At 39.0% G+C, this 72,089-nt stretch overlaps 2 protein-coding genes and 1 non-coding gene across 3 annotated transcripts; 1 reads left to right on the top strand and 2 right to left on the bottom strand.

The window, feature by feature from the left end:
- Window positions 1-32,397: 32,397 nt before the first annotated feature.
- On the bottom strand, window positions 32,398-44,256 carry LOC145556055 (uncharacterized). Its single transcript, XM_081617738.1, has 8 exons — window positions 43,990-44,256; window positions 42,751-42,819; window positions 40,448-40,576; window positions 39,931-40,013; window positions 39,760-39,835; window positions 37,130-37,324; window positions 34,781-34,909; window positions 32,398-32,907 (listed from the first exon to the last, which is right to left on the bottom strand). Exons 1-8 carry the CDS (start codon window positions 44,062-44,064, stop codon window positions 32,731-32,733), a joined length of 933 nt encoding a protein of 310 aa, XP_081473864.1. The 5' UTR covers window positions 44,065-44,256; the 3' UTR covers window positions 32,398-32,730.
- Window positions 44,257-45,171: 915 nt separating this feature from the next.
- LOC145632795 (protein FAR1-RELATED SEQUENCE 8-like) lies at window positions 45,172-47,621 on the top strand. The gene is made up of 6 exons (XM_081685132.1): window positions 45,172-45,303; window positions 45,409-45,573; window positions 45,672-46,258; window positions 46,525-46,674; window positions 46,792-47,119; window positions 47,250-47,621. Exons 1-6 carry the CDS (start codon window positions 45,172-45,174, stop codon window positions 47,619-47,621), a joined length of 1,734 nt encoding a protein of 577 aa, XP_081541258.1.
- A 23,411-nt stretch (window positions 47,622-71,032) lies between these two features.
- LOC145565250 (small nucleolar RNA R71) lies at window positions 71,033-71,139 on the bottom strand. The gene has a single exon (XR_014094997.1). It is a non-coding gene; the product is annotated as a small nucleolar RNA R71 (small nucleolar RNA).
- Between the last annotated feature and the right edge of the window lie 950 nt (window positions 71,140-72,089).

Genomic DNA, 72,089 nt, shown 5'->3' with positions numbered 1-72,089 from the left:
ACCACATTGCATGTTTAAAGGGAATATGTAATCACGCCTAATAAGATAATTTGGACAACCGGTTTAGGTTCCTTTTTAATCTTGTTGTTTAATAAAGTGATCACGATATATTAGAATTATATGTTGCATTAATATTAACCAATTTAGCCTAATAATAGATTGGAGAAAATTGAATCTTTGTTAGCATGCCTTTGAGATCGTAGGAATCACTTTTCACTATAAGAATCGAGTAGAGGCCAATACGGGCGAATGTGACTCCATGACTCACTTCGTACCATCATCCCCGATCCTCCTTTTGTGGTTCCGAACCATATGGAGTTAGTACTCTCATGGATTATGAATGGGGTGTAACCTTCACGGGTCAATCGTTGTTGCCTATCGTTGTCCCTTTATTCGTGGTTGCCTTTTATGATCCGTGAACGGTTTACAAGTTCCTTAAAAACTTGTTGGAGGCTCCCTACTTCGTATAATGTCAATTCCCACTTCCTATGAGTGCTAAGCATATTCACAACATGCTTTAACGTAGGCGCACTTCGAAAGACGCCTACAATTATAAGCCCAATTCCAATGAATAATAAGGAAGTTATAGCTAAATTACTAAATTGGGCATAGTTTGATTTTTATATGCGGCCCAATGATCTAGAGGATGGCCTATTATGATTTATCATTCCTAATGCAATTAGGATTGATTATAGTATTCTAGATTCTTCTATAAAGTTCTTTTGAATCCTAATATGATTAGCATTGATAAATGAGTTTTAAGAGTTTTATTTAGAATAAAAGAATTGTTGTTAAGGAAATTATATCAAAATATGAAAACGCAGGGAAAAACAGATTGCAGCGCCGCACCACATGATGTCGCTTGGCGACAGGTCTGGCGTCGCGGCGACACGTTTGTCGTTTGGCGACAGGGGCGTGTTTGATGCTGCAGTCGTGTTTTGTTCTTTTCAAAACTCGGATTCTTTTTTATCATAATCCGACTGATTATCGTTATAAATAGCCTCCTTAAATCTCTGTTTTCAATCACCAACTCTCATCAAGAAATTCTTGATATTCTCTCTCTCTCTCTTTTCTAAACTAGCCTTCTCTCAAATACACAATTCCGCATTCACAAGATCTAGACACACCTAGCATAATTCGAAGTTGCCTTCGCCCTAGACGTGAAAGGTTTGATTTTTGAGGGTTTGGTCCCAAATCTTGTCTAAGCTTTCTTGATCTTTATTTAATTTAATTTTTGTTTTATATTTTCCTTGAAGTTACTAACGTGTGTATTTTGTTATTAGAAAGAGATACGAGACATCCAAGTAAGTGCTTTAATTGTTTTATTAATATTATGATATAGAAATCATGTCTAGGTTGTTATTTTGAATCCTAGTATCATGTTAGGATGTTTTATTGATTCCTAGTATCATGTTTAGGGTAATAACTAAAAATTTCTAATATCAAGTATGATTAAAAGGATGCTTCCTATTTCTTTCCTAACAACATGTTAGTATCATGTTAGGGCTAAAGCCTTGATTTTGATATGTTTAGTGACATGCTAGGGTTTGTTATTAATCTTGTTAGTATCATGCCTAGGATCTTGATATTATGCTTTAACATGATTATGATGATTATTATTATGATTATTTTAATTATGATTATTTTTATTATGATTATTATGTTGCTTGTTTATATATTGTTATTGCTTGATCATGCCTTTTATGCATGTTTAAAGGGAATTTGTACATGTAATCACGCTGAACAAGATAATTAATAACCTTGTTTAGGGTTAATATGATTATAATTCAAGTGATCGCCAATAATAGTTTTATTTGTGCATTAATATTCAACCAACATAGATTAAACAGGTTTAGGGTAAACCTAATGATTGCATGTTAGTCAGAAAGCGCACATGAATACGATAAGAATAAAGTAGAGGCCTATTATTAGGGCAGGTTCAGTCTCTTTTAGATTGGATTTGTACCTTCATCCCCGAACTTCCAGTCATGGCTCTAGACCTATTGGAGTTAACGATCTCCTAGATCGTTAAGGGGTGTAACCTTTTCCCTGTGAACGGTTTACAAGTTCCTAAAACTTGTTGGCGACTCTTTTGCTCTAGCTTCTTTCCCTATGGATGCTACCATGCTTAAGTGTATGATCGCAGTGGGGTTCAAGTTTGGGGTGATGCTTGAAATATTCCCTACAGTTTATGGCGATTTCACTAGTGAGGATTTCTATATTAATTCTTGAAATTTATTTCGGCAATGATTTAGAATGAGTGGATGAGACTCGAAAAGTTCTAAGTATTTCATGTGCGTAATTTTAATTAACATTATTGTCATATGCATAAAAAAGATATCATTGGAAAGACCATCCGTAATGAGTTAAAAGATATCTTTGCATCATATTTTGCCTACTTGACTAATTGTGCATTATTTGTTGTGCATACTCTATGTGTTTTTCCTAACCATTTGTTTGACTTGTGTTTAATTCTTAAATAAATTAATTAATGACTAAAAGGACTTTGTCTAATTAATTAATTTGAATATTTAAAGTCTAATAATTTAATCAGAATTGACTTAGTACGACTTTAGGCATGTCCCGTAGAGTAAAAATACTGAAAGTAGTCCCAGATTAATGCTCCAGTAATGGCGCCATAATTTGGGCTGCAGCGCCACACGCTGCTGTGCAACGCCGAGCGACAACCCTGTCGTCTGGTGCTGCACTGAAGAGTGCGTCGACAATCCTGTTTCTTTGGAGACAGTTCAACATTTTTCTCGAGTCATCACGACGAGTCTAATTAAATGGTTTGCTAATCAGTTTGATTATTTTGTTATTAACAGTACCTGTGTTAAGTCCTTAATTGAGTCTAGACACTAAGTCACATGGTCTTACACAAGAGTTAAAGCATGTCACTTGCACTCACAAATAAAGCACACACCAATATGTCTATACACTTTGACCATGTCTAGAAAGTCTTGTATGCACGCGTTTTTTCCGTCATTTTTTTAGGGGGGTAAGTCAGATATTAATCCTCCAATTAAACTATTTGGTTGAACGTTATTAATCCTCCCATTAAACCACTTGGTTGAACCCATATATTTGATTCCCAAAAATATACACCCTAATTTTGCTTTTTTTCTTTTCCTTTATAAACCCATAAAGTCAAAGTCAATTTGAGTAAAGTCATTAAAATAAAAATGGTTTAATTTACAGCGCGTGGTCAAGAAAGGAAGGGAGTTTGATCAGAGACAACCTTTTTGTTCACTTACAGCTTTTTGACAAACCAATCCTTCGGAAAATGAAAGCCAAGAAAATAATGGCGAGTCAAGAAGAAGTTAATGAGCTCAAGAAGCAAATGGCTGATGTTACTTAATTGCTAAAGACCTTAACCCTCCAAATTAATGACCTTATGAAGCAACAACAAATGGAGCTCATGCAAGAAATCTTGAGCAAGATATCTAATGATTACAAGTTCCATGGCATTAGTTCACAAGGGGTCTCGGTGGACAAGGACCTTCTTCCGCAGAAGTTCAATGCCAACGACATCCCGAAATTCAAAGCAACTAATAACCCTTACTTTCATTTGAGAGCTTTTGAAACAATGAGAATATTAAGGGTATTTATAGAAAAGTATTTCATTCTCTATTTTCCTTATCTCTTAAAACCGTTTGCCAACAATGGTTCTTCTCCCTTGACAAAGAGAAAACCTCTACTTGGGAATCAATTGTAAACGCTTTCATTGATAAGTATAAAAGCAATATTCAAGTTAAAACTAATCATAGGGAACTTGAAATACTTAAACATAAAGAGAATGAAGGTTTCACTTCTTTCTTTAATAAATGGAGATAAACCTCTGCTAGGATGATTGAAGTACCGAGTGAAATGGAATATGTGAGGTTGTTCATCAAGAACCTCCAAGAAAAGTACTTTCAAGCATCTAAAATACCAAAACAACCTTCATACCATCAAAGTCGTCTATAATATTGGGATTAACATTGAAGATGACCTTGCTAAAAAAAAAGCTGCTAACAACAACTCCAACAGTGGCTGGAAAGGCAAGAAGAATGACAATCCTTATTCTTCCAAAACCACCCACTCAAGTAATGTTAGCACCTTTAATTTGAGTGAAGTCCTTGCTATGAACAACTAAGGACAAAAGAAACCATTTAGGAGGAATTTCACTCCTATTGGTATGAGTTATGACACCGCATTCGATCGACTTAATTCAAAAGGTCTTATAACTCCTATTGGACCATTTGGGGACCCACTAGTTGAAAAGAGGACGGCTAATTGGAACCCCAATGCACACTGTAAATATCACCAAGGCAGGGGCCATCTCACTGAGAATTTTTGGAAGCTTAAGGAAGCTATCCAAGATTTAATTGATAATAACAAGCTACCATTGCCCCCTGCAAGTAAGAAGCCAAGCACCAACAATGCACCTCTCTTCGATTCCTTGGCCATCTCTGATGAGGAAAACCATGTTGATCCCTCATCTCTCATCAAACCTGTTGAAGAAATTCATGCTATCGAGGAAGAGGAGGAAACCTTTTTCGATGACATGGATGAATTTCCTGTTGAACCAGAACTAGCAACCAAGGAAGAAGTGCGAATTCTTATATGGTCAATGTGGGAGGGAATAGACTTACTACGTGAAGCTATTGAATTAGCAAAGAAACAAGGAGAGGAACTTCAGAAGAAGTATGATAAAATTCCACCTATGAAGAAGAAAACATTCCCCCTCCAAGTAATTGACACACCTAAGAAGAGTAATAAACTCTATACTCCAATTGGGACTTCCTATGCTAAGATGTTCAAAATGCTCTCCGAGAATGGTAAGGTCAAACCTCTCAAACCAAGACCATTTCAATCTCTAAAGATGACAGATAGGTTCTAATGTCCATACCATCAATCAGGGGGACATACCATTGAAAACTGTTTTACATTCAAAGATTTAATTCAGAAGTTGATTGATGATAAGAAGCTAGTTCAAATCCCACAAGAACAAGATATAAGCATTAATGGGGTTTGGGACAGCGATGAAGAAGACGTCTACCTTAAGGACATGGAAGAACCTCCACTTTCAATGTCATATTCCATTGGTGATTTTTGGGATGAAGAAGATTCACCCATAGACGTCCTCACAAGATCTGGGAGAATGCAACCTCCCATCTCTAAGTAACCCATGCCTACCGTGCAACAAGTTCCCATACCTATTATAGAAGACAATGGCATTGTCAAGCAATTCAAAAAGACCAAGGTCGAAATGAACGTATGGAAACTTCTAGCTACATCTCGAGAACATAGGTTGGCAGTAATGAATGCCTTGGATAAGATAGGGATAGATTCCGACACCACTCCTAAGGGGTTTTCTAACTTCCTTACGAGTGATCTCCCTATTCCTATCAACTTGATAACTTGAAAAGCTTTACAAGGCACAAAATCTCACAGTAGTCTGCAAGAGGATGAACGTCCCAATGACTCTTATAGACAATGGATCGGCAATTAATGTCTGTCCACTAAGAATTGCGAGGATGTTAGGCATAAGGGATGAAGACTTAACCCCGACAGCACAAGGTATAAGAGCCTACGATAATACTCGTCGCCAAGCTCTTGGAAAAATTACTATGAATGTAACGGCGGGAGAAATAGAACATGCCACTAATTTCCAAGTGGTAGATATTAAGGCTTCCTTCAACTTATTGTTGGGACGCCCTTGGCTTCATGACCTCAAGGTCGTCCCTTCATCTCTTCACCAACAGGTTAAAGCCATACTTAGAGGAATCCCTATCACAATTGATGCTTCACCTATGAGGATTAAAGCTGTCGAAAAATCCGGTCATTAATGTGGAGCACGATGAGGATGATGAAGACTTATGGGGCTTTAATAAAGAGGTCTCCTTAATCGAGGAGGATGAAAGGACCACTCTTTGTCACGACCCCCACTCCAATATGACAATAAATGCTATTCTCAAGAGACAAGGGCACTTTCCTGGAATGACTCTAGGAAAGAAAAAGGAGATAGCAAAACAAATGGAATTACCTAGCCTCCCTAAGTTAGATACTTTCGAACTTGGTTTTGAACCGACTCGGGAAGATCTTAAGCGAGCCCAGGAAAGGTCTAAGGCGCGTAGGAACGCTAGCATTCAAAAGAAAGCAATCCCAATGGATCAATATCCTCTTACTCTCAATGGACAGTTCATAAGAGAAGAAGAGGACTATCCATGCTATGAATTTCCCGAACCTTTTGTTGTAAATGGCATAAGGCAACCTGGGTTCGAAATCTTTCTAGATTGCTACTTTTTAGATGATATCCCAAATCCTATTCACAAGGAGAAAACACCCCCATGCTTTGACTTAAATGTCATGGGACTACTATTTGGGCGAGAAAAAGATGAGCCGAGATATGTAGAGAATAATTCCTCGCTGATCCAAACGGTCCTACAAAGTGAGAACTTTGACCATTCAAAACTCATCACCCCAGCGAAAGGATTAGTACAAGGATGGCGCAAGACAGTCAAGGTGACTACTCCAAGTGGAAGGAAAATCTCCATAACAACAGGGCAAGGACCAATGTTTGAAGAGTCGTCAGAGTCAGAGTCTTTTCCTGCAGTGTCTTCCAAGTCTTTAGCTATAGCATCCCCTATTCATAATTATTCTATTTCTACTCCTATGATAGTTAGTAATCAAGTCCCTAAGGACATTTCCCTTTTTGATGTAATGATTTCGGAATTTAATAATATGTCTTCTTCCGCTTACTCCTCGTGTTTTTCATTAACCCAAGATGATGAGCATTGCTTAACCAACAATGAAAATGACAAAAAAGTTATTAAAGCAATGGAAACACTTGAAAAGAAAACACCGATAATTGAGGATACTGAGACGGTTGATATCTTAAATGATTCAACCATTAAAAGAGAAGTTAAAATCGGATTAACGCTTAATAAACAAGAAAGAACCGATTTAATTAATCTACTCAAAGAATATATCGATGTATTTTCTTGGTCATATGAAGATATGCCAGGTATTAATAGAGAAATAGCTCAACACACTATACCACTAATTCCAAGAATGAAACCTGTAAAATAAAAGTTGCGTCGAATGAAACCCGACGTAGCTCTTAAAATAAAAGAAGAAGTTCAAAAACAAATATCTGCAGGTTTTATCAGGGTATTCAAATACCCCGAATGGGTAGCCAACGTGGTCCCGGTTCCAAATAAGGATGGAAGGGTAAGAATGTGTGTCGACTATCGAGATTTAAATAAGGCAAGTCCAAAGGACGACTTCCCTTTACCACACATCGATATTTTGGTAGATAATACAGCAAATCATGCGCTTCTCTCATTCATGGATGGATACGCGGGATACAATCAAATTCTCATGGAAGAAGAAGACATGGAGAAGACAACATTCATAAAACCATGGGGTACTTACTGTTACACGGTAATGCCATTCGGGTTGAAAAACGCGGGTGCTACTTACCAAAGAGCAGCAACTGCCCTACTCCATGACATTGTGCACAAAGAGGTTGAAGTATATGTAGACGACATGATTGTGAAATCAAAAGATCGCCCAGGACATCAAGTAACATGAAGAAAATTCTTCGAAAGGCTAAGAAAATACAACATGAGGTTGAATCCATCAAAGTGCGCTTTCGGAGTCACCTCAGGCAAACTCCTGGGGTATGTCATATGCTCTAGAGGAATAGAGATAGACCCAACTGACAGGTTAAAGTCGTATCACCTAATCAAAAGTAATTCCTAAATCCTCTAACTAATGTAGATAGGGAAGTAGGGTCGAATCCACAGGGAAACTGGTCTTTCTATTCCTAATTAAATCAAGCAATCTAAACTATTAAGTAACCATATTATTAATATGGATACAAGACTAAACTACAGAGATTAAGAGTAAGGAGAAAACAATGAATTAAAGACCTAGGGAATAGGTTCAACAATAAATAACATTCTAGGGTAAAACATAATAATCAATCATCAATGCATAAATTAATCAGATCATAAAGGGCTTTCGCTACGTATTACAATCACAGAATTAATCTACCGGTATTAAATCTCATCTCGACTTAACAATTTATAAATTAAACTGCCTATTGAATCTAGACCTAACCATCAATTCTCATCTCTCGAATCAATATTGTCAAACTCATGCATAAAAGATCAGGCCTAATCTAGTCACAGAGCATTAAATCAATCAATAGGAAATTAATCTAGCATTGAAAATCAACAACAATAAATTACCCCTTTATATTATTTATAGATCCCCACAAACCCTAGAAAGGAAACTACTCACGCATAAATAAATCTAAACTAATCAAAGCAATAAAACCAGACATGGTCAAAGGAATAAAATAAATAACTGAGATTAAGAGAAAAGAAATCGTTACCAAAGTAATTTAGAATTAAGAGTAGAGTTAAGAACAAAGTATTAGAGAGAGAAACTAATCTAAAAGCTAAATAGAGAGAGAGAATCTAAGAGAAGAATTAAGAAAGAGTGAAAGATGATCCTCAACTCGCTTAACAGAAAAGTATTTATATTAAGAAAGAATCCTAAACTAAAACAAACTTAAACAACGATTAAGCCTCCTAATAAAAACACGCGCCTGATCAGGCGAGACACCGCCCGATCGGGCCGGGCGCGAGTTCGGGCGCTAGCTTTACTTCCCCCGCCCGGCCGGGCGTGCCTTCGGGCGGGAGCTCCTTTGGCCGGGCGGCACTCTTGGGCTACTCTTTGGACTTTGATTGGGCTCCAATTCTTCGGGCCAATCCGGATTTCCTCTTCGGATCTTGAATACTCGGTCCAAATGCCCCGGTATCACATATACCGAGCCCTTAATCACCGGTTCGATGGCTCTAAGCGGCCCTGGGCTATAGAAACTGGTCGTGCTTCTCCAATGCTCGCAAATACTCCATAATATCTCGGGAAAATGCTCCAAAAGTGCAAATCCCTTCAAAAGTCAACCAAATCTACGAAAACACTAGAAAACACCAATTAGTAATAAAAGTTGCTCTAAAGAGCCAAAAACACTACTAATTATGACCAAGGGACGGGGGTAAAATACTATATAAAATGGACATATCAAACTCCCCCAAGCCAAACCTTTGCTTATCCCTAAGCAAAGATCTCATCAATGAATAAATAAATATGCTTCACCCCAAAAAGTAAAAATCAAGCACAAACAATTCAAGGTAAATCTAATAAACATGCTTCAGTATCAACCAATCTCATCTGTCCAATTACTCTTCCTCCCTAACAATTGTCAAATAGAGCAAACCACAAGAGCATATAGAATTCAAGACTAGTGCTCACACACTCAACTCTCATTTATGTGGCGAGTAAAAGATGTACTCGTTCGCTCTCCAACCAACTCCTTTAATGTGAACAATACCCTCCCAACTCACACTCTCGTGTGTATAAAACAGATGTACACTCAACCTACTAGTCGACTCGAAATATGTCAAATCATAACTTGCATTGATAAACAACACTTTCACATTCATATAACTCTATGCACAAAGGTCGGAAGGTCTTTAAAGCTTGTGATGTAAGGCTAGGGTAAAGGGTAGGAAACATTTGGGAATACGTGAAAGAAAAGCTATGCTGAAGGGAGCAAATCCTAATAAAACCCATGATCGAAATAAATAATGATCAACATCTCCTACATAACCAACTTCAACAAAAATTCACCAATCAATCCCATAACATAAACAACAATCCCAACACTAACAAATTTCACTCATAAGATATAATAATGAAGAACTGGAGTGAATAAACAAACTTTATTTTCCAAACTCTGATTTTCATTGAAACTCACTTTTTTTTTCTTTTGATCAACCTCCAACTAGAACATTTGAACATTGAACAATTTTTTACTTTTTGCTTTTTTTTTTATTGAAGTTCACTTATTTTTTCACTTTTTCTTTTCTTTGAACTTCTCTTTTTTTTCATAACATCATACTTATTTTTTTCAAGAAGATTAAACTTTCAAACTCATCAAAAATAAACTACAATCAAGAACAAAATAACTTCTCAAAACCCACCCAAATTGTGCAAATAATAAGCACACTACAAACTCCCTTATCTCACTACTATTAACTCCCCCAAGCCAATCTTGGGACTAGTAACCAATGGGGAAAAATAGACTTGTAATGTGGCTAATAAACAATAAAAAGTCAAGGCAACAACATGGGTAGCAAGAAGGGAACAAATGTATCTAAAATCATCTGAAGGCTACCTAAAAGAACAAATGCCTTCGTCCTCCACAATGTGCATAATAGTGAATCATATAAACATTACTTATAGTTGCAAACCAATACTCAAATTCATTGACATACTAGGAACTATCACACAATTCCTAACCAAATCAACTAGTCAAGCACTATATTCACAAGCACTTGGGCAAAATTGACGCATGTTAGGACATCTAAGCAATCAAACTTCAAATCATGATCAACAAATCTACAATTCTTATCATCATGTACCAAGAATCAATACAATATTTTCCAAGTATGGGGCACAGGGAAGCATGATTTACAATTCATTGGAACGTATTTTTGGATTTTTTTTATTTTTCAATTTTTTTTGTATTTTTCATAGAAGAAAGCAATAAAACTAACCTAGAAAGAAATAAAAGTAATCTAAGAAAATACACCAAAAACAAAAGAAAAGATAAAAACAAAGATACCAAATCAAAAATCTCGCCCAAGCCAGAATCAGACAATGTCCTCATTTGCTCGGGAACTAGCCCAGCATGGCTAATCCTCATCATCCTGATCCATGGAGCTGAATCCTCCACCTCCACTGCCACCTGCATCAGAAGAGCTACCATCAAAATAATCAGCGTGAAAACTCCCCCCCCCCCCCGTCGGTCCCCCAAAAGGAATGTCCTAGTCGTACCCATGGAAGGCAGAATAATCAGTATAAATACCATGGCCAGTGGGATCCTTATCGTATCCCTGGAGTGGAGGCTGAAACCAGTCAGGGTAAATGGACGTCGGGAATGTTGCCCCAACGAGCATAATCATCATACATATGGTAGAGAGCTCCACCCTGGTTCCTCTCAAGGTACCCTAACCTATGGCCAATGGAGCCTACCATCCTCCTAAGTTCAGTGTGGGACTGCTCAATACGTCCTAAAGTCTGACCTATACTCTGGAGGTCCCAAACTGGGTCAGAGTCAACATGAGGGACAGAATGAGACATACGAGGTGGTGAGCGCACTACCTCGGGCTCAGACTGGGGTGGTGGGACTGGTGGTGGCCAGGGGCGGATCTAGGGGGGTACATTGAACCCACAGATTTTTCAGAAAAAAAATTATAAGTTTTAATTTATTTTTTTTAAAAAAAAAAAAAGAAAAAAAGGGTTAAAACTAATTTATGTGAGATAAATAATCAAATGTCAAAGCCTAGCACATTGGTAAGGGAGTGATTGTTAGAGCATTGAACCTCCTCCTTAGGTCCTGGGTTCGGTTCCTGCTGCCCTCATTTTATGTTTTTATTTTTCTTTTTTTGATTTTTTTTTTCGAGTTCTTCCGTTCTTCGTGAGTTTGTGAGACCTCTTATTCCTCTACTCCTCTTAATTCTTAAATGTTTATTTAATGGTTAATCTCATTTTATGTTTTTATGTTTTTTTTGTAATTTTTTTTCGAGTTCTTCCGTTCTTCGTGAGTTTGTGTGACCTCTTATTCCTCAACTCCTCTTAATTCTAAAATCTTTATTTAATGTTTAATTTTTATTAAAATTAGTGATAATTAGTTTAATTACATACTGATTTGTTTAATTGGTTTTGATATATTGTTGAATACTTGAATTGTTGACAAATTGAATTGTAGAAACTTAGAATTTTAAATTTTTACTTGGTCTTTTAATTGATAATTAGAAGAAGTTTACATTGTTAAATTTGTGTTTATTGGGGACTTGAGATTTTTTATTTTTATGTGTAATATTGATTTTTTGCAATAGAAATATAGATTTATAGAAGTAGTAATGTATTAGCACGCTTTCAAACTATGAAAACTCGAAAAATGCTTTTGTAGTTTTTTTTTTTTTTTTGGTAAAATCCATCCATTTGTAATTAAAAAAAATGAACTTATGTATTGAATATTTAGTTAATATATGATCATCATTTTTTTTTAAATTCCGAACCCACAGTTCGGAATTCCTGGATACGCCACTGGTGGTGGCACTGGCTAGGCTTGCCCCCTAGCATGGGCAACTAATAGGTCGTACGTGTAGGACGCTTGCCCGGGGGTAAAGGCGGTCAAGTCATAACTAGGTAGGGAAAAGATAGGCAATGGTTGCTCGGTCCCAGTCCTAATACACCAGTGGGGGGTCTGCTCACTATCCGGTCGTACCCAACCCAACTCCTCAAAATACCTAGTAGTCATATAGGTATCCGGTCCACAGTTAGTCATCTGGTGGGGTCCACTCTCAACAAAACCGGTCTTTTTAATTGCTATCCTAGTGATTAGGCCTCCTATACGAATAGGGGTACGAGACTGGGTACTGGCAGTGGCATGTCTACTCAGGTGGTGGATGATGTATCTACCTATGTTTAGTTTACCAAACCCATACACATAGTGTCCAATAATAGCTAGTTCGTTGGTTTGGGCGTTGTGAGGCTCGTTCCTCCCAAGAAAACACAATCCTGCAAATCTTTGCCAGATTTTTGGGATAGGGTGATGGATAGATTTCGTACTAGCATGTTGGGGGTCGGTAAACCAGTTAAAGCATGATAAATATCACCCATTTTATAATCACCATGCCATTGAAAAGGTAATTCAGAATTCAATTCAAATAATTTATAAAATTCAACATATGTCAAACTAATATTCCTATTGTTCAACCTAAAAAATAAGTTCGGTCCATTTCTACTATTTACAACTTTCAAAGAGGACAAAAATTCACATGTTAATTCACGGTATGTAGGATAATGCATGTCAACGAATTTTCTCATTCCTATATCATTCAAAAAACGTTTAACAAAATTATACAAACCATAAGATTCAAGAGTAGGGTGGTGTAACCACCGTGAAGGAATTACCTCCCGCCCGGCAAGGTGTTCTAGCCGTTCTTTTTGCTCCTGGCTAGCAATTAGGATTGTTGGCCAATAGGGGAGTTGCAAATCTGGATCGTACTCCTCCCTCGAACTAGAACTCCTTCCAAAAATAGATCGAGCCCTCTTTGAAGCCATGATAGAAAAATGGGTATGGAAAATATTTGATTGAAACTTGAAAATTTTTATGTAGGAATGTAGAGCATGAAGAGAGGATTAAGAATATGTAAAAATTATTGGATTTGGGTAAGAGATGGAGAAGAAAACTTAGAGAGAAGATAGAGGTTTTAAGGTTTTAGAGAGAGAAAGTTATGGAGGAAAGAGAAAGAAATGAGAAAAGAAGAGAGGAAGAAGAAGAAGTAATACGGGGCTGTTCTCGCGCCCGGTTGGGCGGACTAAAGCCTAATCGGGCGATCTGGGTTTTTATTTTACGCTGCTCTCGCGCCTCGTTGGGCGGACCTTTGCCCGGTCGGGCGATCTGTTGCCCGAAATTTCTTCTACTCTCGCGCCCGGTCGGGCGATCTAAATCACCGTATATGTCAAATCTTGCGCCCGGTCGGGCGGACCTTCGCCCGGTTGAGCGAAAATTAAGCTTTTTGAACCCTTGCTCTCGGGCCCGAGGCTAACTTGGACGATTTTTGTCTTTCTTCTTTTCTTCAATTTTTGGCTATTTTTTTTCCTTCAATCTTGTACAAAAACTCATAAAACACATTAAATTTTCTCCTCTCTCCTCTGACAAGAAAAAAGAAAGAAAAACTAGTCTAAAAAGCATTAAAATACGGGTTGCCTCCCGCAAAGCCCTGGTTTATCTAGGTCCTGCACGACCTTCTTACCAAGTATAAGAACTAAGACCCTTGGCCTAACGCTTGGTCGGGTGGTTTCTCACCCGGTCGAGCGGTGTTTAGGCCATGACGCGACTTCCTGACATACCCTGTGGGACGCCAATTCACCTTATCTAGTGGATCCTCCTTGACTTGGACTGGGGGTTTTTCAATGCTACGCACTAAAGATCCCTTTTCGATCGATGGTTGATTCAGATTGTCAATACATTTAGCACTTGCAACTCGATCTGGCGGAACACTTACTGTAGGCTCAATTTCCACAACTTTCTTGTTTAATTCCACCTTTTCATCTTCAATGCCAAGACCGACAGTGTAGAGGGCTCTTTCTATGTTGGTTGATTTAAGTGAACTTAATTAATCATCACAACATTCGAAATCCTAAACATGCATCTAACATATAATTCATATACATAAACATATATATATATCGAAAAACATAAATAGAGATGCATTTGGCAACTAGCATGACCCCTTGAGATCTTCAAATTTTCAAAAGGTCTTCATTTGCAACTTCATGGCTTCGTCTTCCAAGACTTGACCAAAAATAAATGCAACTAATAGTATCTACGATTAGGACTAATCTAAATATTAAGGTACAAAAATACTCAACGGTTCGCAGACCGAATTTAGATTTACAAAAATACATCACGGATCACAGTCCGTATTTTCTATCCTAATCGGGCCCCACTAGTTGCCATTTCATAAAACCTGTGAGAGAATATACATTTCATTCATCCATTCACTATCTGTGAATGGCCCATGCATTTTGCAACGATAAACAAGTAACAATGCATAAACACGCGAGAACTAGTAACTAATCTAGGTGGTTAATCCAATTAACACGCCTAATTAAAACTAGTCAAAGTTGTTTTAACCGGTTAAGAAAATAATAAATGAAGCTCCCACTAAATTCCGCATCCAACTTAATTAATCCAATTAATTAAGTCAGTAAACCCAAATATTTTTCAAAATTAAATTTTGAAAATGTCGCTCAAAAACCGAGGGCTGGCCTCCAAAATTTTAATTAAATAAATAAAATAATTAAAATGACAATTTAAGTAAAAAATTATGTAGTCCAAAATGTCTAAGAGCCTAGCACAAAGACTTGGAGTGCTCACACCCCGCACAACCGTTTGATGCTCAATGAACGTGGGAGTGGGCCCGATGTCACTAAGCGTTACACCGCCCACATCAGCGAACTTTCATGCATCAATAACGTGGCCCTTGATGGCCATGTTGTACGAACTCATTGCACTACATTGCTTCGCAAGCAACTTCTACGCATAGTACCCATATTTTGCAACGCACTAATTAACTCTTAAAATAGCATTGCCTTAAAATAAATAAAACGGCAAAATTGCAAAATAATTGCCAAAATACATGTGCACCATGCCACATTTACCACGGCATAGCCCCGGCACATGACGGATACACCAAGTACAAAAACACGATGCACGTGCACCATCACCCGCACCACAACAGTCCTCACAACACGCACCACAGCACGCATGCACGCACCAAGCCATGGCAGCGTGTTGCTGCTGCTATGACGATGTTGTTGTGCTGCTGCTTGCGGCTGTGCGCACAAGCCACGGTTGTGGCTGCACGTAACACCATGGCAGCCCCTTGGCAGCCACATGCGGGCTGCTATGCAGCCCGACTAGCCAAGGGTGTTTTCGCCTTGGTTTTGCGTTCCATAGCCTCGGGATTTGATCCCAAATTTTGCCTGACTTTATAATTAATTCTAAATTAATTTTAGAACTAATTCAATGAGCAAAGTTGAAAATTTAAACAAGTCGAACTTTAAATAAAATTTTCAAAGTGCATCTAACCAAAATAATTCCCAAGAACCATTCTTTAATTAAATTGGTTTAACTTGGTGCAACAAAAAAAAAAGGCATTTTCTCATTATTAATTTAATCAATTTAAATTAATCTTGAGATTTTTGACAAAGTAAGAGGGAGTTGGAAAAATATGAACTTTAATGTTCAAATGAAAAATCCAACTACTAACATTTGTGAATCCTTGAAAAATTATATCTTCCAATATGAAGATAAACAAATTTCTATCACAAAGTTTGAAACTTTATGTTTCCAATCAACAAAAAATGATTAAAACTCAACATAAAATTCATGGAATTTAGTAGCTTTTAAAGTTTCAATCACTTAACATAATTAAAGATTGAATCTTTAGTACTTACAAACCTCAAAGAACAACAATTTCACACTTAATGCAATTAATTTGCAATTATGTGAAAAATAAAACCAAGCTTTCAAACACAAATTACCACCAAGTAATCATGCCTAAAGAGGTTTAAAATTGCATATAAAATATGTATTGAACCAAGTACATAACCACCATAAATATGAAATTAATTTTCAAGGTTAGAAAGACTTAAAATTTTTCGTCAAAACGAAAAATCCCTTAAAAAGTGCATTTCTGGTCGTTTTTTCCACCCAAAATTCACTATTTTGGGTCTAAATCTTGGTTCGGGAGCTGATGACAGCTCTAATACGATGTTAAAATAGATAAAATGAGCTACTAATCTAATTAGCAACTTAATACCGGAAAAATTAAGCCATAAAAACACCTTGAAAAATATTATGATTTTAAAAATAAACGAGCGAGGTTCCAATACCGCTTTTGGGGTTTGGTGAGTCCGAATCACCGCGGAAACAAACCCAAAAACAAGACTGCACTCGCAATAAATAAAACCATAAACATAATTAAATTAATCACAAGATTAAGATAAGACGATTACCTTTGGAGCGTGCTTCGCCCAACCGGAAGGGGCTCTTACTTCGAAAGCAAGCCTCGAAATTACGACGGCCTCCAACGATAGTCCACCCACAACTCGACCACCGAAAACGGTCCAATGCCTTGGGGTTAGCAAGGCCCGACCAAAACCCGAGTAATTAATGAGTTCAAAGGTTTTCATAATGGTGATGCCTTTTTCAACTCTTACTCAAGTGCTCTTCCCAATGCTCCAAGTTAGGTATTCATAGGGAAGAGCTAGAGAGTGAAAAGCTCTCCCATCAATGTGGGAGAATTTGATTATCCCATTTTATTTTAAAGCTAAAATAAAATTAATAATCAAACTAGTAATAAATCAACAAGTGGCAAGCTCATGTGAGAGGTTAGGTGAGGACCATTTGGAGGAGGGGTGGACCAAACTTGCTCCCCTCTCCCTCTCCCAAAACCGGCCAACACTTCACACACCTCTCACCATGCGCCACATGGCACCCACCCTTGGGCATCAAGGCACCCAAGGTGGGCTACCTTGTCTGTGGCTGCCTCGCCCAACAGGCCCAGCACAAGCGTGTGGGCTGCTAGCGCTGCCAGCCAGCAAGCCCAACATGCTTGTGCAGGCTTCTTGCGCTCTCAGCCAGCGAGCCACGCACCAAGGATGCGGGCTGCTGAGAGATGATACTGGCCTTGCGCCTTGGCCCAGCATTGCTAGGCAGCACGCATTGGCCCAGCCATGCTGCTGCTAGCTGCTGCGGTTGGCGCGGCTAGCCTTGCGATGCTAGCATTGGTGCGCTAGCACGCACCAGCCATCCTAGGCTCGGCTTGGTGCGCATTCTAGCCACCATGCTAGGTCATATGCCCCTAGCACTCGGTTTGCTCAGGGCATTCCAATGCTAGGGGTATTTTGGTCTTTGTTGATTTATTATTATTTTCATGTCTCGTCTTTTACTATTTTTCGACTCGACTTTCGACGTTCGGTTTTGACGCTCTAAGCTCGAATTCCCGACGTCTAAATATTAATTACTCGGTTGACTTATTAATTCCTTCCGGATTAATTCGTCACTTCGATTCGTTAGTTGCTTGGGTGTGACCCGAAGGGTTCAATCAAGATTAAGCTGTAATATTAATTATGCATTAATATTACTAATCGGAAGCGGACTCCACCCAGGCATTCCAATCACTTGACCTTACTGAATATATTATCTTTCTAATAATTCTGAACCCACTAACGGAATAGTACACTTGTTCGAAGGACACCATTCCTTTCACGTACATACATTGTAACTAGAGGCTACATGCATCTGTTCTACCAGATGACACTACATGGGCAATCAAACTCATTAGCATTCTAGAGCACACGTGACAGGGACTTGAGACCAAGAACCCTATGGTGAATGTGAAGTGGGCTAAGAGAGTGTTGCTGGATGATATCAGGGCTAATAATGAAATCCCTGCTAAGTTTTTTAATGAATTGTTGTGGTAAAAATATGGTGTTGACATGGCTCAGAGCACATTATACAGAGTTAGGACAATAGCTATAGAAGAAATACATGGTGGTCATGATGAGTCACACAAACACTTGCCAATGTATTGTGATGTTATCAAATAGCTCAACCCAAAATCTATTGCTAATGTTGCTTGGACCAGACCCCACCCAGAGAGCCCTCTACAGTTTAGCAGCATCTATGGGTTTAAAGCTAATTGCAGAAGCTTGATTGGAGTTGATGGGCCCCATCTTAAGGGAAATTATGGTGGTGTGTTGCTTTCTACAGTAGCTATAGAGATATTTCCAGTATATGGACAATTGTGGGTGCTGAAGACACTGAGAGCCGGAAATTCTTCATTTGGCATTTGAAGAATGCAGTAAAAGACTCAAGGAAGGGTGATGAATGGTGCATAATGTCAAACAGACAAAAGGTAAACTTTTTTACTTCATCTTTATATGCTTTTTTTATTATAAATGCTTAAAGCCTTAAATTATGTTGCTGGTGCTAATAACATATGTGAACTTGTTTTTTTAGGGAATTGAAATTACGTTATATGATCCTTGGCCAAAAATGGGAAGAAGATACTGTTGTAAGCATTTAGTGAAGAATTTCAAGGGCTCTTTCCCTAAATTGTTGATGTTCTAGCTTTTCTGGAAAGCTTCTGTGGCATACAACCCTTTCACTTTCAGAAAGCAATGAAAGCTTTGTAAAAGGAAAATCCTGAAGCATTGGTGTGGCTTGCAAATGTTGGACCACAGTCAACTTGGACAAAGCATTCTTTCAATCCAACAATCAAAAATGATGTCAACAAATCCAACTTTGTGGAAAGCTTCAACTCTACTTTAGGGGTGGGTAGATGCAGACTAGTGTTAACCTTGATTGAAGGTAATAATATTAATCAAGCTCTCTTTGAATGATTACTGATTTTGGCAACTAAAACATATGCTATAACATGTATTCCTGACTTTGAATGTAGGTATTAGAAGGTTGACTATGGTAAGAATGGCTACAAGAAGGGAAGCTTGTGAAGGTTGGAGAGATGACTTTTTTCCTAACACATGAAAAGGATTTAAGTTATAAGGCTTGAGTCTAGGACATGTAAGTGCTTAAAATTTGGTGATGGATAGTTTGAAGTCTTGGATGGCAAGTTTGTTCTTGTTGTGAACCTTAGGGATAAAACATGTGTGTGTAATGCATGACAATTATCTGGATTGCCTCGTAAACATGCTCTGAGGGCTATATTGCACTCACATGATGACCTTAAAATCAGTGAGTGGTACTCAGTCTAAAGGTACAAGCTCACCTAAGCAAACACCATCAAAGTCATACCTGATGTAGAGCAATGGCCTGATATCCATTATGAAGAGATAGGTCCGCCACTAATGAAAAGAGGGATGGGGAGGCTTGCTAGGAACAAAAAGAGAACAAAATGAGTAGGCTAAGGGGAAGATATCTAAGATTGTGAAATGTAGCAAATGCCAACATTTTAGGCACAATGCACAAACATGTCAAGGTGGAATTACTACGAAAGAGAGGGATAAATTTGGAGCAGCTTGAACATCTCAAGCTAAGGGGAAGCAAACAACAAGGAAAACACCAAAGCAAGCCTTAAAGCAAAAGAAAGGAATTAGTTTGAACAACCAGATCCTGCTACAATGTCATATTCATCACAGCCACTAAGACAATCACCAAGAACCATGGCAAAAAAAGGAGTTTCAGCATCACAGCCTTGTTAGTTTATGCATTTCATAGTCTAATTATAATGTCTTGCTTGTTTTTGTAAATCCAACTCTAGGAAATGGATAAAATTTTGTTTTGTATGGCACCAAATTCAAACTTATAACACTTGATCTTTTGTTTGGTTGTTTTTTGGACATGTATGAGATGCTTCAAGTTTATGATCGACAACATAATGCATATAAATGCTGATTTTTTTTTTTTATTTGTGCTCAGTTGCATTCAACATAAATGTCAAGTTGTATTACATTACTTTTTTTTTTTTTTGGATAATTTAAGCAAAAGTTTGGATATTACAAGAAATTGCAGACAATCTTATAGAGCAAACATAGTGCTTTTATTCATTAAAATGCAGTTTATAAGTTGAGATTTGTTCTTTTAATACACCATAATTCCTAAAACCGTAAACCCCCCCCCCCTCCTAAAAACCGAAATTATCACTTAGCAACTACCAAAAAAAAGGGAACAAAATAATAATTACGGCCACCCTCACAATTAATTTGATAAAATTCATCCACTCATCTAGCCTATCAATAACAGCAACACTACCACCTTGCTCAACGTCCATTTCCTCGCCTGCTATAATTATGTCCCCTTCCTTCAACCACGCAAAGAAATCGCAAGTTCTGCACTTGAAGAACAATCTTCGTGGGTTTTTCGTTGTCTCTTAAATCATCACAACAACAAACTGGCAGAAGAACAGCCGGAACGAATATGCTTCACCCACGCAATGTTATAATCCATGGTGATAGCCTTCCTAGCAGTAAAAGAGCAAGAATTTCTCATTGAAATTGAGGGAAATTGCTGATCACAAAGAGAGAAATGAATTGATTTTAGTAAATTAGGGTTCATATAAATAGGATAATTAGGGGAATCATTTAGGAGGGAATTAAGGAATTCATTTTGGAGGGAAAGCTAATTTTTTAAGGTGATATTAGTCATTAGTACTGTAGTTAAGTAGTAGAGTTAGCCAAATAATTACATAAAATCATCATTAAGGTTATTGTTTTGGGTGTTTTTGTCCCTCGGGAGAGTTACAACACGAAGTCTGATCCGGCCGAGCTGTACCTGCAAAATAACGGAGACTCCGGGTGATTGGAGCTCCGCCTCCGACGGTCAAGTTAGTAACTTGAAAAGGAATAAAGAGGACGGAAATTTAGGTGGGTATCTGCTCGGATTCCAAGCTCAGGTGTTTCTCTGATGTGAGAAGATGCAAGTGTAATAAATGGTAAAACGTGCCCTCAAAATGAGGGACATCTCCCTATTTATAGGGTCTTTGGGATTTGTGCCCTTGATTAGGTCACTGAACCCTAATCATTGGTGGGCTGCGCCGTTTTGCGGCTTTCTCGGGATTTGGGCCTGAAGGCCGCCTTTTTCCCTTATTTTCTGGAGTGACACGTGTCGAGTAGGGATTGGTCCACTTTGGGCCATCCTGAGGCTGACACGTGTCATCCTCTGATTGGACCACGTGGCGGGGTAAAATTACCCTAAACATTTGCCCCTCACAGATGTGACGTGGCACGCCACGTGGCATCTGTGACACATGTCACGCTCCGGTTGGCGGTAATTTTACCATTAAAGAGTAACCGTTCACCTTCCGAGTAAATTACGGAAATGCCCCCGTATTTACCCTCTATATATAGTCGTTTTACCCTCATAATTTTGTACGTTTACAAAAATCTTATAGAGAGAAAACTTTGAGAGAGCAGAAGTCATCCGCTTGAGTCAGACGCAAGTAAGAAAGTTTGTTCTCCATCAACCCAGCCGGACCCGCCTACCTTCAGATATCACATCCAAAGGTACTGTCTCTGTCTCTCTCAGCTCTTTTTCTTTTTTCACCGCTTGTACATATTTCTTGCAATAAATGGATGCATCACCAACACACACGGCACAGCCTAGGTTAGAGTCCAGCCGGTCACCAGGGACGGCTGATTCTAGGACTGGGAGTGTCGTCTCGGGGTGTTGGGACCACCCTTTGCCTTGGATTCCGACCAGTTATGTGTCTGTGCAGGACACCATGGCTCGGACAATGCAGACGGCAACTGATCCAAATTACAAGAGTGAAGGCTCAGGCGGCCTAACGCCTGAGGGAGAAACGTCTGGTCAGGGAGACCAGATGGCTCTGAAGAGATCCCCTCCGCGCGCCCCTTCAACTCCTGCTAATTCCTTCTTGGAGGAATGCGACCAAGGCGGCGACGAGGCCGTCTCTGCCCCCCTTGAGTCAAAGTGAGGAGGAGACGGAGAGCAACAGCTCCGCCTCTACCTGTGAGAGCAGTGACGATTTACCCCCGCTTCCGGATAGCGAGGAGGAAGAAAGGAAAAAGTGGAACGAGAAGGATGATCCCTTCAACATCCACGTCTCCTCCAAGGACCGGATCCAAATGGAGGAAAACTTGAAGAATTTTACTAAAATGCACCCGCTAGGAGACGGGTATAGGATCCGGGTGCCGCCTGAGAATGGCACCGTCGCCTGGGAGGACGATCAAGAGAACGCCAACAGCTATTTTGGCTGCTATGAGGCGGCGTTCAAGGCTGGTCTCCGCTTTCCCCTTCACCAGGCGTTGAAGGCAATTTTGAGAGGCTACGGCCTCGGAGTCTGGCAACTTACCCCCAACTCTTGGACAAACATTCTGGGGTATGTTGTCGCCTGCGAGTTCCAAGGGCTTAACCCCGGCTGGGAGGCTTTTACTAGTATGCATTATCTTAGCAGAAGCCCAGGCGGCTGGAGGGCGTGGTACACTCTAACCACAAAGCCCCAATATATGATGACCTTGGACAAGGTCTCGAAATTCGACGGTTGGAAGCATAGGTTCTACCTGATGTCAGCTCCAACCAGACGGGAGAATTATGAATTCTGTCTGTACAATAAGAAACCCGACTTGTTGGACTGGAAGTGCGCTCTTCCCCGGATCCCAGAGGAAGACTTTGACGAGATCATTGAGGCAGACTTTTTTGGCCTCACAGACGCGACCTTGTCAACCGGGGAAACAATAAAAGTCCCCAAGAACTGGATCCCCAAGAGCGCATGGTTCAGGGACGAGTGTTTCCTAGCCGCCTGCGAGCTAGGGCACATGTTTACCAAACGTATGCGCCTGAGTTTATTTCCGTCTGTAGTATTTTTCTATCGAAATTAATTTATGATGTTGACCAATTTCCTTCTTTTTGCAGAAGAAGCATTGAACATGTTGCAGACGGAGAAAACCCCCAAGCGATCCTCTGCTGCCATCCGCAAGGCGCTTGCGGAAAAGGCTGCGGCTGAGGTCAAAGCCAAGGTAACAAACGCCTGACCCTTTCATAAGTTGAACTTTTAAAATTATTTTTCCCAGATGCTAACCTTAACTTTGGTTATTTTTGCAGGGAGGAAAGGTTGGAAAGTCGTTTGAGAAACAACTCAAATGGGCTAGGGAGGAGACCCCCGCCGTTCTCAACAAAATCAAAAAATCCACCTCCGCGTCAACTCCAGGCGCCTCAGCCGGGCATCAGCGGATGCGGATAGCGGGGCGAAACGAGAAGATAGGCGGCAGCTTGTGCCTTGATCTCGTCAACCCCTTATCAGCAGTCGCGGGGTTCACCACGCCTGCAAGCGGTTCCCGCTTGGCCGGCTCTAAAGGTAAGAACCCTTTTGAATCCCCGCTTGAGCTGGGGTGGCCTTTGCGGGTGAAATCCCACTCTTAACAGACGTCATCTTCAGACGGTCGGCAACAAATAGGTGCTGCCTTAGTTTCGCACTCATCACGTATTGATTGTGGTGCAGATCAATCTCCCCGCTGGCCAGACGTCCAGAAGCATGCCAAGGCCATGTTGGAAGCCGTCCGAAAGAGGGATAAAGACAGTATCCCTGGGATAGAGACGTTCAATCTTGAACGCATTCTATCCCTTCTGGCTGAGGTAAGAAACTTGTCAATTCAATTTTATTTTTTCAAGTGTTTTATCCCGCCTGCAATACTTATACCGCCTGCTTTTTTGCAGGCTATGCTGCGGGTGGACGGGCTCAAACGTCCTTATTCCCGCAAACGGGAAGAGGTAAAAAGGGCCAAGAAGTCCGCCATAGACGCTGACAATATTGCTTTACACTCCACTATCGTAAATGAACTTGAAACTAAAGCAATCATAATGATACAGGCGTCTAGAATCCAGCAGCTGGAGGCGGATCTGGAGACGGCCAAACAGCGGGCAGGTGATGCTGAGACGGCCAAGAAGAAGGCGGAGGAGGCCCAGAAAAAGGCGGATGAGAGCGCCAAGAAGGCTAATGAGGAGCTCAAGAAGGCTCAGGCGGACCTTGGCACACTTCAGGGTGTTTCTGAAGAGAACACCAACCTGACGACCAAGGTTGAGAAGCTGGAGAAGGAGGCTGCTCAGGCTCAGATAAACTTTGCAGCAACCCTGGAGGCGGAGCAAAACCGTCTAGTTGCTGAGAGTGACGATGACAATGACGCCCGAATGAAGATCGCCTGGGCTGCCTTGTACCCAGACGCGGATTATGGCGTCTAGGCACTGGCTCACAGGTACGCCGAGGACGTGGTGTACTTGAGGGAGAGAGGTGAGCCAGAGCCTGAGTCCTTCGACGCCTGGGTTAACGCCAACAATGTGCCCCTCGTGCCTCAGCTACCTGGTCCGGGTGAAGCGCAAGAGATTCCCTCAGACGGTGAGGAAGAGGACCAGGAGGAGCCGCCTGCAGGCCAGAAGTGACTTTTCAGCGGCAGTATGCCAATCTCTTTTTTAGTTTTTCTTTTATTCAACGGCAGTATGCCAAAACTTTTTTTTTTCGGCCTGCGTGCCGAGTACATTTGTATTTACCGGCTAAGGAGCCGGGTTAATTAACAATTTCTCATTTCTCCCGGACGGGGTCTGGTTAACACTTTATTCCACCACAACCGTTTGGTTGGGTGGACTTTATGAAATGCACCGACTGAGTCGGTTTTGATCATCTTGCGTTGCGTTTGAATTTCAATTTTTTTGAATTTTAATTTTTCATTTTTGCCTAACTTATCAAAAGGCATGCGGCGACTTTTTGCCTAACTAATCAATAGTCTGGCTGTCCTTGCCCCTGGACGGCTGTGTGATTGGTTTCAAATGGAGTTGGTTGATTGACTTGAAAACGTCTGATGCTGCAAAGAGCATGATATGTTTGTAAGTCAATCAATCACAGTAGTGATTGCCCTTAACCAAGTGCACGGCCGTACACCAACAGGCGCTCCAATCACTACCCAGACGGCGTTTGTCCGTCTTGGTAGAGATTCCGTAGCCATTGAACAACTCTTTTGCCCCAATTGGGGTGGGAAGTGCAATTTTTAGAATAAATAACCTGAGTGAGAACTTCAACCGGTGACCGACTGATGCCTCTGGGCATCCGGTATCTGGAAACTTTATCGTTCTTCATAGGTCATTTTGGTCAGACGGCTATGAGTTGACCAATTTGGTCGTTCAATTTTTGTCGTCTGCATGGGTACGTAGAACCGACAATTAGTCTGTTCTCTGCGACGATTGCACCCGGAGGGGTGTCGCCGGACGCCTTTGTCCATGTTTGGACAGGCGATTTTATAAAATGAGCAACCATCCGGCCATTTTAGCCTTTGGTCTTGTTTAGGACCGGTTGTATAGCCACCAAGCGTTTTTGTGCTTAGCTTTTAATCAGTTAATTTACACTAAGTGTCGAACTTAGTTGGTTAAACCAAAAAGCTTGTCTGGGTATTACCCAGACGAATGGGTAATTATTAAATCATACCAAGTATCAAACTTAAGTAAATAAACAAAGGATCCATCTGAGTATTACCCAGGCGGTCAAGCAAACCAACTAAGTATCAAACTTAGTTAGGTAAGTGAAGAATCCGTCTGAGAATTACCCAGGCGGATAATCAAAAAGCAACAAAACAATTTTGCAAACAAAGTCTGAATCTTTATTAATTGACTGACTGTTTACGAAAAAACTTACATTCTCAGAAGTAGTACTTTTTCAAATTTTCTACATTCCAAGTTCTAGGCAGGCGCCTGCCGTTTGGAGTTTCCAGGCGGTAGGTGCCGTCTCTCACTTCCTCATAGATCCGGTAGGGGCCTTCCCAATTTGGGGTTAGCTTTCCCAGCTCATTTTCCCTACCGGTTGCCTCCATTTTTCGTAACACTAAGTCGTCAACTTTCAAAGGACGCTTGTGTACTTTTTTGTTGTAGGCTCTAGTCATTCTCAGACGGTAAATCTCATGACGCAAGGCGGCATTGCCCCTGCGTTCCGGGAGTGAATCCAATGCCAGGCGCATTGCTTCCCAGTTTGCCTCTTCATCATATAGCATGACTCTGAGAGTCGGCTCGTAATGTTCGATGGGCAAGACGGCTTCAGCACCGTAAACCATGAGAAATGGGGTTTCACCGGTTGCCCCTTTTGCTGTTGTCCGGATGGCCCATAGGACATGGATTAACTCTTCTGCCCATATGCCACCGTCTCTTTCTATTTTCTTCTTAATGCCGTCTGAGATGAGTTTGTTGAAGGCTTCAACTTAGCCGTTTTCTTGGGGCCGGCCAACAGATGCAAAATAGCTTGAGATCCCCTGATCTCCCAACCAGGTTTTTAGCTGAGGCGTTTCAAACTGGGGACCATTATCAAACACCATAGACATAGGTACCCCATACCGGGTGATAATGTTCTTCCAAATAAAGGAAATTACGTCTAAGGTATTGATGTTTTTAACCGCCTCAGCCTCCACCCACTTGGTGAAATAATCCACAGCCACCAAGATGTAGCGCTTTCCGCCTGGAGCAGGCGTGTAAGGACCTAGAATGTCCATGCCCCATTTTGCAAACGGGATTGGGCTGTGGATGGCCGTCAGATCAGTAGCCGGACGGTGAATGAGTTTGCCAAATTTTTGGCACTTATCACATTTCTTCACCAACTCCTTGGCGTCTGCCTCCAGAGTGGGCCAAAAGTAATGTCGTCTGGCTCTGACGGCTAGGGACCTACCGCCTATGTGGGAGGCGCAGAATCCCGAGTGCAAGTCTTCGAGAACCTCCTTCCCCTTTTCAGGGGTGACACACTTCAACAGGGGCTTAAGAAACCCCGCCTTGAAGAGTTCTCCATTTTTCAACTCGAAGCTTGCAGCTCGCTTCTTCAGGACGGCTGCTTCTTGTGGCGAATCAGGAAGTGTGCCGTCTGAAAGATAAGTCCGGATTCCATCCATCCAGGTAGAGCTTCGGTCCAGAACTCCAATGGGATCTTCATAGATGCTTCTCTTTTCAAGAACTTCCCAAAAGACAGACCGAGGCGTATCATGGCAGGCGGAAGACGCCAGTTTTGACAATGCATCCGCCTGGTTGTTTTCGGACCTAGGCACTTGATTCAGTCGGAATTCCTCAAGTGCCCCGGCCTCTTCTTTAACTGCCTGAATATATTTGATCATAGCCGGATGGGTAGCCTCATAGCTTCCCTCATACTGGCTAACAACCAATTGGGAATCAGAGTAGGCGTCAATTTTCATGGCCCCTGCCGCCTTACACATGCGAATGCCGGCTAGCAGGGCTTCATATTCCGCCTCATTGTTTGAGGCCTGAAACTTGAAGCGTAGTGCATACTCAAATCTGTCCCCTTCAAGAGACTCGTAGATTACGCCTGCACCACAGCCGTTCTTAGTAGAGCTCCAGTCTACATACACTTTCCAAACCTGATCAAGATTATCCGGAGCCACCGAACGGGTCATTTCAACAATGAAGTCGGCAAACGCCTGACCTTTCACTGCCTTTCTTGGTTTGTAAGTGATTTCAAGACTTTGCATTTCAATAGCCCATTTCAACATTCTCCCGGATGAGTCCAAGGTAGAAATTGGCCGCTTGAGTGGCTGGTCGGTGTAAATCACCACCGGGTGTGCCAGAAAGTAGGGCTTCAATTTTTTGAAAGCCATATACAGAGCAAGGCCAAATTTTTCAACCATGGGATACCGGAGTTCAGCATTTTTAAGAACATGGCTAATGAAGTAAACCGGGAGCTGCACGCCGTCTCGCTCAGCAAGGAGAACGGCACTGAGGGCATGATCTGAGACGGCTAAGTACATGTACAACGTCTCCCTAGGTAAAGGACTGACCAACCTAGGTAGAGAATGTAAATGCTCTTTCAACCTCTGGAATGCCGCCTCAGCATCCTCCCCCCATTCAAATCTGGTCTTCTTCCTGATTGCTTGGAAGAAGTAGAGGCACTTGTCGCCTGACCGACTGAGGAACCTCCCCAAGGCAGCCAGACAGCCGGTGAGCCTCTGCACTTCCTTGACAGAACGGGGTGACTTCATGTCTATCACCGCCTGTATCTTTTCAGGGTTAGCCTCTATCCCCCTTTGATCAATCAGGAATCCGAGAAACTTCCCAGACTCAACACCAAAGACGCATTTCTTAGGATTTAACATAACCTTATGCCGCCCGAGGGTGGTGAATGTTTCTCGGAGATCAGCAAGGTGATCCGTCTGTAGCTTGGATTTGACTATCATGTCATCAATGTACGCCTCCACATTCCTCCCAATCTGATTAATGAAGACCGTATTAATCATCCGTTGGAAAGTGGCAGGCGCATTTTTCAAGCCAAACGGCATCACAGTATAACAGAATAACCCCTGATCAGTGACGAAGGTCGTCTTCTCTTGATCTTTCTTCCACAGGGGTATCTGATGGAAGCCGGAGTAGGCATCCATAAAGCTCATCAAGGCGTGACCGGCTGTAGAGTCGACCAGACTGTCGATCTTTAGAAGCGGGTAACTGTCCTTTGGACACGCCTTGTTGAGGTCTGTGTAATCAACACACATGCGCCAGGTCTCATTCGGTTTCTTAACAAGGACCACATTGGCCACCCAGTCGGGAAAATTACAAGGCCGAATGAACCTGGCGTCTAGCAGCTTTTTGACTTCGGCAGCTGCCGCCTGACTTCTTTCCTCACCGTGGTTTCTTTTCTTTTGCCGGATGGGCTTCTTTTTGGGGTCCACGGCGAGTTTGTGGACAGAGAGATCCGGGCTGACGCCTGGCATCTCTTCCACTTCAAAGGCAAAAATGTCTTTGAATTCCTTCAGCAGAAGGTGCAAGCTTGCACCCAAAGTAGCATGAGCAACCGTCCCAACCTTTACAGTACGTTCTGGACGGCTGTCATCCAGAACGAGATCAATGCTTTCACCAGCCGGTTGAGGGCGGAGCTCATCTGACCGTTCACCGGTCAGTGATTGCTATTTTTTCTCTTTCTTCACCTCCACCAACAGAGGTGCCTTTCTTTTCTTCCCGGCTGCTGGTGGGACAGGCGCTGGGTCGGCATCCTTGACATTGTCAAGGTCTATTGGTTCCTGGCCGTCTGGGGCCACAGTGTCTCTAACGGCTGAGAGATAACACTCTCGGGCCGTATTCTGATCCCCATTCAGGGAACCAACAGTGACGTCATCCCTCTCATACTTGATGAGCATGAGAGATGGGATGATTACTGCCTTGGCTACGTTGAGGGTCGGCCGGCCAAGGATAATGTTGTAGGCGGTCAACTCCTCAACGACCAAGAATCTGACGACAATATGTCGTCCTTGGCCCTTCTCTCCTAGCCGGATGGGTAAGTCAATTCTTCAGACAGGGTAGACCATCCCACCCCCAAAACCAACCAAGGGGTGGGTGACCGGATGCATGCTGCTGACGTTGTATTTCAGCTTTTGCAAGCACCGGAGGCTGATGATGTCTGATGAGCTGCCGGTGTCAATAAGGATTCTTCCAACCAGTTGGTTGGCAACCTTACATTCAATGACAACCGGGTCATCATGCGGACAGCGGACGCTGCCCCTATCCTTCTCAGTGATCAAGACGTCTGGGAAGGAGGTGCTTGCAGACGCCTGCTCGTCATCATCCTTGTCCATATTTCGAAGATGGCTCTTGGTGCCCCGGTTGGTAGGGCCACCACAGGAGAACCCGCCTGCTATTGTGTATACCGGCTCCTTATCGGTATCCGAGCTACTAGCAGGCTGGGGGGTAGTCTTGGAGGACTGACCCTTGTTTTTCTTTTTTGCCCCGGCTGGGGACTTAGAAATGTAGGACTTCAACAGCCCTTTGTCAGCAAGACGGTCCAACGCCCGCTGAAGACTGAAGCAGTCGTTGGTGTCATGGTCGACCTCCTCATGGAACTGACAGAATTTATTTTTGTTCCGTGACTGGACAGAACTCTTCATAGGATTCGGCTTCTCAATGGACAGCCGGTCCTTTACCTCCATGAGGATGGAGTTGCAGTCTTTATTAAACTCGTACTTGGGGACGTACGGTTTAAACTCTTTCTTTTTCTTCTGGGACGGCTGGTCAGAATCATTAACCGCCCAGATTTCTTTTCTTTTCTTGCTCTCTTCTTTATTTTTGGCCGGCTGAGCAGACCGGCTGTCTTTCTGTTTGTCGGACTTCTTGGAGTCCGACTAGTTACCAGGCGAGCAGAGGTCGGTAGCTTGAATGTAGCTTTCCGCCTCCCTCAGGGCCGCCTGTAAGGCGAAAGCCCCTTTTCTGACTAGGTCGAACTTAAAGGTCGACCCGTCTCTCAGACCCTTGAAAAAGTCTGTAAAAGCTACCTCATCAGACAGTCCCTGAATCTGAATTCTAATCAGATTGAACCGCCTGACATATGAGCGCAGCCCTTCTCTCTCTCCCTGCTTAACAGTGCTCAAATCAAGGCTTATTTTCTTAGCAGGGATGTTCATTGAGAAGTTGGAAGCAAACAGGAAGGCGAGCTTCCTGAAACTATCGATGGACCCGGCTGGCAGATTACCAAACCATTGTTGGGCAATGCCCTTCAATGTAGCCGGGAAACATCGACACCAAGTGGCATCATCCAACCCCTGCAGATACATGAGGTTGGTGTAAGCCATGAGGTGGTCTTCCGGATTGGTGGTACCATCATAGGTACCAACCAATACATTCTTAACCTTGGCCGGCTGAGCCGCCTCGGTTATCTCCCAGGTGAACGCAGAAGGCTGTTCACCCAGACGCAGTAGACGAAGCTGCCAGTCCAATGGCTGGACATTTGGATATGCCGCCTGACCTCCAAAGAAGGTCGGCTGCATGAAGTGAGGAGGATACTGTCCGTAAGCCTGAGTAGGCACATACGGTACATCTCCAATCATGTGAGGGCCAGAATGGACGGTATTACCGCCTGTCTGGCTCTCATGCAAGGAGGGTGCACTCCCTACAGAAATGTTGTTGAAGCTGTCTGGAAAGTTCGACGTTGAAGCCGACTCAGACAGCGATTGGTTTCTCTTCCGGTTGATGATCTCCCGGGCATCAAGAGTTGATTTTTTACTTCTCACCGGCTGTTGAGTCCGGCGAGTGTTATTGGTGTTCTTCCTAGGAAGGAGAATTTTTTACCAATCAATGGTCCCGGCTGCCTTCTCCTTTGGATGAGGAGTGGGCTGCCGGTCTCTGACTGACTTCCCCTTCTCTGGAGGAGTCTTCTTCGCCGACTAACCTTTACTTGGGCCAGCCCGGCTTTTGGTGATCAGCTCTTTAATTTCACCCTTGAAACTTGTCATGAATCTCATGAGTTCGTCTCGGGTGACAGGGGCTGATCCAGCGGCCGTTTGGGTTTCCCCTTCCGGCTGCCCAGTGGGTCGGCTTGGACCCGCCTGGGAGGCACCCCGCTCCAGAATATCTCTGGGCCGGATGCTCTTGATTCTGAGCGAGCCATCCTCGGCGGTAAAGGTTTCGAGCTGAGGATCCTCATCCTCCTGATCTGTAAAGACTTCTGGGTCTTCGCCCAGACGGTTAGGAGGTGGTACAGACTCTTGAACCATCTTCGAGGTACTCTCCCCACAGACGGCGCCAAATGTTTTGGGTGTTTTTGTCCCTCGGGAGAGTTACAACACGAAGTCTGATCCGACCGAGCTGTACCTGCAAAATAACGGAGACTCCGGGTGATTGGAGCTCCGCCTCCGACGGTCAAGTTAGTAACTTGAAAAGGAATAAAGAGGACGGAAATTTAGGTGGGTATCTGCTCGGATTCCAAGCTCAGGTGTTTCTCTGATGTGAGAGAATACAAGTGTAATAAATGGTAAAACGTGCCCTCAAAATGAGGGACATCTCCCTATTTATAGGGTCTTTGGGATTTGTGCCCTTGATTAGGTCACTGAACCCTAATCATTGGTGGGTTGCGCCGTTTTGCGGCTTTCTCGGGATTTGGGCCTGAAGGCTGCCTTTTCCCCTTATTTTCTGGAGTGACACGTGTCAAGCAAGGATTGGTCCACTTTGGGCCATCCTGAGGCTGACACGTGTCATCCTCTGATTGGACCACGTGGCTAGGTAAAATTACCCTAAACAGTTACCAATGCATTAGTAAAGCTAATTAAAATTTACCATTAATAATACTTTATTAAAAAGTTTACCACTTAGAAAATTAAAAAATTGAAGTTCACCCAAAAAAATTTCCCTTTCTTGTTTTTAAAAAAAAAACATAAAGCTGAAAACAAAAAATAATGTCAAACAAACCCGTTTTTATGGGCCAAATCTAAAGTTAAAACCATACGCAGTGCAACTTGTCCTCAAGAATAATATGCAGAAATTGCGTATAACATCAAGCATTCATGCATCTTCAATATGATTATTAGTGAGCAGGAGTTGTTACACAGAAAGATTGGAGTTTATACCAAATTCAACACAAGCGAAAACAAATTCCAAAAGTCATACTCTGTAATAGCTACATTTCAACGTAACATAAAATTGAATCGGAGAGAGAGAGAGGCGGGGGGGGGGGGGGGGGTGGGGGGGGGGGGGGTGGGACAGGTTGGAACTTTTACCTATAAGAGCAAATAACACAATGAAAGTATTTTAATCAAGAGCCTAATCCTAACTCATACTCTGGTTAATAAATACAAGTTGCTTAATACAAAGCCATGAAAGGCTTAATCATCAGCTTCACCATTTTCGTTGTCTATGTTAGCTCCCTTGAGGTGCAGGTGCTTCTCCCGTTTCTGAAAATCTGTCAAGCCTTTTCCACTTCCAGTCACTCCAACCTTACCTTGTGGATCTTCAGGGGACTTGAAAATGCTTTCTTTTTTGCGCCCTGAGAAGAAACCAACCTAGTCGCCAAAAAGAGAACCAAATTAGTACCCACCCCTCAAGACACTGGACATGCACATTTGTAACTGCACTTGGCCAATGAAGGCAAATAAAATTGATAAATATACAACAAAACAAAGTGATAGGAAGAGGGAACAAAATATCTACTACAAAGTAAATCCCTAACATTTTAAAAATTTTAAACAAACTCTTATGAACAGTGGCGAAATCATACCCTTAAAAGTGTTTATATACTTATTTGTCCTAATTAATTATAGTTTTTTTTTTTGGAAAATTTGAGTTTAAAAATCCCAAACTTTGGGCGGTTTACTATGAAAAATCCCAATTATTCGTTATCCCTCAAAAATCCCAACTTTGATACCCATTTTCTTTTAAAGATCCCAACAAGTCACCAAATCTTTTACTTCAAGTTACAATCCACGTGTCAACACGGGATTGGTCAAAAAAATTAAAAAACTAAAAAAATAACTAATAATAATAATAATAATAATAATAACAATAATAATAAAAGCAGCTGCCACCCCCTTCCAGGAAAACACCCTACCCCTGCCCCACCCCCACCGGAAAATTGGCCCCTACCCTCGAAAACCCCTCCCCCGCTGCCAGAAAATGGCGCCCACCCCTCCCCCACCCCCGCGGAACCCTCCCACCCTAAACCGGAAAACACCCCCTCCTAAAACCTCCACCCTCGAAATCGCCCACCTCCCTGAAATCGACCCACCGGGAGGGTGGGGGAAGGGAGGGGGGGGGGCAATTTCGAGGGTGGGGGTTTTGGGAGGGGTGTTTTCCGATTTAGGGTGGGAGGGTTTTGCAAGGGTGAGGGGGAGGGAAAGGGGTGGGTTTCGAGGGAGGGGGAGGGGTGGGCGCCGTTTTCCGGCGGTGGGGGAGGGGGTTTTCGGGGGTGCGGGCCGATTTTCCGGCGGGGTGAGGTTGGATTGTTTTCCGGGGTGGGGGTGGGGGCTGGGTTGGTTTTTTTTTTTTTTTTTTGAATAAATCAGATTTTTTTAAAAACAATTAATTTTATTTTTTGGACCACTAAAATTCTGACAAGTGGCAAATTTTTTATTTTAAAAAAAAGAGTTAACCTTCTTTTTGGCAACCAGTCATCTGGGATCTTTAAAAGAAGATGGGTATTAAAGATGGGACTTTTAAGAAATAATGCATAGTTGGGATTTTTCATTGTAAATCGCCCAAAGTTGAGATTTATAAACTCAATTTTCCCTTTTTTTTTTAAGTTTATAATAATTGTGTATAGACATTTATACCCTAAAAATATTTGTTTATATATTTTCTCTCTAATGCTGCTAGCAACTAAATTTCTGACATAATTTCAAACTAAAAGAGCTCCACGAATAAGGCTAGCTATGGCACGTGCATCGTGCATGAGCCGCCCTAGTTATATGAAATATATTGCATGAAAACCAGTTGGCAGGAAAGAGAACAATTAAATCTGAAAGATTCAACACAAAGAAAAAAGGAAAAGGATAATCCGGTCTTTTTTTTAGCTCAACCAATCTGATAGCCCTATCACTTTATACTTTGTCAGTCCTCCCCACCCCCACTACACCCCAGTCAATCAAAAACTACAAAAATAAACCAAGGCAGACTTAGCATACAATCATTATGCACCTTGCTGCCAAGTATTTGGATTATTCTAGGTTTATAATAGAAGCACAATAGTGAAAGACCAGCAGGAGGCAAGTGTTCAACTTGTGGAGTTACACAGATAATTAAAGATAGATGATAATTGAGCAGACCCATTAGATGATCCGCCAGACTAAGACTAAGACTAGACTGAGACAACCCAAATTCCAACAAGGGGCAGCAGCAGGGAGATACAAGCAACCAAAACAAATAAAAGTCATATAATACCTTCTTCGCACGGCCTTTTGTACTTTGAAATTGCTGCCAAGCATTTTGACGTTTGTTCTGAGTCACCTCAAGTTGCTCAAATCGAGCTTTTGACTTAAATGAGTGTATCTTCTTACGTTTTGCTGCTTTCTGCACAAATCAACACAAGTTATCAAATGAAATGTAGCACTCTCATCAATAAATTCTATTAATTCAAGTTAGCAACAAAATTGGAAACTAGCACTATGTTTGGATAAAGAGAAAAGGAGGGAATTCTAGTGATGCTGAGGTTATGAAATTGGAAATTAGCACTATGTTTAAATAGAGAGAAACGGAAAGAAAGAGAAGAGAAGACGAGGGATGCATCACTCTTTGTTTCCCTCTCCTCACCTCCCTTTCCCTTCCCTCTTTTTCCCGTCACTATTATTATCCAAACATAGTGTAGGGTTAGAGTTTCGAAGTTTCTGATTCGTGATGGAGTTTCAAAGTTTCCAATTTGTGATGAAAAACTGAGAATATATATGGGGGGAAAATCGAGAGCAGCGCAGAAACGTAGCATTTGTTTAGAAAATGAAAGTTTAAAATTGTATTATCATGATAATTCAATTTGAATAATTTATTTTCCTTCCAATCTTTCAAAATTCAAAAAGAATTTATTCTTAAATAATCAATGGAAAATTTTCCTCCCCTCCATGTATCTCAAATTCTCAACCCCTAAAAATGTTATCTAAACAATAGAAACTATCACCCTCCCTTTCCCTTCTTTTTTATTTTTCCACTCTTTCCTTGTATTGAAACATAGTGTAAATGAAATTGCATCCATTATTCTTAAGCTCAAAATTATTCAACTCTCACTGAATTTGGAGTACCGATATTTATTTGATCCCAAAGGAGAGGTTGGAGAAGGTAGTTGGAGACACTTTCTTCTATTGGAAACGTCAATTTCAGTGGAGGATTCGAGAACCTACGGATTAAATGATCTAATCATGAATTATGTTGACACACTTTCTTAAGGGTCAACCTTATCCAGCTAACACACTTCTACTTTTATTTTATTTTATTTTTTTACCCTAAATAAGAAAAGGTATGGGTAATACTTTTTTGGAGTACTGCTATGAAAACAATAAGGAAATCAACACTCACCAAGTAATGGTCTCCAAAACCCATTAATTACGGTAAATAAAGTACCCACTACCAACTTTCACAAAAAAATTACTAGTCAATTAATCTTCCATTCTTCCATAAAACTATGTGCTCAAACTGGAGTGTCTAGTACCTTTATCTCTTTAGTGTGCCTAGAGGCTAGAGCTTTTTCATACATTGTTCACTACCTACTACAAATTGAGAATGGTAAGTTTACTGTCCACATTACCTAAAGGTTAATAAAGAGTGGATTAATAAATAGAATACAAAGTACATGAAACAGAGAGACACTAGTGTTTCCACATTGATTTAGGTTTAAAGTTTCCGATAATCAGTTTTGAAAAATAGAGCCAATTGTTATACCAATGACGAAAGACAATTTTTTTATCAACAATGGAAGGAACTCCCTTTTATGTACCAATGTGTGTAATGAGAATCACAGTGAATAACATTACTCGTTTCCATATTCAAGGTCAAACTTAAAAGCATTGACCAAATATTCTCATTAATATATACAAAAAATATAGTCATGTAATACAATATTAGATTCGTATGACACACCCAGGATTTGAGGTTTAACTACCATGAAACCTTGGAAAGTCTTATAAAGTTCAAGTATGGAAGTATTAAGATGACAGTGTTGGGAAAGGTTGTTGGCGAAGCTGGTAAAAGATTAAAGCCATCGCAAAGCAGTGTTAAGGAAGTTTGTGGAAAAGCCAACACATGTTTCATTAATGGTTTCACAAAGATCTAGGTTTCTAGAAGTGGTTTATCGGAGCTAATAGGTATAAAGAGAGAGATGCATTCATGTATACCGTGTGATCAAAGTTAGAGAATAGTACAAAAGATTGGGACATGCTAAACGAGATAGAGGGAAAGGAATTTTGGATAATTGTAATTAAAATATTCGACCCAATTGTGTTTAGGGGGTCCATTTGGTTTACAATTCAGAGGGGGTTTGATCTTTGATCCACGCAATACTGAGCAAGCCCCTTGATCAGCCAGTTTGGCCGAAGTTCAGTTCCCGCCTTTTCTTTAAGAATGCTATGTTGTTGTTGCCTTTCGTACACTCTATCCAGATCATAACCAAAATGAAACTATGCAGCTTAGCCTAAATTGTAAGCTCGGCTAGGGAGCACCCTTGACCCACCAAAAAACTAATTAAAAAAAGCAATGCAGAAACAAATAGCACTGGTTAAGCAAGGAAACACCATATCCAATACTCACCACGTCTTCAGGGTCATCAGGATTTATACGAAGTTTTGCCGGTAAACTTCTTGACTGGAAGTCACCAGCAGCTGCTTGTGCAATTTTTCGTTTCAAGGCCTGTTTAGTAGCTTCTGCTTCCTTCTCTGCCTTTAATAAAGCATCAACACCTGCATCATCGTCACCTTGAAGTAATCGGACATTTGCAGGATCAACCTGAGAATTGAAATCAATAAATCATGCGGTATTCACTAGCAGGAACTATAAGGTTGAAATTTGCCCATATCCAATTCTATTTGCCCATCTCACTGAAATCACTGGTTAAGAAAGGAAGCACCATTTCCAATTCTATTTGCCCATCTCACCGAAAATATAAGTTATTACATTTATAACATCAACTTTTAAGAAACTAATTTCATGAGCCAAGCAGCTAGGTAGTTTGAGGCCTTTGAAAAAAAGGTTGAAATTTACAGTTTATAATGTTGCATATTGAAGAATTTAAAGTAAATCATCTCACACCAGTTATGAGGACAACAAAATATTGGCCAAATATTTGCAAGTATGCTATTTCAAGCTCAAGTTGTTTTGCTCTTAAGTTTTAAGTCAAAGTATAAACTGAATATGAGTATTGAATTATGAGGTGCACCAGGTCGGCCTTTTAAAACTAAGTGTTCAAATAACATAGCTCAAAAAGCAGATTTAAATGGAGCTCATATACAAATATATATATTCCGATCCAAACAACCAAACTAAAACTCTACTGATTTGCAGCCTGGGATGTATGCAACCCATTAACTGTAACACATCTACTCTTCACCAGGAATGCAATTTAATCTACAACGCGTTTTCTGTGTGGTAGGCCACACTGTGTGGCCGGCTGATACACACACCAAATCACTTACCGGGTAACCCCTGATCAAGTAACCCCATCCACACGGTGTGGCTAGCCACATGAAACTGTGTTTAATCTATTCTTAACACCACAAATATCTTAGTGCTTGGCTGCACTCTCTGGCCCAAAAATTAAATAATATCATTACATACTGTCTCAAAAAATCATCATCCGGACCTAAACAAATAAACGTAGACCATATTTCTAGACAGGGTCGTCCCAACTTACATGGAGGCCCTGTGCAATTGAGATAAATTTAGGTCCTCTTTTCAATGAGATGTTTAATACTTCTATGTTTTTAATAAATGCTCCTCTTTGACTTTCGCAAAGGTTTAGAAAAAAAAAAATAGAATTTTTTTTAAGTTACTCCCTTCGTCCCACAATGCAAAGCCTCATTTCCTTTTTGGGTAAACCAAAATACAATGCCTCTTTCTATTTAAATGTTTTTTTTTTTTACATTATTACCCTCTTTTTGATGAGTTGTCATCTTTATTCTTTTACTTTTTTGTACTTTTAACACCAATTACTTTTTCTTTCTCTCTATCTCTCTCTAACCCCACATGCACATATGTACTTTTAATCATTAGTTTTAAAAAATTTACAGCTTTCTTAATTTCCACACAAAAACCTAAAGAGGCTATGTATTAAGGGAAGGATAGAGTATTATTTAACGGAAATATGTTGAAAAAAAAAAAAAAATCATAAAAGAATTAGTAGGTTACTGTAGGGGTGAGAGAGAGAAGGATATTTTCAAAAAATGAAATTGAGTCGGGGGACATTATTTAGGAGGAAAGTATTATAAGATTGTTAAAATCTTCCAAAATATGGGAATGAAATAATTAATTAAAAAATATCCAAAAATGAAAAATAAAGCACACATTAAACAAATGAAGAGAGTATCTAAACCTTTAAAAAAGTAGTGCTTTAATTTAAAGCTGAATAAGTAACTACACACATAAGCCTTTAAATAAGTAGTACATGTATGACTGACTATTTAGGCCCTATTCACTTCATCTTAAAAAATAATATTCGCTAAAATTAATTTCAGTTCAATAAAATTAATTTCATTTTAGTAAAAATAAGTTCAGTTAAGTAAAAATCAATAAACCTAAATAAGAAATATAATAGAAAATCAGTAATAATAATTTCATGTTTTGCAAAAATAATTTCAGTTCAGTAAAATTAATTTCATTTCAGTAAAAATAATTTAAGTTCACTAAAAATAATTTCAACTCAATAAAAATAATTTTAGTTCAGCAAAAATAAAGTGAAGTGAACGGGGCCTTAGTTTGGATAGATTTTGATTAAAAATACTACCTCCGTTAATTTTTATGTGCAACTTTGGAATATTTTATATCTCACAAATAATACCCCAAAGTTGCACATAAAAATTATTTGAGGTAGTAATAAAATAATAAAAAAATTAAAAAAAAAATCTGGAAAAAAAATAATGGGAATCGAATCATGCACCTACAAGAACTTGAAGCTACACATTTACTGCTGAACCACAACGATTATATTAAATCATCTCTACAACAACTTGTATACATATGATGAATTTGAGGCCCCAAGCAGTATTGGGCACAGGACCAGTTTCTGGGGTGAAAATCATGTTTTTTGCAAAAAATAAACAAGTGATCTTCAATACAGTGACACATCAAGAAGCCATGAATTCCATAATGACGAGACGTATTAGAAGCATCACAGCATAACATATTCATAACTAGGAACAATTCTCAGAGTCAAATCAGGAAAATACCTCTTCCTTATTTCCCCATTCATCAAAGCGAACAAAATAACCATTCAGAGTGCAAGCCTCAACAGTTGCATTATACCTGAACATTTAACTAATCAAACACAGAAACAAAGGGTAAAACAAACAGCAAAAGCAATTATATCCTACTTAACACATGATGCTGCCTCTTCTTACCATTCTCCATCTTCACTCCAAACTGCTTGAATTTTTGTCCCAACAGGGAACCTGTCCTCTCTATCTAACATGTTTATGGAATCCTGAAAATGAAGAAGCGACACCTTCAGCATTAACACAAGGCACGATGTAATACTAAAAACAGCTGAAGATTGTGCAGATACAATTAGATCTAGAGCAATAGAAATTTGGAATGAGCAACAATAAAGCATGACCCGGAGTGATCAAGAAATAAAAAAAGAAAACCATTTATCCTACATGTTACAGAATACAGATATTGCAGAACTTTATGGTTATGTCTATAAATCATGTATCTGTTCTTGGTGAAGCAGCTGTCTTTATTGCAGAACATTATTGTTTTGTCTTTCTTGCACTAAATGGATGTTCTAAATATCAGGGGCTTTATTTTATGTATGTTATTACTTTCTGGTCACATTGTATACACTGTTTTATTTAGCCTTTGGTCTCGTGGAGGAACTTCAAATTGATTGTGCGTGCATGCGAGAGAGAGAACTACCATTTCATACTGAGATATTCTATTTGATTCCTGCACTGTATCAGATTTACTTGCATTTGTGCTGATAGCAGAAACAAAATTCTCATTTTGCTTCGTAGTTTCCAGTAGCTCTTCGGTCAGAGCAATCACCTGAAAGATAAAGTATACTCAGTATAAGAAATTTATACAGAGATATAATTTAGGCCTAGACAACTGTTAAATTCCGAACTTAGAAAATCGGGGTCAACTCCTGAAAGACTGAAATCATGAGGATGTATGCAGAGGTGAAACATCCAACACATAGCAGACCTGCACAGAAACCAAGATAGAAGTGATGGGCATCTGGATGAAATTCTAACAATCTACACATCTCTAGCCATTTCTCTACTCCCATTACAGCTGCCTATTATTATGATATGAGCCACACTAGATCAAAAACAGTAATACCTTTAAAACAAGCAACAAGAAAAAAACCAACTATAAGTAGCTTGTTTTTGTCACTTGTTGAATTACATACTTACATCGTATTTCAAAACTTGATCAAAATACACAATGAATTTTGAGTATAAAGAGAACGCTATTATAAATTAAAGCCCATACCCTTTTACAATCTATTAACAAATTAAAATAAATTTTCCGTCCTACATCTGTACGGACGTACGGTCATTGTATGTATACTTTCGCTTCTACCATTGGATCCACAATAACCGTTTTTAACATTAAACAATGAAGAAATTCACATTTTATTTCATACTTTCCTTTCTTAGCATCTTGCCCATCCCTTCACCCTTCCTCATTAATAATTTTGACTTTCCTGATTATCAATAAACCAGGTAGTATATATATGAATATAAATCAAAACTATCATAAAACAAATAAAATAAAAAATAAATAAATAAATAAGGGAACCAACAGTCCATAACTTAAAAATCATCTCCAATCTCACATTACAATACAAAGGAACACTGGCATTAATACCACATGAGCAAGAACCCAGACAGAACTTAAAAATACCACTAGATCCTATAAATGAAACCCACAAAAATTGCCAACCACAACAAAAATGTTCCTCTCCAACCAAAGAAACCATTTAATAGCAACAAAATAGAATTTTGCCACAACTATGCCCCTGACACTTTCTTAATTTCATACAAACAACGTGCAAATGAGCCAGAAAAGCTAACGCAGCAACCTTAAGACCTACCGGCCTATTACAACAATGGCATGGCATAGCACACATAAGTAGATAAAGAATTGATTTATCTCCAAATCTATGATAGATTACAAGTATTGCATTTCCTCCAAACTTGAAACCCAAATAAAATCAGTCATCTACTTAAGTGCCTAATCCTTTTAGCTAAATTAGAAGGGGAAAAGTTGTGAATTTAGAGTTTATTAATAGCATAAAAGAAATGACAAGGAAAGGATCTAGAGGAATCAACTAACCAAACTCTCCTCATTAGAATCAGACAAAAAAACCAAATCACCGATGCCTGACAGATAAATAAGCTGTGACAGTTCACAATACTAAAAGTAACTCCTTTAATAAAATTTCAAACAATAGCACTCATCATCTCTCATTAAAAAAAATGGAGTTGAAGTATGTGAGGGAAAAAAATCCTCCTACTTGACGAATCCTTACAAAATAACAATTTACTCTTCATTACCCACCTTGACCAAAAAATGGAAATATGTGGATGAACTTCCAAGAACTTTTACACATTACTATTGTATTTTTCTACACCATGCCAAAAAAAAATATTAAATTAAAGAGAATATACCCTTCGGTCCCTAGATATATAACACCCAACCACCTAATAAAAATCAAATTACTATATTACAGATTTATTCTTCCTTAGAATTAAAACCTATTCTTAACTAAAATGATGATTCCTCTTCTCTACACCTACCCAATGCCCTGCCAAAAAAAAAAGTCTGCAATAAGCCTCTCTAATTTCTCACACCCATCAAAAGCTTAAAGAGGAGAATAAACACAAAGGTAAATTAGATCCCTTAAAAATAAGGCCCAGCACATTTTACCAATATACCCCAAATTCTGTAGCAGACCAGCTGCAAAAAAATAGACTCCTCTGTTAATAATATACCACGGCTAGTACAATATTGAAATCCTCATTCAATAAAAATTCAATCTAGCAATTAAAGTAAAATTGAAACAAGAAAAATCTAAATCTAAAATATCATCAACAGAACTTTAAATAATTTTTATCAAAACTAAAATACACCAATAACACAAATAAAACAAAAGGAGAGAGAGAGAGAGAGAGTTTGGGTAGATATCAACAGAAGTTTTGGGTTATGATCACCTCTTCAAGTTCCTTTTCCATGTCCTTATATTCAGAGTTCCCTGGATCATTTTCCAAAAGCAATTTAACCTGACATTGCAAAGAAAAATATATATCAAAAAATAATCTCATGCATTAATGTAGAAAATAATAGTATAATTCTGACCATCTATTTTTGCCATTATATAAAATAAAAGGCTAATAAGTTGTTGGATTTATCTTAATATATATTATTAAAATATCAAGTCATTATTTTTACTAATAAAATTAAAAATATTGATAGTCAAAGTTGAGGACAAAACGTAAAGTGTGGCAATTATCAAGGAAGGGAGGCCGGAGGGAGTATTAATTAAAGACGAAAAGAACAAGCAGTTAAACTAACATATATACCGTCAGAACTCATCATTTAAAGCACGCAACATCCAGATTAGAGACCAAAGTAAGACTCAATATTTTATTTCATCATGATGCAAACTATGAAACCCCCATTACTTGTCAATCGAAATGAACTCAATGGCTACCCAAGAAAAAGCGGAAATTAAGAACCTTGGTTACCACAGTTTTAAAATTTGTAGGACTGTTGCTTCTTAAGAGTTAAGAAGCTGAATAATTACATTGTATACTACGCCTCTTATCTTATCCATGTCACCAATTGGGAAGAAGCTACTTCGCAAATATGCAGCGTTATTCATAACAGATTTTAATATGAAGACACTAATAAAAAGACGTGAAATTCACAATCAAACTAAAATATATTTGATTCTCTAGCCTATGGAAGCAGAAAGCTCAGCCACAAACGATTTGAAACACCAACAACAATTTCAAAAACTCTTACTTATCACTCCTGCTAATGCAATAAACAGATTTACAACTATAGTCATAAGACATACAGGCAAGTCATCAATGTTTCCAACAAAAGCTTACAACAAAATTCCTCAATTATAAGTCCAACGAAAATCATCTTCTATTTAATTCCGGCATTGGTAATTCCAATATATAAAACCCTCCAATTATACAAAAGAGATAGCTTGAAATTTGATGCCCAATTATAGTTCATATAGAAACCAAAATTACAATACACAATAAATCAATTCACTCTCATCAATTAGGATAAATTGAATTAACTACACTAAACTAACATATCAACCCTAATTTGATCCCAACAACAACACAACAATCAGGTAATCGAATTACAATGAACCCTAAATCGCAAAATATAATTAATAATTATACAACATAGTAATTGGAAAAAGAATTTACTTGCTGCAGTTGCTCTTTGTAGGTAGAGATGTTCGAAGTAAGTTCTTCGATGCTCAACTCTTCGCCGCCCTCCATTTTTTTTTTTTTTTTTTTTTTGAAAGAATATGCTTCTTCACAAATTACCTGTAATTGACGAAAGAGGGGAAACAGGGAAAGATTTTACCGAAGTCGAATCACGCCAAGTTCAATAACAAATGCGTCTCCAACTCTCCAAGGCTGTAATACTCTAGGAGGGTGTTTGTTTAGGGGGATAAAAGCGGTGGGACAAGGGCTAATTCTCTTCCCAGCACCGTGCTATGTATAGCACGAGGAAAAAATACGAAGTTAGTGTATTTGTGGGGCCCGGTTGTATTTCAAGTTGTATCTTTATATAAAGTGAGTGTATTTGGGTATTGTTAACTCCGTTGTGTCAACAGTGTCACGTTGAACACTTTAACCACGAAATGAAAGGCTAATTCAACACATTATGCGCTCTTCCTCGCTATCATCAATGTCTTCTCCTTGTGCAGTACTTCTCCTCGCAATTCAATTGTGAAGAACAATTGTTAGCTTTCCGAATCAGGTATGTTTTATCAATTCAAGCATGAGTTGGTATTTGTTTGGGGAATTTTAATGTTGATATGCAGTATTTTTTGCACGTTTAGGGTTACAAATTTAATTTTTGCGATTGAAGGTGAAGTGGATTGCTTGAGCTGAAGCTGATTTTTGGGTCAATTTTGTTCGAGTATGCGTAGTGAATTTGCGATTGAGTGATTGGCTAAGTCAATTAACGAGGTTGAATCTTTGATTTGTTAGTCCCTTTAAATTAGTGTTTGTTGCTAAATTGTTGCTGTATTAGTGTTTTCTTGCCAATTTGTTTGTTTTTTTTTTTTTTTTGTTAAAGTTTTAAAGCTTACATAATTGATTTTTGACTAGTTATGTTGCTGTACTGGTTTGGTATATCATGTGTGTTGTAGAAATGTGTATTTTTTTTGGGGGAAAATGTTTGAAAATCATTGTGATTTTGTAGTTAGTTATCTGATTTTGGGTAGTTAATTATGTGATTTTGAGTTAGTTTAGTTAGCTTTCTGATTTATTTGGTTAATTATCTGTTTTTGTGGGAATGGTTATTATAGGCTTGTATTTGTGGAATATGCCTGTGTTTGTGTTAATTTGCCTTGAATTACACCAATATAGGTGTAAATGTCAGGAGAAGTTGAGGGTTGTTTGTTGGGGGAAAAAGGAGAGGATGAGGAAGATGAATTGATGTTTATTGGTGATGATGAAGTGGATGACGATGAAGCTAAAATGGTTGTGGATTATGTAGAAGATTATGTAGAGGAGTAGGGGAGTGGGGAAAGGGGAGGATATTGCACTCCAGATGAGAAGGAGTGCAAGTCTATGGTGAACATGGACTGTGTAACCGTGGAGGCTCCTCAGGTCGGTATGATTTTTGATACCTGCCAAGAAGCGGATTTGTATTACAATGCGTATGGCAAGCAACAAGGGTTTGGGGTTTTGCTTGCACAAAGTGCCTATAAAGTTGTGGGGGAGTTAAGGTTAAGCGTGCAACAACATGGAAATGCGACTGTTATGGTAAACCAGGTACTAGGAGGAAAGTTGGTGGGAAAAGATTGGCAAGGGAGTTAGAAGGGGAACCCGTAGCAACGAAGAAGACCAAAAAATGTGGGTGTCTTGTGAAGGTATATGCTGGTTTGTTAGAGAATGGGAAATGGGAGTTGAAGAAGGTGGAGTTGGAGCATAAGAATCATAATCCAACCCCTTCCAAAGCATTGCTAGTTCCAAAGTATAGAATGGCAGAATTGGAGAGGATGCCTCATATTAGGAAAAGGCTCAAATTTGCTGATGATGTTGGGATAAGCACTTCAACTATGCATAACCTTATGGCTAGTGAGAGGAATGGCCTACAGAATATGCGTTTCACTAAGAAGGACTTGCATAATTTAAGGGCAAGGGAGAAGAAGCTGAAATTTAAAGATGGTGATGCAAATGCGATGATGAAGTACTTTCAAATGATGCAGACTAACAACAAGAATTTCTTTCACATGCAACGGTTGGATAAGAATGGTGTGCTTCAAGATGTTTTATGGGTCGATGCTCGAAGTCGAGCTGCTTATGAAGATTTTGGGGATGTTGTTTGTTTTGATACGACATTCCTATTGAATAAATATGATTTGCCCTTTGCAAATTTTGTTGGTGTTAATCATCACGATCAGACTACCTTGCTTGGTTGTGCTCTTATTTCTCGTGAAAACACTGAAACCTTCAAGTTAGGTGATCTCTTACTTTTTTTTAATTTTGACTTTTGTTATTGTATTTCATTTGGATGTAATATTTGTCTGAGATATTTGTTTGGTTTTGTTGTTTATTGAATTTTAGGTGGGTGTTTTCTACTTGGATTGATGTCGTAGGGGGGACTCCTCCAATGGCTATCTTGACTGATCAAGATGCAGCCATGCGCTAGGCGTTGAAGGAAGTTATGCCATAGACTCGGCATAGATGGTGTATCTGGCATATAACTGAAAATTTTGGAAGCAAGTTAGGCAAGTGTAAAGGGTATGCTGAATTTAAAGATGAGCTGAAGAATATTATTTATGATAGTTTAAGTATGGAAGAGTTCCAATTGAGGTGGAAGGAGTTTATAGCTACGCACAAGCTAGAGAGTAACTTGTGGTTTGCTGTTTTGTATTCGGAGAGGGAAATGTGGATTCCGGCAGCAATGAAGCACATGTGTTTGGGCTGGAATGAAGACCACTCAGAGGTCGGAGAGCATCCATAATTTTTTTATGAGTTTTGTGATAGGCATACTGGTCTATGTGACTTTGCTGAGAGATATGTTAGGGCTATGGAACACCGCATTGAAGCAGAACGGTTGGCTGATGGGAATTCTGTTATGTATCTTCGTACCCTACTAACAGATTTTAAGATAGAAGAGACATTTAGGAATGTGTATACGGATGCGAAATTTGTGGAGGTGCAACGGGAGTGTAAGAGGTTGATGTACTGTAATTACAGTAGCATCAAGGAGATTGAAGAGGGGTTGTATGAGCACCTTATCAAAGACAGAGTTTATATTTACAGTGACATTGAGAAGAAGGAGAAACCGATTGGTCGGTGGCGAATCTACCGGGTATTATACAATGCAAAAATAGAAGAAGTTGAATGTGAAATGTGAATGCATGTTGGTCGAGTACAATGGGATTCTTTGCAGGCATTGTATTAATGCCCTTGAGTCCTAACAAATCCCTGATGTCCCGAAGAAATACATTTTGGATAGATGGCGAAAAGATATTAACCGCAAGCATACTAGAGTAAAAGTCGCATACCATGACCTGTCTAAGACTAAGGAAGTTCTTCGGTATGATAAAATGATGGTTGCATTTAAGCCAATATCATGTCTTGCAAGTGAGAATGATGAGGCATTGAGAATGGTTATTGACGGGCTTCAACAGTTCGAAATGCAGATTAAGAAGGTAGTGAAACCAGCTCTACCTATGAGCAGTGTTGGTGAGGCCTTGACTAACAACACGCCACATAGTGTTAACAACGCACCCCAATTCTGTACTCCTTCCTCTATGGGCAGAAGTGTTGTTGTAGGTGGACAGTTGGCCGATTGTGGTGAAGATGATTGATGGGTGTCATAAATGGCACCCATTTGATGAGCATTTAGGTTGATTTCATCCTCTTTTCATAGCTTTCTTGCTCAATAAATGCTTTGTTTTATGCTTTTGCTCTTAGTTTTACCTCTCCTCTCTTATTTTGTAGCTTTCGTGTATTTCGTTGGTTTTCTAGTCTTTTCTCCTTTATTTGTTCTATTTTCGTGGTTGTTAATATTGTACGAGGTTTGGGTCTTGATATTGGTGATCTACTTAGGTGGAGGAAGCTTTTGGAGCAAGCTCATGGCATTTGGAAATCTCAAGATGCAAGGAAGTAGAGATTCCAAGTCTTGGCTCTTGCGCTCTCATGTCGTGCTACCATTAAGAAGTGGTGTTCCCACTAATCAAGAGCATTAGCTACTGCCACTCCTAGTGTTCATCAACATCATAAGTCATGCGACCTTAGCGAACCCACCAAGCCGCGAGAATCTCGAAGGAACCCATCTAGGCGCGGGCGCACAACAGGGAGGCGCGGGCGCACCTAGGGGTGGCGCGACCGCACCCCTTACGTGCGCGGGCGCACCTCCCATGCTGCGCGGGCGCGCCTTCGTGGGTATTTTGTGCTTGGTTCTTGGTGTTTTCGCGCCTCTATATATATCTATGTAAACCTGATTTTTGGGCAAGTTTAGAAGCAAGTTTCATATTAGATTTTGATCATATTCTTAGCTTAGTTGAGAGCTTCTCTCTCTAGTTTTAGGGTTAGTTTTAGGAGTAGATTTAGAGAGAGAAAGTGAGGAATTTCAATGGTGATTGAGAGATTGAAGATTCAATGGTGACAATTGTATTGGAGATCTTCTCTATTATCAATGAGCATTTCTAAACTCTATCTCATTTATTGTTTTGTTTAATATTCATGTTTGTTTGATTTGTTTTGATTGGATTTTGATCTTTGATCTTTGATTAGAGTAATTGTTCTTCTTAGATTGTTGATTCTTGATTTCTTTAGTTGTTGTTGATTTGATGATGTTGTTAGAGTAGTTGTTTGGCTAGGGATAGGGTGAAGCTTATATGATGTGATGAATTGATGTAAATTGGGGATAATTGATGGAGTTGATGATGAGATTAAATTGGTTAATTGATTATGTGCATGTGTGTGTTTGATTTAGGCTTGATCACCCTAGTTATTCACACTAGATTGCATTATAGGTTCACATTGATACGGACCATTGATTTGTGGCTTGCATTTACACGATTGAGGTGTCTTGTGATGTTTCCTAGCTAGAGTTTATCGTAGTTGACGCTAGTTAGACCTCTAGGAGAATAGCTTGATATGCTCTTTTGGTTGCATAATTGGTTTTCCCTCGCATCACTCGACTTAGTCAACTTCCTATCCCAATTTGCTATGTTCATTGCTATTATATGTGAATCCTAATCCCTAGCACTTTATTTGTTTGGTTTCTTCGTTTAAGTAGTTGTTAGTGTCACCTCATTTCCTTCGTCTTCGACCTAGCTTAGGCACCCAAATTGAAAGCACTAAGACATTACCGTTCCTTTGGGTTCGACCCTTAACTTACCTCTATACTTGTATTTAGGTTAGTTAAGTGTTTATAAATTTTGTTTGGCTTAGGGAGGATTAGTCCAACGACATAGTTCACCCCACATCAAAATGGCGCCGTTGCCGGGGAACGGTGTCTATGTTTGAGTGTTTTTGATTGCTTGAGTCTAGGTCTTTGTTTATACTTTTCTTTTATATGATTTTTGTTTGCTTTGTAAAAATGGCATGTCTCTCATTTCCTCAATATGATGATGAACCTTTTTGTGAATATTTCAATAGACTTAAGGGATTTCTTGACTATAATCGGTGTAGTCTTTGGGAGACTTGTGAGATTTGTTATATTGGTTTGAATGAGCAAACTAGGGATATAGTTGAAGGAATGCATAATGGTAAATTTAGAGCATTTTCTATTGAAGATGCTTGGAAATTTTATGTTTGGTTTGCTTGGGAAGTCTATAATAAGGGTAAGCGTGCTTCTATTTTTGATGTGCAATGTGTTAATTCTTCCAATGTTAGCATGATTTACCATGATGTGTCACATGATCCCATAGTTGAACCTAGAACAAATGCTTCCAATTCTATTTCCTCTTTTGTTCATGATAATGTGTTGCATGTTCAAGCTGACAAATCTCATACATTTGAAAATGCTCCCAATCCCCTATTTAATGAAAATGCTCATGTTTGTAATGATGATGATCCTACCATTGGTTTTACTTCTTCATCTCTTGTTGAGCCTCAATACTCTACACCTTTTGAATCTCTTATTGTTACTTTAGAAACTCAAATTAGGCATGTTGAGCTTAGTGACGATCTTGGGCCTAAAAAGGAGTCGATTCTTAATTCTATGAAAAGTCAATTGGAGGTGATGAAAAAGAGTGAGGAGCGTCTTGAGGAGGGAAGGAGGAGAAATGAAAAGCTAGAAAGCCAATTGTCATCTTTGACACTTGTGTGGGAAAATTTCAAATCCAATGTGTTTGTTGAGGGTGATGATGGTAATTTCGAGCAACCAAGAGTGTGTGAGGATCCTATTGTTGAGCATATGAGTGAAGGAGAGAGAGTCGAGAGTGATGATGATTTTGATGATATTTTAAGTCTAGACATCTCTTCCTTTGTTGATTGTGATGAGTCTCAAGTGTATGAATGTGACTCTTCTATCCATGAGTATTTGGACTCGTTTTAGGGTATGTCAAATGTGTTTATTGAGTGTATAAGGAATAGCCATAGCCTTTTAAGCAAGTTCATTGAGGATGATTCATGGGAAAGAGATGATTTTGAGTTATACTTGCATCCATTCATGCATGGTTTTGAGACTCTAGGCTTTAAGGAAGTTGAGGGAGTTGTTGTTCAAGAAGGTAGTGGAGGAGATTATGTGGTTCCTCTTGGGAGTTGGATGTTTGAGGGAGATGGTGATCATGAGTGTTCCTCTTTTGAGGACTCTATGATTGATTTTCATGCCTTCATTGGTGATATGGGACCTTATGTTGAGGGAGTAGCTACCCCTTTGCCTATTTCTCATACCCTTCTCTCTCAAAAGTTTGACCACATCCCCTATTGCCCTATTTTTCTCCCTTCCTTTGTTAGTGAGCCTATTGGGGACCCCCTTGTCTATGATGATTTGTATGAGGCTCATTTGTCTCCAATTGAGGAAAAGGGTGATGTTACCACCCAAAAATATTTTGAGGAGAGTTTGCCTTCTTTTTCTTTTTCTTCTTCTTCTTCTTTTTCTTTTTCTTATTATTTTGTTGAGTTTACTTTTGATTCTTCTTCTTTCTCTTGGCAACTCTCTCCTCATAGGTGTGCACTATGCTTGTCGCATGCCTTATTTTTGTCATGTGCATACTTGCTTTCTTATGAAATGTGTAGTGGTGCATTTGACAAGCTCTTGCGTGCGTTGAATTATTATTTTACTAGAGCAGTCAAGCTTGGACCTTAAGCAAGCCTTTCTCGGGAAGTAACCCGTGTTTTAGATTAGATTTTCCTTTTCTTTTTAGAATAGTTTTTTTTCTCATGGAAATTTTTGTGTGCCTTTTTCTAGGTACATGACTTGATATACTTTGATGAATTGGTTTGGATCAAGAATCAAAGAAGATTGACATCACAATTGCTAGCATATGGAAGGCAAAATTCAATATTAGAGGTTTTTAGCTTTGAAAGGTTTAATTGGGTCATTTGTGGGTATTTACACCCACCTAATATCCGGTAATATCATTCCTTGCTCTTTCTCTAGTAGATGATGACTTGTTGGACATATGTTGGTTTGTTGGATTGATCTCCTTGTTTTCCCCTCCCATGGTTTCCATGCTTTATGATTTGAGTGCATTATCTCATTCAAGCTTGGGGGAGGGTATTCTATCATGTTTGGTGGGATGTTGATTCATATATGTTATGCACCCTTGTATATGCTTTTCCATGTTTCTTATATTTTGAAAAACTCCAAAAAGATTTTTGTTTTTATCAAGGCAAATTTGCAATGTGTTTTGTTTTGTTCTTGCTTTGGACATAATAACATTTGGACTTGTATAATTGAATGCTATTCTTCTTAAATGGTAACGGTGTGCACGGTTTGAGAGTATGCTTGGTTGATTCTAGGATAAAGCATGCTAAGGTAGTTGGTTAGAACTAGTGGGAACATGAAGCCGGATTCTACTTGTTTGTGGCATGTTTGGTAGTTGCTTCCTATAGTCGATTTGACACCAATAGTGAGTTTTTGCTACATCCGTGTGAGGTGTAGGGAATAATTCAAGCCTTTAAAATCCCACTAGCTTGAACCCCACTGTGATCATACACTAAAGTACGGTGGCGTCCGAAAGGGAAGAAGATAGAGCAAAAGAGTCGCCAACAAGTTTTTAAGGAACTTGTAAACCATCACGAGGTGAAGGTTACACCCCTTAACGATCCAAGAGATCGTCAACTCCATAAGGTCATGAACCAAATAAGGGTTCGGGGATGATGGTACAAATCCAACCTAAAAGAGATTGAACCTGCCCTAATAATAGGCCTCTACTTTATTCTTCTCGTATTCATGTGCGCTTTCTGATTAACATGCAATCAATAGATTAACCCTAAACCTGTTTAATCTATGTTGGTTGAATTTAATGCACAAATAAACTATTATTGGCGATCACTTGAATTATAATCATATTAACCCTAACAAGATTATTAATTATCTTATTAAGCGTGATTACAAGTACCAAATTCCCTTTAAACATGCAATAAAAGTGATCAAACAATAAATAATAAGCATCAAGCAACATAATAATAAATAATCATTATAATAATCATAAAAGAAAATAATCATCATATTAATAATAATTGAAATAATTATCATAAATAAAATAATCATCAAAATAATAATATTCATAATCATTATAACAATTATAATCATAATCATATTCATGTTAATATTAAAGCATAATAAAAATAGCAAGATCCTAGGCATGATACTAACAAGATTAATAACAAACCCTAGCATGTCACTAAACAATAAAAATCAAAGCTTTAGCCCTAACATGATACTAACATGAATAAATATTAGGAAGAATATAGGAAGCATCGTACTTTTAATCATACTTAATATTAAAGTTACCCTAGACATGATACTAGGAATATCATAATAATAATATAAACATGATTTCTACATCATAATATCAATAAATCAATTAAAGTATTTACTTGGATGCCTCGTACCTCTTTCTAATAACAAAATACACACGTTAGTAACTTCAAGGAAAATAATAAAACAAACAATCAAATTAAATAATTGAAATAGAGATTTGGGACAAAACCCTCAGAAATTAAAACCTTTCACGTCTAGGGCGAAGGCAACTTCGAATATGGCTAAGTGTTTCTAAATCTTGTGAATGCGGAATTTTGTATTTGAGAAAAGGCTAGTTTAGAAAGAGAGAGAGAGACTAATCAAGAAAATCTTGATGAGAGTTGGTGATTGAAAAAGGGGAGATATGACCTCTATTTATAGGAAAAAAGAGGGTCGAAGAATTAAGAAAAGAATCCAAATTCGAATCGAAATAAAACTCGTAGACAACAGTTTTTGCGGGTTTTGTTTTTATCATATCTTTTGATCCAGAAGTCCAAATAAAGCATATAATATGTCGTTGGAAAGATATTGAAGTCTACTTTCTAACCCAATTGAAATCAGATTAAAATATGTTGTAGAATAAAAGATATTAACGAAATAGTGAGACGGTGTCAGTTTTGGATAGAGTTTGATATCTTATTCATATCTTTTTCGTTATAGCTCGGAATTATTATTATAATATATCATTGGAAAGATAATTTCAAGATCTATCCAACCATATAAAATTTGGATAAAAATATGAGGCACGAAAATAATATCTGACTGTCTTTGAACATGTTTAAATCCGAATAGAATTAGGACTTTAAAAAAGGAAAGTTTTATAAAAAACGAAAGTTTATATTTAAATCAAATTCCTTAATCTTATCTTTTCAAAAAAGGATAATTAAGATATTTTAGAAACTTATAGAAGATTCTAATCAATCCTAATTAGTTTAGGAATAGGATTAAACCTTTGGACCCTCCTCATGATCATTGGGTCGTAGGCAAAATCCGGTTTGGGCCCAGTTTAGTATTTTGGCCATAACTTCCTCATTTTTCATCGGAATTGGGCTTATAATATATCGTTGGAAATGTCTTTTCAAGCCCCATCCAACTACACCATTATTGGACCCTTATCATGGGCCAAACTAAACTGGAATGGATGTTTTCATAAAATAGAGTGGGTTTTTGAAAACAGAAAGAAAGAATTTTAACAAAAACTAACCGCAACACTAGACTTTTCACACTTTCACCTCATTCGATTATGGTTCGACGCGAAAGGCACTCATCACCGGGTTTGGTTTTGGGGAGACACAAATGGGTGTCTACATGAGGTTCTTTGTTTTTCAAGCCTTCTACACTTATTTGCATGAGCGACATGGATCCTTGACTATTGCGGACCTAATCTAGAATCTTGACTCATATTTCTTAAGACCGAGACCGAACCATTTAGGGAGGACAAAGGCATCTTTTCGGGGTGGTAATTTTTCTTTTCTAGGATAGTTTGTTTCATTTTTAGTTTTTGGGTTTAGATTTGCCTATTTGCTAACCATTTGAGCCTTTTCCCTTCTTTTCAAGCCACATCTTTAGATTCTTGAGCCTTTTGTTTCTTTTTGTTCCATTTTTGGTTTTTGTGAAGCAAATGGTCATATTTTGGAGTTTGTGGTATGTTAGTGTGGATATTGGTTCACAATGAAGGCAAGCTTGTGTTTTGTGTATATTGTGTGAATAATGGCAATTGAATAAATGAAAAATCCGGCCAAAGTAAAAAAAGGCAAGGACATTATAAGTGCAAATTTGGAAAAGTCGTCCATAGTTAAAAGAGGCGAGGACAAAGCACTTTTAAACAAGAAAACAAAAAAAAAAGAGTGAAAAAAAATTCAAAAATATTTTGATGTGAGTATTCTCCCTTTTTGAGCATTGAGGACAATGCTCCATTTAAGCTTGGGGGGAAGCGTTCTCACGCTTTTTGTGTATATGTTTGTCATTTATAGATTTGAATAAGCTTGGGGGTGTTGTTGTTTTTGTTTGGTGATTACTTGGTTATGGTGTAAAGAAATGCGCAATCTTTGCTTCACAATTTAGGTTAACCACCAAATTTTAAATTTTAGCCTACCCTCACCCTTTTGCCTTAACGTTACAACCTTGGGGAAAGACCTTTTGACCTAAGTGGTTGAGTCATTCATTGGGGGAGAGAAATGTGAGTTTTAGCCTAAGGAGAAGGGATGCATAGTCAAGATGTCGAGTAGCCTAAAAATTCTCTTTTTCCGGTTCCTTCGAGGAATCATTGGGATGCTCACTAGAGGTTGATATGAGCCTAGTGGGAAGAAAATGGTAAGATCGTTTGCGATGAAAGTGGATTGTGAAAGCTAGTTCCTATGCTTAGCATATTTATGTTTCAATCAACCTTGGGTATCTTGGAACGTGCACTCCCTTACTTGTTTAGAAAGATTTGCATTCATTTGTGCTTGTACATTTGGAAAAGTCCTTTCATGAACATGTGTTTGTTTTGTTTTTCTCTTGATTTATTTTCATGCTTTGCCTTGTTTGTATTATTATGAGAGTTATGGGTTAAACTCTTAGGAAACCCTTACGAGAGCATCACTCGTCCTCTAGGGCGATCTAGGGGTTTAAATGGCTTGTCTTTAGTTGCTAAAATTGACCGTGATTCCTACGAAAGTGAGTTAGTGTATATTCTTGTCACTTCTCCTCTTTAGCTTGTTTGAATAAGCTCATCATTTTCCATCCCTTGGTTATGTTTTGCTCGAGGACGAGCAAAAGATAAGCTTGGGGGCATTTGATGGGTGTCATAAATGGCACCCATTTGATGAGCATTTAGGTTGATTTCATCCTCTTTTAATAGCTTTCTTGCTCAATAAATGCTTTGTTTTATGCTTTTGCTCTAAGTTTTACCTTTCCTCTCTTATTTTGTAGCTTTCGTGTATTTCGTTGGTTTTCTAGTCTTTTCTCCTTTATTTTCTCTTTTTTCGTGTTTGTAGGTATTGTACGAGGTTTGGGTCTTGATATTGGTGATCTACTTAGGTGGAGGAAGCTTTTGGAGCAAGCTCATGGCATTTGGAAAGCTCAAGATGCAAGGAAGTGGAGATTCCAAGTCTTGGCTCTTGCGCTCTCATGCCGTGCTACCATTAAGAAGTGGTGTTCCCACTAATCAAGAGCATTAGCTACTGCCACTCCTAGTGTTCATCGACATCATAAGTCATGCGACCTTAGCGAACCCACCAAGCCGCGAGAATCTCGAAGGAACCCAGCTAGGCGCGGGCGCACAACAGGGAGGCGCGGGCGCACCTAGGGGTGGCGCGGCCACACCTAAGGGTGGCGTGGGCGCACCCCTTGCGTGCGCGGGCGCACCTCCCCTGCTGCCCGGGCGCGCCTTCGTGGGTATTTTGTTCTCGGTTCTTGGTGTTTTCGCGCCTCTATATATATCTATGTAAACCCGATTTTTGGGCAAGTTTAGAAGCAAGTTTCATATTAGATTTTGATCATATTCTTAGCTTAGTTGAGAGCTTCTCTCTCTAGTTTTAGGGTTAGTTTTAGGAGTAGATTTAGAGAGAGAAAGTGAGGAATTTCAATGGTGATTGAGAGATTGAAGATTCAATGGTGACAATTGTATTGGAGATCTTCTCTATTATCAATGAGCATTTCTAAACTCTATCTCATTTATTGTTTTGTTTAATATTTATGTTTGTTTGATTTGTTTTGATTGGATTTTGATCTTTGATCTTTGATTAGAGTAATTGTTCTTCTTAGATTGTTAATTCTTGATTTCTTTAGTTGTTGTTAATTTGATGATGTTGTTAGAGTAGTTGTTTGGCTAGGGATGGGGTGAAGCTTATATGATGTGATGAATTGATGTAAATTGGGGATAATTGATGGAGTTGATGATGAGATTAAATTGGTTAATTGATTATGTTCATGTGTGTGTTTGATTTAGGCTTGATCACCCTAGTTATTCACACTAGATTTCATTGTAGGTTCACATTGATACGGACCATTGATTTGTGGCTTGCATTTACACGATTGAGGTGTCTTGTGATGTTTCCTAGCTAGAGTTTATCGTAGTTGACGCTAGTTAGACCTCTAGGAGAATAGCTTGATATGCTCTTTTGGTTGCATAATTGGTTTTCCCTCGCATCACTCGACTTAGTCAACTTCCTATCCCAATTTGCTATGTTCATTGCTATTATATGTGAATCCTAATCCCTAGCACTTTATTTGTTCGGTTTCTTCGTTTAAGTAGTTGTTAGTGTCACCTCATTTCCTTCGTCTTCGACCTAGCTTAGGCACCCAAATTGAAAGCACTTAGACATTACCGTTCCTTTGGGTTCGACCTTGACTTACCTCTATACTTGTATTTAGGTTAGTTAAGTGTTTATAAATTTTGTTTGGCTTAGGGAGGATTAGTCCAACGACCTAGTTCACCCCTCGTTAATGATCATGCAGTGGTGAATGTTGAGCTACTAGTTGATGGTGGCATTAAGGATCCGCCAACATCAAGGGCCTAGGTGTGTTAGAGCTACAAGGTTTATGACGTCGTACGAGGAAGTTTGTCGTCAAAAGGAGGAAAGGAGAAAGAAATATGTAGAGAAGCAGCGGCGAAAGGAGCGAGTTAAAAAAAAATCAAGCAGATGCATCCGGTGATGAACACGAGATGACTGATAAAAGTGTAGCAAGGCAGATCGACTTTGATCACAGCTTAAGTCAAAGTTTGCAGGTATTTTTTCCAAACCAATGCAATATAAAGATTCTGAAGTATGTTTCATGAATTCTCTCTAAAAATTCACTTGATGTTTTTTTATGCATTAGGCGGTATGAATAAGTCACTTGATGTTGCGTTTTTGAACTTGATGTTGCATTTTTTTTGAACTTGACCAGTTTAGCGAAGATACGGTGGGGAACCAGATTCTTCTTGGACAGGATGGTGTAGCCATTGAGTGCGTTGATGTTTCAGAACCGTTGTGCTTTGATGGGGTGTTGCATGAGGATGATTTTATAAAACGAAATGGTGTTCAATGGGGTTAGAAAGTTAGATAATTAGAATAATTTAGTTGTAATCAATTGTTTGTTATGGATTATTTGAATGGTTGATATTGTAAACTGTAAACTATTTGATAGTTTGTAATGAACCTTAGTGATTAGTGGATTTTATCAGCAAATGGATTTTATCATTGGGCTTAATTGTTAAACACGGTCCAATGATTGGCCGAAATTGTAATATATGATAATATTGACCATTGTGTTTGCATTGTAAGAGAACTATCTATAACATTATAATTTGGTTTATTATGGGAGAATAACTAACATGATAATTGTATTTATAACATAAAATAATTACTAAAAATAATTACTTACACTGGATTTTATCAGCATATGAACTAATAATATTGATATTGGGCCTTAAATTTGTACACATGTGATCCAATTTGTAATTTATCATACACTACTTGACTATTCTTCTTTAAATGGACTACTAATCTGCAAATTGGGCCTTAATTGCTACACATGGTCTAATTTCTAATCTATGTTTTTTTTAGTTGATTATTCTTCTTTGAATTTAAGGAAGGTCATTAAGTTTGCAATATTGTATTTATCAATAACATTAGAATTTTGGTTTAATTATGGGAAAATAACTAACAAAAAAAATTAGGGAGCGGTCGAATCACCGGGCAATGTTGGATATAACATATATGAACTACCATGATAATGTCGAAATAAAAGTTAGGATAATAAACGAACATACGAATTGAACAACTAAATATTACTACAAACATAGTACGAAATTATAGTTGATGGTGTAGTAGAAAATACTACTCCACTTAGGAATACATAGGAGTACAAACTTAGTTGTTCGATAACCGGAATTAAGGAATATTCGGAATATAGAAATATTACAAAATAAAATAGAGACATAGTTCATTACATCAACTGAAAATTAAACAACCCGACATAACAAGAATAATAGCAAGATCAAACATGGCAGTAGCTTCATACCACAAATTACTACTCCTTGTCACCATCAGGACCGTCATTTGCCATTCGCACCCGCAGAAGTACCAGCTCCATCTTCACCTTGCCCCTTAACCTACATTATACATCATTTAGTAGAAAAATGTATTAGCTATGATGATGTCCAAATAAAGTTATCATAGCCATTGTAGACACCTAAAAATGTCTCCCCAAAACCAAACCCGTTGATGAACACCTTTCACCGTCATTATTGGTCGGGTTGAGTATTTAATATTTGGAGTGCTAAATCCATGTTCTATCCAATATATTTCATGAACCAATCCAATTTCTAGCTCATTTCCCTAAACCATAACCTATTTCCACTTTTCATGTCCACATCGCAAAACCGAGAGAAACTGATTTTATGGATAGATAATTTTGATCTAATTATTGTTTTGATGGATAGGCTTTTAAAAAAGATTTCAAACCATATATCATAAGCCCGATTCCAAGCTATAACGAAAAAGATATGTGCAAAACACTAAACTCGGCCTAAAACCGACACCCTTCCACTAAAACGACCATATATTAAAATATACAAATTATTTTGGCCTGATTATAATTGGGTTGGAAAGTACACTTGATAAGCTTTCCAATGATATATTATATTCCTTATTCTGAGTTACGAATCAAAAGTTATGATTATTTTAAAAACGGGTAAAAAACTGAAATTACCGCGCAACAGCTAAAATGCCGCGACGCGGCAAATGCTGACGTGTCACGGGGCTAATTCCCGTGACATGGTGCCCATTTCTGTAATTCTGCACAATTTTCTCCCGTGTCACGGGATCTTTCACTGTGTCACGGGATTTTTGATGAGTGACATTTATGTCACTCCTAAGGAGTAGTTTTAGAGTCTTTTCCGTGTTTATTTTCCCTTATTTTCCTTTTATTCTCTTGTTTTCTCTTTAATAAAGTTTCTTGTTTATTTGGTAATTTTGGAGCGTTTTAGTTTATTTTCTTTATTTTATTAGCTTTAGTTTATTTTCGTGTTTTATTTTACTTTATTTGCTTGTATAGTTTTTGTTTTATTTTTATTAGTTTAGTTTTATGTCTCTTATTTTCTATTTCATTTTATTTATTTCTATTTTATCTATTTTATTCTATTTGTCGTGGTTTTGTTTTATTTCGTCCTTTGTTTATTTTCATTTTATTTTATTTTATCTTTGTCCCGATTCTCCCTTGTTTTTATTTGGTTGTGTAGGATCGTGCTCGGAGGTCGGAGGCTCGGGTCAAAGGTGTCAATCCAAGAAGCTTTCAAGCCCCAAAGCTGCTGCCCAATCTTAACCATCACCACACCCCCTTATCCTCCACCACAACAGCACCTCCATCTCCCCTGCTCCCTCACGCACACAGCCACGCTCCAGCCTCAGCAACCCACCACCAATTTCAACCACCAGCTGCTGCCACCAACACCACCACACAACAGCCGTAACAATCACACTCACACCTCCACCTTTAGCCACCCAAATCAACACACACAAGCAGCCGCACCACCACAGCCCAAAACAACCCCTGCTCACCCTCACCAACACTAGCAGCCACCCAAACCAAACCAAAATCACCACAGCAGCCCCTCACCAACACCACCGTCAACAACCAGAGCACAACAGCAATTACGTCCATCTCCAATCAACCCCTGCACCACCGTCCACCTGCACCCGCAACTCCAACCAGCCATGCCACCAGTCCAACCTTCATTTACAGCAGCATCCGCGCAATTTCCGACCACCGCGCACCGCCCCCTTCCGCATCTCCTCCACTTCTCCAACCACAGCAACAAATCGCCCACCATTGCATCACAAATCAGAGCAAATAGAAAATTAATCAAGTTCGAGCATACCAATGAGTGTTCGGCCGAACATCGAGTCAGAGACTTTGGGGGTTTTGTTATTCGAAGAGGAGTGGTCGAACATACCCATGGTTCGACCGAACCAACCCCGTAGTTCGGCCGCACCAACCCATGGTTCGACCGAACCACTTCACGAGCCTCCCACATGATTTTTAATGAGGATCGAACGATTGAAGCTTGGTGATGGCCGTTGATCTTTGATTTGCGATGATGATGTGCGGTGATGATGGATTTTGATGAATGGTGAAGATGAATATTGAAGCAGCCATGAATTTCGAAAGGGGAAATGGGGAGCTGATGGTTTTGGTGGGGATTTATGGGTTTATTTTATTATTTCATTTTCTTTTTCTTTTATTTTTTTATTTCTTTGTTTTCTTTTCCCTTTTTCTTATTTTCTTTCTTTTATTTTTATTTTTACTTTAGTTTTCTATTTTTACTTTTCCTTTTTAATTTATTTTATTTTCTTTTCCTTCTTTTTTCTATTTTCCCTAGTTTTATTAAGTTAGTATAAATACCCATTTTTGGGGTAATTAGATGGATATATTCAATAACTATCTATTCTACTCTCTAATTAGTTTTAGATTAGGTTAGGATTAGTCTTCATTGGTAGAGAGAGAAAGTGTGGTTTTCTTCATTAATGAACTTGGATCTTGAAGAAGGAACTTGTTGAATCCTTTGTAGACCTTCATCTTCAATTAATGATCAATCTCTTACTCTTTCTCTTTACCTTTGTTTTTTATTTTGCTTATTTGCTTTTATTTTTCTTCTTTGCTTATTAATCATGTTGATGCTTATTGATTTGATGATTGATATTGTTTTCAACATGATTTATGAGTAGTCACCTAGCCAAGGGTGTGGGGATGGTGTAGTTGCTAATTGTTCATGCTTTTAATGTTGGGGTTATGTTAATGGTGATTAAAGTCTTTGCATGCTTGATATTCTTTGGTCTTTCTTGCAAGTGCACATTGTTAGTTGATCAAAGATGAGTCTTTACTAACAAGTAACGGAAGTTGACTTAGTTGAGATTCATTACTATCGATTGTTATTTAATAGTACCTCCTAGTATATGGTTCGAATGTGGAAACATAGAGGCTATGTTAGGAGAAGCCAATTGACCCCGGAAGGCGGCTAGATTGGACCCTTTACTTCGATATTCATGCATGTTTAGTTTACCATTGATATGCTACTTTGTTATTGTATGGTCAAGCGTCAACTTCACCTACCCATTTCCCTTGGTGCCTTAATGTTTTATTTCTTGTTTTAGCATCTTTAGACTTTAGTTTATTTATCCCCTATTCCGGACTAGCTTAATTGTCGATAACATTTGGTGGTGTTTATCCGTTCTCTGTGGTTCGACCCCTATGCTTGCCTTATACTCGTATTAGGTTTGTTTAGGTTGTATAAATTGTATTTGATCTAGGGATAGACAATTGACGACGCGTTTATTCCCTTGTCAATTTTGCACCGTGTCACGGTGCAATTTCCCGTGTCACGGGGATAATCCGTGTAATTTCCGCGTACTTTTTACACTGTGACACGGCATACTGCACTATGCCACGGTAGACAATGCCGTGTCATGACATTTCTTCCCGTGTCACGGTGCACATCCCGTGACACGAGATTGCTCCGTTTTTTCTCCGCGTAATCCCTAAACGCGTTTTCACTTACCGTAACCTAATTATTTCCCGCGTCACTCAGTTTTCCCCCGTGTCACGGGATCTTCCCCCGTCTGACGGTGCCTGTCACCGTGTCACGGTGCTCTTTGCCGTGACACAGTGTTATTTTTTTAGGGTTTTTATCTTTTTAGGGTTCCGTGTGTTCCCTCTGCTCATTTTCCCTATAAATAGGACCCCCCTTTTTGCAGTTCGGGGCACAAATAATCATTCTCTCTCACCTTACACCAAAAATCTATCTTTTCTCCCTCTTTAACCTAATTTCTAGCCTCCTTATTCTTCCATAATAATTCCCCTAAGCACTCCAAGGAGTCCATACTTAACCCGAGGTACCGTCCTTAAACCAAGGCGTGAAAGGTACACATAACTGAGGGTTTGGACCAAATCAACTATACTTTCTATTTAATTGAATTGAATTTAATTTCTATTTAATTTCTATTTTTTTTATTGAAGTTACTAACAATTTATTCATGATGTAGCAATTTAAAGGAACGCGCGGAACGTGAGTAATTAATTAATTTAATTACTTATTTTATTTTTATATTACTAGTATCATGATTAGGGTTATTTTATATTTGATTTGACTAACACTATTATTGTTAAATTGCTTCCAATATTAATGTTTATTCTATTGTTATTATTGATCACTATATTGCATGTTTAAAGGGAATATGTAATTGAAAATCACTCCTAATAAGATAATTTGGACAACCGGTTTAAGTTCCTTTTTAATCTTGTTATTAATTCAAGTGATCACAATATTTTAGAATAATATGTTGCATTAATATTAAACCAATTTAGCATAATAGTTTGGAACGAATTGAATCTTTGTTTGTACGCCTTTGAGATTGCAAGAGTGCTTTTCACTATAAGAATCGAGTAGAAGCCAATACGGGCGAATGTGACTCCATGACTCACTTCATACCATCATCCCCGATCCTCCTTTTGTGGTTCCGAACCATATGGAGTTAGTAATCTCATGGATTATGAATGGGGTGTAACCTTCACGGGTCAATCGTTGTTGCCTATCGTTGTCCCTTATTCGTGGTTGCCTTTTATGATCCGTGAATGGTTTACAAGTTCCTTAAAAACTTGTTGGCGGCTCCCTACTTTCCTTGTCCCTAATCGTATTATGTCAATTCCCACTTCCTATGAGTGTCAATCATATTCACCACATGCTTTTACGTAGGCGCACTTCGAACGACGCCTACAATTTGGCGACTCCACTGGGGAGGATTCTTGGTTATTTATCGATTTGAGTGATCGGTATTTAATTAAGATGAGTGGATGAGACTTGAAAGATTCTTGAAAAATATCCCTGTGATTAATTTGGCATTGTTGCATAAGCATACACGTTTTAACGTCGCGTTTAGGTCTGTCCCATAGGAAAAATTGAATAACTTGATTGCGTACGAAGTAAAACAGGGCACCAGTCAGATTTTCTGACTGCCGTACAGAATCTTCCATGTCACGGTGCAGTACACCGTTTGACGGTGTGCAGCACCGTGGCACGGTGCTCTCTGCCGTGTCACGGCAGACCTAAAATCAGTCCGGTGGCTTGTTTTCTCTTCTCACAGTCAACTTCCTTCGATTTTTCTGAAAAAACGTGTGTGTTCTACATGCGTCTTAGCCCCGGGGGATTTAAGCTCTATCAACCCAAAAACGCTCATGGCAATAAGGGTTTGTAATCCCCCATGATTTTGTAATTATAATAATTATATTTTATTATAAATTATATGATTATTTTAATATAATTGTATAATTTTATAAATATTTCAAAAATAATAAATTAGTTTTAAGCTATTTAACCATTACTAACTATTGACAATAATCAATCTACCCATACAAATTAGGAGCCTAGTCCAAGTTAACTCAAAGCCCAACTTTACACCTTATTCCTAAACTTTGGTATATATTTGGGCCTAAACAAATTATCCTAATTGCATTTGGATTAGGAAACCCCACAAACCCACTTCTTATTATTTATACCCACTTAAACCTTTTCCCCTTCTTCAAAATCTCAATCTTACGTACAAAAAAAAACCCCCAACATTTTTCCCCTTTGCTTCTCTGCTTTCACGATCAAACAGGAAAAAAAAAATATATATCTGCTTGCTGCCGTTGCCAGCCACGCACCACCATGGCGCCACCTTGCTGACCGGCGTCCACAACTGTAGCACCACCTCACGCCTCCAGCAATTCGCCTTTCCTCTCTCCTTCCTTCTTCTTGTTCTTCTTCTTCTTCCTTTGTTAATGTAATTCAAGTTTTAACCTTTATTATGTTTTTGTTCTTAAATTGTTATTATTATGATTTGATTATGCCTATAAAGTGTAAAAGACTACAAATTTATAAATTATACTATGTCTAATTTATGGCATAAAATTTCAGATTTGGTTTGATTAAGAATTAAGGGTTTAAACCTTGATTTTTCATGGTTTTAGGGTTTAAAACGTATTTATTAAGTCAATTAATTATATTATGTTTAAATTATGCTAAAGCTTAATTATTTTGATTATAAAGAAAATTTCAGATTTATTAAAGTTTTAATTTTGGGTTTAAATTGTATTAATTTCATATTTTTATGTTTATAATCTCATAAAACAATGTTTGTGGGTAAAAATGATTTAAAAAGCTTTGAACTTTAAAGTCTAATATCAAGAATAAATTTTCAGATTTTAAAGTTATTATTTTGAAGCCTCTAATTACATTGAATTGATGTATTTTTGGGTTTTAAACATACTAACCTACTGTATAACGATTATTTCAAGTAATAATGTTTATGGGGTTATTTTATATACTTAAACCAAATTTTCAGATTTATTTACTTACTTCAAAGCTGCTGGAATTTTATGTTATACACTATATTTTCACGATTTAAACATATAAACTTATAGTTGGGATGTTATATTATTAATATTGACTAATGGGAATAATTTAAATGCTTTATTTTGATGGTTTGAGAGGTTTTAAAGTAGTTTGGTATTGCTGTAAATTTATTTGCTTGGGTGTTGAGTTAGTTCTTGTTATTTGGTTTAGGAGAGGAGTTCGTAGAAGGTGACTTCAAGTTGTTAAAGTGGCCAACTAATTTGTTTATTCGAGGTACGTACAAGTTACGAAACCTTGCTTGTAGGTGCATGTTTAAGGACGGATCGAGAACTTAGTATCATGTATAGGATTGACTGGGTTAAATTGTTTGGTTATACATTGTGAATTTCAAATGATGTGCACTAGTTTATAATGCAAGTATTATTTGTGCTCTAATTATGCAAGGTGCGCTTAAAGGCAAAGGTATGTGATTGGTGTAAAGATTAAATTATTACTCATTCATGATTATGCAAACAAGATGAGTAAAGGAGGAATTCAAGTCTTATAAGATGAGGTTAAGGTTTTGGGGTGCCTTATGCACTCAAGGTGTTTATACACCGAGGTAGTAAAGGAATAATTAATAAATGTTGTTTGTCACTAATAAATCAAGAATTTAAATTGGGAATTTGCCATGTTTGGTTGAATTGTGTTTGGAATGTTTGTATTGTAATGTATATGAGTCATCACCAAATCTAAACCTGTAAATCACGTAAAGTGTAAGATGGATGAACAATAAAACTCTGGATTGGTGCACATCTGGAGTAATGACAATCAGGGGTTGGGGTACATGGGGTATTAGCCGTGTACTTTTATCGAGGCCGTCTGATCTACGAGTCTCCTATTTCAAATATTATTTTTTTTAAAACTAGGAGTTAGGTGAGATCTCATACTAACTACGGTCACGGAGTCGCGCCCGTGGTCGTTGGATGTTTATTGATGTTTCCGAAAGGAGGCATGGGGTTTTTCTTTTATTGATGTTCCAAATGGGACATGGGTTGGAAAACCTTGTCTATTGCTAAATCCAATGAATTAAATAAATGAGTCAGTCAATATCAATTAGTGAGGTCTTAATAAATTTGATAATCGAGTCATGAATTGAGTCTGTATTTAATGATGCTTATGCTTGATTATTAGTAGCATGTTAGGTATTTCTTAATTTATTTCGCAGCTTGTATGTACTCAGCTTTGCTGATTGCGTGCTTTTGTGTGTGTCTTTCTGAAAGGAATGGTGTCCTTCGAACAAGTGTATTATTCTGATAGCGGGTTCAGAATTATTAGAAAGCTAATATATTCAGTAAGGTCAAGTGATCGGAGTGCCTGGGTGGAGGCCGCTTCCGATCAGTAATATTATTATAATTAATATTACAGCTTAATCTTGACTGAACCCTTCGGGTCACACCCAAGCATAATATACAAACCGACTCGACGAATTAATTCAGAAGAAATTAATTCGTCGCCCGAGTGTTAAATATTTAGACGTCGGTAATTCGAGCTTGGAGCGTCGAAACCGATCGTCGGAAGTCGAGTCAAAAATAATAAAAAGACGAGACGCGCAAAATAAAAATAAATCGACCATATTCCCAAAATACCCCTAGCATCAGAATGCCCCGAGCATCCGAATGCTAGGTGCAAAAATGTCCAAGCATAGGTGGCTAGCAAGCGCACCAAGCCGAGCCTAGCATGGTTGGCTAGGTGCGTGCTAGCGCACCGTGCTAGCAGCCACGCACAGCAGCAGCTAGCAGCCGCGTGCACGTGGTGCGTGCAGCAGCGAGCTGCCGCAAGCTAGGCGTGCTAGCAGCGCACGCACTAGCAGCCACGCTCAGCAGCAAGCCCGCACCAAGTGCGTGGCTTGCGCGCACAGCAGCAGCTCGCATCTTGGTGCGGGGCTGGGCTCGGGCTGGGCTCGTGGCTGGGCTCATGGCTGGGCCATAGGGCCGGTCACTATGGGGAAGCTTGAGGAATATGGGAGCAAGTGGGTAAGGACATGTGGCACAAGGAGAGTATTGAGTGGGGAGCAAGTATGGTCCCCTACTCTCCATGTGGTCCTCACCAACCCATTTCACATGGTAATGCCACTTGTAGATTTATTATTAGTTTGCAATTTTAATTTAATTTAGCTTTAAATTAATTTGTGGAATTTCATGATCCCACATTGATGGGATAGAAATTCCCACTCATACTTTCCTCTATAAATACCAACCTTGGGATTTGGAGTAAAGTGCTTGAGTGGGAGTTAGAAAGAGCATTCCATATTTTGGGAAAAACTCTTAAACTCCATTAACACTTGGGTTTTGGTCGGACCTTGCTAACTCCAAGGTAGCGGACCTAAAAAGTCGTGTTCGTCCTTTGTGGGTGGATACCGTTGGAGGCACGGCATTTGCGGTGCTCAAGGCTTTCAAGTAAGAGCCCGTTTTGAGAGGGCGAAGCTCGCTTCAAGGGTATGATTCTTTCTTCCTTTTCTTGTGCTTATTTATTTATTTATGCTTTATGGTTTTATTAATTACGAGTGGTTCCTTGGGTCGGGGTTGTTTCCGCGGTGAGTCGGACTCACCAAACCCCAACAGCGGTATCGGAGCCCCGCTCGTTTATTTTTATAATCATGTTTTTCAAGGTTTATTTTGGCTTATTTTTCTGGCTTAAGTTGCTAATTAGATTAGTAGCTCGATTTTTATTTATTTTAATCCCGTTTTTAATGTCGAATTTGGCCTAGAACCCAGATTTTCGCCCAAAAATAGTGAATTTTGGGTGGAAAAGGTGTTCTGGAAAGGTTTTTACCCTTTTGGGCTTGTGATTTTAGCCAAATTCTGACCAGAAATGCCTTTTTCGAGGGATTTTTCATTTTTGACGAAAAATTTTAAGTCTTTTCTAACCTTGAACTTAATGGCATAACTTGTTGATTATGTGGTTGATTATTTGCATTATTTTCTGCTTTTTTAAGTCCCCTTAAAGCACACTTGGTAGTATTTGATGCTTAAAGGTTGATTTATTTTCACATAATTGCAAACTAATTGCTTTTTAGTGTGAAATTTTTTGTTTTGAGGCTTCCTAAGTGTTAAAGATTCAATCTTTATTTGTGATAAGTGATTGAAACTTTAAAAACCACTAAATTCCATGTTATTTTGTGTTAAATTTTGTTGTTTTAATCATTTTGAGTTGATTGGAAACATAAAGTTTCAATTTTTGTGATGGAAATTTGGTTATCTTCATGTTGGAAGATATAATTTTCAAGGATTCACAAAATTTAGATGTTGGAATTTTCATTTAAACATTAAAGTTCATATTTTTCCAACTTCCCCTTACTTTGTCAAATTCTCAAGTTTAATTTAAATTGATTAAATTAAAAGTGAGAAATTGCCTCAACTTTGTTATTGCACCAAGCTAAACCAATTTAATTAAGAATGGTTCTTGGAATTATTTTGGTTATTTGCACTTTGAAATTTTATTAAGTTAGACTTGTTTAAAATTTTTATTTTTGCTCATTAAGTTAGTTCTAAAATTAATTTAGAATTAATTAATTATGTCTCGCGAAATGGGATCAAATCCCGAGGTCATGGCACACAAAACGAGGCAAAGAACCACCCTTGGCTAGCTGGGCTGCATAGCAGCCCGCATGTGGCTGCCAAGGTGGCTGCCCCGCCTTGCGTGCGGCCACACGCGCGTCAGCAGCACACGGCCGTAGCAGCAGCCATGGCTGTGCGTGTGGCAGTGGCAGCAGCCCATGGCTGCTTGCCGCGGGCCGTGTGTGCGGAGTTTTTTGTGTGTGCATATGCTTGGTGCGGTGAGGTGAATAGCCGTAGTATGCTTGGTTTGCATGAGCCGCGATTATTCGAGTTTCCTTGGCAAAACGCTTAAAGCGAAAGCCACTTGAAATGCGGTTGACTTAATATTGCTTATTTTGCCGTCATATTTATTTTAATTAATTTTGTTTATTTTAATTAAAATTTTGGGAGGCTAGGCCTCGGTTTTGAGCGGCATTGGAAAAATTTTATTTTGACAAGTTTGGGTGCTACCGACTTAATTAATTGGATTAATTAAGGGAAATGCGGAATTTAGTGGGAGCTTCAATTATTAATGATGTCAATTACATAATCGGTTAAACAACTTTGACTAGTTTTAATTAGGCGTGTTAATCGGATTAACCACCTAGATTAGTTACTAGTGCGCGCGTTGTTTAAATGCATTTTACTTGTTTGATATTGTAAATTGCATGGGCCATTCACAAATAGTGAATGGATGAATGGAATATATATTCTCTCTCACAGGTTTTATGAAATGGCAACTAGTGGGACCCGATTAGGATAAAAAATACGGACTACGTGCCGATATGTATTTTTGTAAATCTAAATACGGTCTACGCACCGTTAAGTATTTTTGTACCTTAATATTTAGATTATTCCTAGTCGTAGACACTAGTATTTGCATAGTTTGGTTAAATCTTGAAGACGGCGTATCTTGGAAGACAAAGCCTTGAATTGCAAATGAAGACCTTTTGAAGATTTGAAGAATTCAAGGGGTCATGCTAGTTGCCAATATGCATCTATAATTTCGCTTTATATTTTATGCTTATATACATGTGAATTATTCGTTAGATGCATGTGTAGGTTATCTTTATGTTGCGATGATTAGTTAAGTTCACTTAAATCAACCAACATAGAAATCCTAGGTCCCTAATAATATTGAGTCAAACTTGCCTTTCCAAAACAACACTTACCAACCGAACGAGGGTGATGGTAGGCTACGCCAAAGCGAGGTGCCATCATTTCTCCAAGGCTCATAAGGCACACTGGGTGTGCACGTTGGTTTTGGTTTAACTCATCGGTATGAGTGAGGAGTCCTCACATACTGTGGAAAAAGAGATACATCGTCAAAGATGCATTAGATGCGACGATTGTCTAACCAAGAGTGGCTTAGAGCCATTAGCAAGGCAATGCTTACCCTAGAAGATTGAGTGTTAAGACAAGCCAAAGCATGCTTAACCACTCTTTGTTTCTTCGGATCTTGGAATCGCCTTATTTTCACAAAATAGGGACAATTTTACGTGTAAATAAGACGTTAAATAAATATTGAAAATTTGCATGAATAAAATTCAATCTTATTTAAGTAATTTTGAATGGTTTTTCATTAAAATTCTTTCAATTGTAGAATCATGTCTTCAACCTCAAACAACCAATTTTCATTACGCTCAATTCTCGACAAGGAGAAGTTGAGTGGTACAAATTTCCTTGATTGGCAAAGGAATTTGCGCATCGTTCTTATGCAAGAACAGAAAGAGTATGTCCTTGATGAGGAAATGCCCGAGGCTCCCAATGAGGAGGTAACTCAAGCAGCCCTTAACCGATGGCAAGTAGCCGACCGGGATGTCAAGTGCGTAATGCTAGCCACTATGTTAGTTTTCAATGACCTAGTCTCGCCCAAGATCATATTATTAGTGTCTTTTTACTTGCTTTTCTTTTTGTTTTGCTTGTTTAATCTTACTTGTCATTGCTAATCATGTGCTTAGCTTTGTGGTGTTTAAAGAGATATGGCAAGACAAGAGGATGACCTTCTTTTTAGGGAGTTTGGAAATCCGGAAGTCTATGAGCTCACGAGTGGTATACTTCTCCCGACCACCGAGACTAATTTCACAATCCATCCACAATATGCTAGGATGGTACAAATTGAGCAATAATTTGGAGGTGCCAGTGAAGATCCCATTGAGCATTTGGACCGATTCCTTGAGTTGTGTGCAATGATGCAAACAAAATGAAGTGAGCCAAAATTACATTCGTATGGATCTCTTTCGGCAATCTCTCACCGGGAGAGCAAGGAAATGGCTCAAGCTTTTGAAGCCCAACTCTCTCACCACATGGAAGGAAGTTGCGAAGGCCTTTCTCAAGAGGTTCATTTCCGATGAGCAAACCGCAAAAATGAGGAGGAAGATAGCTTCCTTTGAGCAAGAACCGGATGAAACTCTTGGGGAAGCATGGGAAAGGTTTAAGGATTTGATTAGAGCATGTCCTCATTAGGAATTCAACCATAATTTTCTCATGAGATTCTTTTATGATGGCTTGGAGCTAATGTCAAGGACCAATCTAGATGCGGGTGCCGGTGGCCAATTGATTAAGATCCCTCAAAGCCAAGTTGAAGCTACAATTGAAGAAGTGGCTACTAGCTATTCTTGGAGAGGACAAAGAAGGTCCCAAGGGAAGCAAAGAGATCTTTATGAGTTGGAAAAAGTCGGCCAACTTAAGCACATAGTTGAGCTCTTAAATGAAGGTCTTTCCAAGTTAAACTCGAGTGTTGGTTTGGGTTCAAAACCGTCACAAATCATTGATTTCTCATGTGCTCGTGGTGGTGGGACGGATCATGATGCATCCTATTGTAGAGAGGTCAATCCCAAGAATGGTGAGGCTTTGACTTTGAGGGAAGAAGAGTTTGTAACCCAAGCTTAATCCCAACAACTTCAACAACCTCCAAGGCAAGAAAACTCCTACCCCAAGATGGACCTCTCTTCAATCCATCAACCCAAAATTTTTCCTAACTTTCCATCCAAGTAGAGAACTCTCAAGATCAACATCATGACCTATGTCCTCAAGCGTATGAAGAAAAATCCCCACCTGACCACACACAAACTCAAATTCTTCAACAACGTCAAATTATCACTCAACAATTCCAAGAGATCAAATCTCACAATGAAGTTGTTGATTCCAACTAGCCAAAATTTCTTCTCTTCATTTAACCACAAAACTCCCCTTAAAATCATCTACTATCCCTTCACATACTTATCAACCCAAAACTTGCAAGGAGGATGAGAGCAAGGAGGACAAGGTTGTAGAGGATGTGGTTGAGAAGAAGGTTCAAGAACAAAATGAGGAGCCATTTGATTTTAGTGAACCAAACAAGTTTGAAGGCCTGGTTCCCTTTCCTTGTAGGCTAGTTGAGAATGTTGTTTTGAAGAGCCCTATGGCGGTGAGCGTATGT

This window comes from Chenopodium album, chromosome 1 (genome assembly GCF_948465745.1).
Source record: "Chenopodium album chromosome 1, dcCheAlbu1.1, whole genome shotgun sequence".
In the NCBI taxonomy this organism is placed as follows: Eukaryota; Viridiplantae; Streptophyta; class Magnoliopsida; order Caryophyllales; family Amaranthaceae; genus Chenopodium; species Chenopodium album.
Note: the sequence above shows the minus strand (reverse complement) of the source record. Positions and strands in the feature narration are given on the sequence as shown.

Coding starts and splice junctions, on each gene's coding strand:
- LOC145556055 (XM_081617738.1), bottom strand. CDS start 44,064: ATGGAGGGCGGCGAAGAGTTGAGCATCGAAGAACTTACTTCGAACATC. Junction 34,910..37,129: donor CTGATGACCCTGAAGACGTG/GTGAGTATTGGA, acceptor TGATTTGTGCAG/AAAGCAGCAAAACGTAAGAA. Junction 32,908..34,780: donor CAAAAGGCCGTGCGAAGAAG/GTATTATATGAC, acceptor TTTGGCGACTAG/GTTGGTTTCTTCTCAGGGCG.
- LOC145632795 (XM_081685132.1), top strand. CDS start 45,172: ATGTCAGGAGAAGTTGAGGGTTGTTTGTTGGGGGAAAAAGGAGAGGAT. Junction 46,675..46,791: donor AACTTGTGGTTTGCTGTTTT/GTATTCGGAGAG, acceptor GTTTTGTGATAG/GCATACTGGTCTATGTGACT. Junction 47,120..47,249: donor GTCGGTGGCGAATCTACCGG/GTATTATACAAT, acceptor GATGTCCCGAAG/AAATACATTTTGGATAGATG.